The sequence below is a fragment of the Aulostomus chinensis genome, chromosome 12 (assembly GCF_037954235.1).
Source record: "Aulostomus chinensis isolate RoL2024-O1b breed Wild chromosome 12, RoL_Achi_v1.0, whole genome shotgun sequence".
In the NCBI taxonomy this organism is placed as follows: domain Eukaryota; kingdom Metazoa; phylum Chordata; class Actinopteri; order Syngnathiformes; family Aulostomidae; genus Aulostomus; species Aulostomus chinensis.
In genome coordinates, this window is record NC_141331.1 from 29,209,212 (window position 1) to 29,281,300 (window position 72,089).

Consider the following 72,089-nt stretch of genomic DNA (forward strand, 5'->3'; position numbering starts at 1 on the left):
GAGCGGGAGGAACTGCTGCACAATTCTGATGAGTGGCCGATGAGCCGGTTCCAGCTACCGCGGACCACCCTCTTGCAAATTTGTGAGGAGCTGCAACTGGAGCTCCAGCGTCGACACTGGTGCTGAGCGCGCTCTGCTTTTTGGCCACTGGCTCCTTCCAGCGGGAGATGGCGGACCCTTCCGGGGTGAGTCAGTTGACCCTCAGCTGGGCCAGGCCCTGGGTGGTGGACCTGATCATTCGCCTCTCCCGTAGGTAGATTAAATTCCCTATTTAAATGAATTTGCGTATTTATAGGTGGGCTTAACGGGGGTTGGCCCGGTCTCAACAAGAACCAGTTTTCAAGTCCCATCCCTTGTCCTGCTGAACAAGATGGATCCAAGTCAAATCATCATCCTCGTCGTCATCATGTCGTGTTTATTGTTAAAAGCAGAACATCTTAAGTGCTGTGGCATTTCATTTTCCACTGCATTGTCTAATTTATGTACCATGATGACAAAGTTGACCCAAGTATTTCTATTTCATAAATACGGCATCAGCACTACTAATGGCATATGTGCAGTAGAAAATACTATCAAATGAATAATACATCATATTCAACCTCAAGAGCCACATTTATTTATGCGGATCTACTCAAAATACAATAGAAATATAGATTTGTCTTTGCTCTGTGTAGCATCACAGCTCAGCGTTGAAGCCCCACATGATAATGATGACTGGAACTGAACTGTCCGCGTCATCTTTGAGTGGCAGCTTCTGCTTCATGATGATGTCATCATCTGGCCTGACCTCTGCAACTGTCCCAGGGCCTCTGTGTCCGGGGCCCCCAGTTTTGGGGCCTGAAATCTGATGAATTCTAGATGATCCTACTGGAGCTGAGATCTGGAAAATAATCTCCAACTCTTATTCTTTTGTTAACTTTTGTAACTGAGAGTGAGTGAAGGATGAACATAATTCATATGGACAAATATAATTATTTATTTTCTGTCAAACAATCAACAAATCCAGTAGGCTGTTGTGACCTGGACATCATGACCTCACTAGCTCCAGACTGGGAGGCCTGTCCTGAGTGTGGCGAGACACAGTCAATAGATGATATTCACACACAACTCTCGTCTCTGTGATGGTTGTCTGATCCCGGTAAAAAGAATTCCTTCACTTCGCCACAAGAGTGTGAGGCTCCATTGTGGAGCTTGCTGATGTTGGTGAGGGGCAGCTGGGTGGAGCTGTAGGCCAGTGGCGGGATGGTGTTGACCAGTATGAGCTGAAGAGGCTTCTTCTCTGGCTGGTACTGGCAGCGAATGTAGCGTAGAAATGCTATGCGGTAGGTTTTATTAAACAGTGTGTAGACCAGCGGATTGACGGCAGAGGACAGGTATCCCACCCACACGAAAACATTCAGCAGACCTCCCATCAACCCTGCGTCACATACCGCCGGGTCACATGCCACCATCATCACATTGGTGATGAAAAATGGGCACCACATGACCACAAAGAGAAAAAACACCACCCCGAGGACCTTGGATGCCTTCTTCTCATTGCTAATTGACTGCATGGTACGGCGGCCATCCAGTGTGCCAGAGATGCTCCCATGAGTGCTTGCGAGACCACCACCACTCCCCCTGCCTCCAGCCTCACGGCTGATGGAGCATCTGAAGAGTTTCTCTGAGGAGACGGAGGCTTGTGGTAAGAAGCTTAAGGTGAAAGTGGTGGTCCATTTAGGCCGCGGGACCAGCTGGTCCAAGCAGAGTGTGGCTTCATTCTGCAGGGCCTTGATGGTCAGGAAGTAGGTGAACACCATGATGGTGAGAGGGACAAAGAAGGCCACAAAGGAGCCGGCCAACACAAAACCGTTGTCTGTCAGCAGGCAGCTGCCATCTTTGAAGACCTTGGAGTGGTCTCGCAGTCCCAGCACAGGAATCGGCATGGAGATGCCTGCAGGGAGGAGACAGAGGGGAAGAAAGTGTGGGGCAAAAAAGTATTTAGTCAGTTAGTGTTGCTTTCGTCAACGAAAATTATGATGAAATATTCGTCAACGAACCTTAAGCACGTGACGAAGACGAGACGAGACAAAACATAAATAGTGCTTGTATGACTAGAACTATGAAAATATAATGCAATATTGTTGACGAATAAAAACGAAAACTTCATGCGGTTTCAATGACGAAAACTGCTAAAATTAATCACTTATCGTTAAACAAAACGATCGGAAATTATGTTGTTTGGTCGCATTGTTTATTTCTGCCGCCTCCGTTTCCTCGGTGCTGTGGGCATCTCGGCGTCCCTTCTCTGGTGCGCACATGAAGCCAACAGAGGTGGTGCCTTCGCACCAGCTAGTGTCATGGCTGGACAACTGGGAAGGAAAAAAAGAAATGATATCTGGATGTACTTCAAATACAATCCAGTGGACAACAAAACAGAATGTGTTGTGGAAAAAGATGGGGAGACAATGACCATGTTTTATTTGTGAAATAGGTTTGACGAAACTTTGAAATATATATTATAAATTACTAAAAAGAGATTAAAACATTTTAATTCACTTAAACTAGACGAATAATCAGTTCAAGTCGAATAAGTAGACTAAGTCATCAGTTTTCAGCGACGACAACTAGACAAAAATGATTATAAATTAATAATTATTGTGACTAAAATAGTACTAATATGCTCTAACCTACAGTCGACTAAAACTTGAAAAAAAAATATTAACATGACTAAAACTGATAAAAAAAATAATAGTGCATATTGCGGCTTCCAGCACAGCCCTTTTAGCCGCTGAGAGTATGAGGTTGGGTCCTCAGATTCATAGATTTATAACGCACTCCAGGAGGCCATGATGACAGAAATGCTGAGATCCAAAGATGCTTCTGGTGCATTTATTGCAAAACAACCAGCACAGAGCTTTCACAGCGCATCAAGGATGGATGAATGGAAAAAATGAAACCGCTGGGTTAAACAGGAAAAAAGGGTGATGAATGAATGAGTGGGTCGCGGTCAACAAAAACTACGGCTACGACCCAACCCTGACTCTCTCATCTGTGTCACAGGGATATTGTGGGGCTGTCGCTGGGCAACACTGACTTTCACCTCCTCCAAAGATTTTCTATGGAGTTGAGGTCTGGAGACTGGCTGGGCCACTCCAGGACCTTGAAGTGCTTCTTAGGAAGCCACTCCTTCGTTGCCAGGCGGTGTGTTTGGGATCATCGTCACGCTGGAAGAGCCAGCCACGTTTCATCTTCACTGCCTTCGCTGATGGAAGGAGGTTTCTCTCAAATCTCAGGATCCATGGCTCCATTCATTCTTTCCTTTACACGGATCAGTCGTCCTGGTCCCTCTGCAGAACAACAGCCCCAAAGCCTGGACCTGTACTGGCTTCAGCAGGGGGACACGTCTGGCCCTGCAGGGTTTGAGTCCCTGGTGGTGTCCTGTGTTACTGAGGGTAGCCTTGGTAACTTTGGTCCCAGCTCTCTGCAGGTCCTTCACTAGGTCCTCCGTGTGGTTCTGGGATTTCTGCTCCCCGTTCTTGTGATCATTTTGGCCCCGCGGGGTGAGATCTTGTGTGGAGCCCCAGATGGAGGGAGGTCATCAGTGGTCTTGTATGGCCTCCATGTTCCAATAATTGCTCCCACCGTTGGTTTCTTCACACCCAGCTGCTGACCTACTGCATATTCAGGCTTCTCAGGCTGGTGCAGGTCTACAAGTTGGTGTCTGTGTCCTGTTGGGATTCAGAGCCCATGTGCTGACATCCACCATTTTCTTCTTCCCTCTGTTCCATGTGGAGATGGGACAGAACAAAGACGAATAAAAACTTTCCCGCCAGCCACCAGGTTGAGGTGTGGCAATCCTCTTCAAAGGGGGAAACCCACTTCTAATTGGCTGAGAGCCCAGGGGGTCCCCGCTACGTCATCATCAGCGGTGGACCTGTAAAACCAGACGTACTGCCGAAAAGCTTCGCATTTTCCCAGGTATGCTAACTTAGCCAAGTAGCGTCTGCCAAAAGGAAGCAACAACCATGTGTCTCCCTTTGTTCCTGTCTTGTTCGTGGAGCAGCAGTCTACAACTCGCGGGACGAGTCCAGTCCACAGACTTTCGCTTTCAATTCAGTCACGTGACCGCGGTTTTCCTCATCTCCTAACACGGAGAATCCGCGCATCCCTTCTTTTTTTTTTTTGACTTTGTTTTGGATCCAAGGGAGACAGCCCGCACCCGCTGATCTCCTCTACCCTGCAGAAGGACGCAAGTTTTGTCGGGACGTGTTGCTCAGGACAATTCCCCGACCCGGTCGACTGCGGAGGCGCGTATCCGAGCCAAGGAACGGACCCTCTGCAAGCGCCACCTCCATCTCCGCCTCGGAGCGGAGCAACGATAGTGAGGCATCAGTGTGTCTGGGCAGAGATCGTAGTCAAGAGTGTGACAGTAAACGCTGCAAGTTAACGAGCCGCCGAGCTCTCATCACTGTATCACTGTCACTGTGTCATTGTGCTGTGTTAACTCTGTTGTATCAGACGGGCCGCCGGGCCCTCAGCTCTGATCATCAGGAGTTATCACTGTTTGGTTTCCACAACCGAGCTGAGTTCATGATCAGTGGCCGTCTATGAAGTCGAAGGAGCTGTAACCTCGTCTGTGGAAGCGCACGTACCAGACTCGGTCGAAACCTGTACGCGCACACGGCGAGCGGGAGCGAGCTCTTTGTCTTTGTCGGCGCCATTTAATCTGAATCTACAGTAAGGTTAGATCTTCCCCCCCCCCCCACTCTGCTCCGAATCTTCACACCTCCACACACGTGACTAGGACTCTGTTGCCTCCCTGCCCCCCCCCCCCCCCCACTCAGCGGAAGTCAGGGCAGCCATCTTGGCTCTATTCGTCCTAGTCAGTTACCCTGACCCGCTCAGGTGTGCACGCGCACCCACTCTCGCTCTCTCTCTCTCTCACACTCACACTCACACACACACACACACACACACACACACACACACACACCCTTGATAGAAGTAGATGTTAGATAGTAGTCCGTAATTGTGAAGATATACCTGTTGATTATTGCTGTGTTAATTGTAAAATTAATATTGTGATAATAAATGTGTTATATTTTGCAACAATTCGACTCCTGGTTTTATTGTGTGTGGATTGAACTTTGATTGCTGGTTTGATTGGTCAGTGCTCGGAATCACACCTTCTATTTGACTGAGACTGAATAGACCTGTTAGTAATTGATTTTAATTAAATAATTTATTGTTTAATTTTAAGTGATTCAATCGCTGTTGAATTTGGCCAAGCAAATTTGACAATTTGCTCACCCTGTTCACCTTTGATGTCGATAACAGAGGATTGGCTGTTCCCTGATTCCAGGGTGGTGCCCCGTTAATAGATTATATTGTAATAATCATATTTAATAATTGATTATTTTCTTTATAGTTCAATTTAAGGTATCGCCAATCCTCTCCCCCCTTTACGAGCCCCAACATTTTGGCACTCCTTGTGAGGCCTAACCCCAACAGTCCTTTGCCAGCTCTTTGGTCTTGGCCATAGTGGAGTTTAGAGTGGGACTGTTGGAGGTTGAGGACCGGTGTCTTTTATACTGATAACAACTTCAAACAGGTGCCATTAATACAGGTAACGAGTGGAGGACAGAGGAGCCTCTTGAAGAAGAAGTCCAGAAATCTTGCCTATTCGTAGGAGACCAAATACTTATTTTACCCAGGAATTTAACAATTAACTCATTAAAGTCCTACAATGTCGGATCCCCCCATTCTGTCTCTCATATTTGAAGTGTTCCTATGATGAGAACTACAGGCCTCTCATCTTTTTAAGTGGGAGAATTTCAACAGTTGGTGGCAGACTAAATACTTTTTTGCCCCACTGTATATCATGTTATCGTCCCATTAAACGTGGTGGGGGTGGAGCCTATCCCAGCAGCCTTCCCCCTGGACAGGTCACCAGTCCATGGCAGGGCCAACACATAGAGACAGACAACCATTGGCTCTCCCAGCCACACCTACGGTCAATTTAGAGTCTGGATTAACCTGGTCCCTCTTGATGTCTTTGGACTGTGGAGGAAGCTGGAGTACCACAGAGAACCCAGCAGGAACAGGGAGAACATGGAGACTCACCCAGAAAGACCCCATGCTGCAGCCGGGGCTCCACCCACAACCTTCTTGCTGGGGGCCACAGGGAGGACCACTGCCCCACTGCCGCCGTCAATGAATATACAAAAAATGTTAATTCTAAATGTTAATCTACACACACACATACACACACACACAAATATATCTGTCTGTCTCTATCCACATTGTATATATGTATAAATATATACATTTGTATATTTACAATTATATACATTTGTTTTTTCTATCTATGTATATACACACATATATACATATAAATATGAGTATATATAATATATATATGTGTATGTGTCGTTCTTTATCTTGTGATCACAAACTTGACACCATGTGAGAACGTAAGATGGCGCAGTGACATCCTGTTGCACACCACCAGAACTATCCATCAGGTAGCCGAGGATATGGACAGGATGTTCTCCTGTTTCTGTCAGCTTGAAGCAGAACACATTGAGCTGGAGCGAGGAGTTAGCTGCCTCAGAAGGGAAATAATGTCGCAGTGGCAGACGTTACCACACGTGCTGCTGACATCGCTGGCCTGAACCGTCACCCAGGTTATTCATGCATCACACAACTGCAGAGTTTTTGTGTGTATGTCCTGTCATACCAGCATGGACAGTGTGAAGCACAGAGACAGTGAGGAAAAACATCTTCCAGGAAAATGAAGTCCTATGTTCAGGATGGACTCAGGATTCGTGGGCTGAGAGAACACGAGTGGACTGAACCTCGCAGCATTCCAGCTGAGCTGGGATCAGGGGTACTTCTCCTCGACAGTGACTTTGGAGTATTTTGACCAAATTCTTGTGTTTCAGGGTTGTAGAACTACAGAAAAGAGAAACAACTCAACCAAGGACTGAACGTCGTCAGCAGAAGTAAGTTGATCTCAGAGAAATGACATAACTGCATACTCCGAACTAAAGGATGAGCGAGTGTGTCCAAGGGAAGAGATGCAGCTCCGGCAGGCCTCAGCCATTAGAGCCACAGAGCACCATGACTACCCTAATGAACTGGAGGCAACAGGAAGCTCGCAGACATTAGACCGAGCTGACAACTCATCCTACTGCATTAGTGCTTCACTTCATTTTGATGAGTGTGGAGAGGAAGGACTTCTGGCTTCAGAGGGGAGGAGATGCTTCTTATTTCAGTTTGCTCTTAAATCTTTTTAAAAAATGTTCCTTTGCTTTGCCCCTGCCGGGAGATGATACTCCTCCATGACAGTCCAGGGTGAGCTCCCTGTTTAGGGTGCAAGTGTTACTTCACCAACCCACTGACATTTTCATAGTCCCCGTCCAGGGCATCAAACCTGTGACCTGTACCAGTCTACTCCTCTAATAAAAGTGGAGCTGCATTCCACCCTGACTCTCCACACACCTGACTCTTTGCTGCTTTTCCTGCTGTGAAACATACCTGGAGGTGCAGGTGCATGTCCTCTGAGAGCAGGTCCGGAGAAGCGACATCTGATGTCGGCACACAGCACAAGCATTTCCATGCAGCAAGTTCGTGTACATGTAGCCCACTCAGGTCAACTCATCCATCCACCATGCAGCACCCTCACTTCCACCCAGGATGTAGCATCCAAACATTCACGTAGCGTGTAGCACCCTCACTTCCATGTAGCATGTAGCACTCTCACATCCATCTAGCATGTAGCACACCCAAATCCATGCAATGCAAGGTCACTTCCACGCTCCCTCCTCCTCTCCATGTGCTCAAGATAAGCATTAGAAACATTAATGTTTGACAGGCCCCAATGGAACCAGGGGTGTCTGTTTTTGTGTGCATCCGTGCATCTTTGTGTGTGTGTGTGTGTGTGTGTGTGTGTGTGTGTGTGTGTGTGTGTTTGTGTGCGTGTGTGTGTGTGACATGCCCTCACCGGCTGATATGGTCCACACTGCCATGATCTTGAGGCGGGCCTTGGTGTGGGAGTTGAACCGGCTGTGGTGGATGGGGTTGCGGATGGCGATGTATCGATCTAGAGAGATGGCACAGAGGTGCATGATGGAGGCTGTGGAGAACAGGACATCCAGGTAGATCCAGACAGGACAAAGGTTGGAGGGGAGAGGCCAGCCGTAATCTGCAAGCAGGGTGTGGGGCAGAGGTCAGTTAATACTCTGGTCCTGCTAATAAGGCGCTTATTATTATGATCCACATCGGATCAATTTAAAAACAAAACCTGCCCAACTAGCATTGGGTCTCCTGTCAGACAAGGACCAGGTGGCCTGCTGGACTAGCACTGGTTCACCTACCAGACTAGGACGAGTAGCCTACCAGACTAGCACTGGGTTGCCTGCTAGAGTAGGACCATGTTGCCTGCCATACTAGTACTGGGTTGCCTACCAAACTAGGATCATGTTGCCTGTCAGACTAGCACTGGGTCGCCTCCCGTAATATTACCAGGAAGTCTGCTGGACTAGCACTGGGTCACCTGCTAGAGTAGGATCATGTTGCCTGCCGGAGTAGCATTGGGTTGCCTGCCAGTGTAGGACCAGGTAGCCTGCTGGACAAGGGTGAAGTTTATTGCTGGACTAGGACCACATTGCCTGCTGAATTAGAACCAGGGGGAATTCTGGTCTGGGACCATGTTGCCTGCTGGATTAAGACCAGATTGCATACTGGACTAGGACCAGTTTAGATGGATGGATGGATGGATGAGTGGATGAATGATAGATCGATGACTGAATGGATGGATGAATGGCAAGACAGATGTATGGACTGTCTTTATCTCTGTCCCGCTCTTTCCTTCTGTCTCTCTGTCCTCCTCCATTCTCTGTCTTTGTCTCTGTCCATCAGTCTCTCCTCCTTTCTCTCCCTCTTTATCACTGTCCCTCTCTTTCCTTCTGCCTCTCTGTCTTCCTCCATTCTCTGTCTTTGTCTCTGTCCTGCTCTCCTGCTCTCTCTCCGTCCCCACTGATCCTGGATCTGCTCCACCTTCCTGCTGGTAAAGGAAGGTTCTGGTGGCTGCTGTTGCAGGATGTGCTGCTGATGGAGAATTGTTGGGTGGAGGTTCATTGAAGGAGGGAGGTGCTGGACCTGCTCTACTTGGACAGAGTCAGGACAGAACTTTGGTTGGGGTTTGGTGACACACATAAAACTGACTTGACTATAGACTTGACTTGACAATAGATGGGTGGATGGATGAAAGAATGAGTGGACTGATGAATGGGTAGATGGGTGGAATGTTTTTGGACCTGGACATGCAGTGTTCTGTCACAAGTTGAGCAAAACGCCCTCCACCACATGGCAGTGATAACCCTGATTGTTGGAATATCTCATCAGTGGTAGAGACAGAGTTAAAGGCTGCAAGGCACTGTAACTACAACCTAAGTGTCACATGATCATATCTGGTGTATATTGTGTGTACAGTCCCGGGTCTGAGGATGCACAGCTGCTGTTTTGTCACAGAACCTGATCTAGCACCTCTGATCTGGTGACTTTTGCAAAAACATTAAACTTAACTCTGCAGTCCAATGATGCTAACAGAGAGCTACTGAATAACTCCAGAATTACATCACTAGAGGCTGCAACTCTCTCAGCAGAACTGAAGTCACTGACCTTGTCCCAGGGGTCGGACTTTCACTGCTGCTTTGGGATTCAGATCCACAGCCAGCAAGTGAGCGGCTGCTGCCTCCAACACCTGCTGCACAGTGTCTGACTGCATTTGCATTCCTGCACTTGAAGGGAAGAGGAGAAAGTCTCCACATGTCTGTCTGCTCGCAGCTTCAACTCTGATCCTGGGCCGTGTCAGTTCCTGCTGGGGGTGCTGGGTGGGCCTGGGACTACAGTGCCATCCAGACACCTGTAGTGTTACCTCCGGGACTATTGAAGTCCGACAGGGAATTTGGACTCTGTCAAAGGTGTCTTTACTTACACACATTGGTACATGCATCAGAGAAGCAGATAGAGGAGGGTCTGATGGCAGCCCTCAATCATCAAAACCTCAGAAAGCAACAGCGCAACACAGATGTAGCTGTTTATTTTGGTTCAGTGAGGTGACCGACCCCAACCCGTCAAAGATTGTGATTGGTCCACTCAGAGGAGGTCGCCGAATGCATGAAGAAGTGAAAGAACCTCCGCGACAAATATGTGCCTCACCAGAAGAAAATGACCACAAGAAGCCATGTTTGTCATGTTCAAAGTTTACATTTTGATTCATGAAAGCAAACAGTCGTTCAAAGAAAAGCACTGGACTTTCTGTTGTAAATAGTTTTGTTTTGGAATCTGACAAGAGCCCCCGAAACCAGACAAAGACAGCCACACCCCCGTAGTGGCTTGGCGGTGAATTACAGAGCAACGCGTTCCCTTGACGCAGAACTTCGAATGCTCAATGACAGCGTGCGGTGTATGCCATCGCTACGCTGTCGCCATGACGCAGAAGCATAAACCAAGCTTGAGTGTCTGTGTGTGTGTCAGATACGTATTAAGGTAGATTTGTAAGGGCGCAGATTTCGATGGGGACAGATGTGTTTAGGATGGATGCATACAGTGCAGAGATGTCCATGGGGGACAGATGGGTACCGGGGGGTAGATGTGTATTGGGGCAACATTGTATAAGGGGCAGATTTCAGTGGGGACAGATGTCCATGGGGGACAGATGTGTTTTGGGGACAGATGCGTATCAGGGGTCGATTTGTCAGGGGGGACCCACATGTGTTTCGAGAGCAGATTTGTGTTTAGGGGACTGATGCTCATAGTGGACAGGTGTCCATGGGGGCACAGTTGTGTTTTGGGAACAGATTTCTAATGGGGACCTATGTGTTTTGGGATTGATGTGTATATTGGACAAATGTCCATGAGGGACAAATGTGGGGTAGCGACAGATTTGTACAGGGAGCAGATTTCTATGGGGACAGCTGGGTTTAGGACAGCTGTGTACAGTGGACAGATATCCATAGGGGATGGATGTGCTTTGGGGACAGATGTGTATCAGGGGTCAATTTGTAAGGGGGGGGGGGGTTTTATGGGTAACAGATGTGTTCAGGGGACAGATGCAATTGGGTTAGATTTGTATGGGGAGCCGATTTCTATAGGGAACAGATGGTATTGTGGACACTTGTCCATAGAATAGAGAAGTGTATTGGGGTAGATTTGTAAGACGGACAGATTCATATAGAGAGCAGATTTCTATGGGGACAGATGTGTTTAGGACAGATGCGTACAGTGGAGAGAAGTCCATGAGGGACAGATGTGTTTCAGGGGTCAATTTTTTTTGGGGGGGGGGGCAGATTTCCATAGGGGTCAGATGTTTTGAGGGGACAGATGCAATCAGGCTAGATTTGTATGGGGAACAGATTTGTATGGAGAGCCATTTTCTATGGGGGGGGGGCAGATATGTTTAGGGGACAGATGATATAGTGGACACATGTCCATAGGGGACAGAAGTGTATTGGGGTAGATTTGTATGAGGGCAGATTTGTATAGAGAGCAGTTTTCTCTGGGGACAGTTGAGTTTAGGAGACAGATGCATATGTTGGACAGATGTCCAGGGGGGACAGATTTGTATCGGGGTAAATTTATAGGGGGGCAGATGTGTCTGGGGAGCAGATTTCTATGGGGACAGATATGTTAAGGGGCAGATACCTACAGAAGACAGATGTGAATGAATGAATGAAAAATACACATCTGCATGAGGGAAATTCAAGGTAATGCAGCTCAGTGTTTGGATTAGAAAAAGAAGCAGCATGGGAGTTATAATCAGTCCCACCATAAAAACGCTAATGCAAGCACGTACCTCAACGCATAATCAGACAGAGGCTGTACATTTTTGTGGGGGCCACATTTTTTTCAAATATGCTTCACTTTTGCAGCATAAATGGAAGATTTCCAAGCAAAATACGCAAAATATGCGGGGCTTGCATGATTTCATTATTCCTGAATTATTATTAAAAGTCATGTTTCGGTGCATAAAGTTGAAAGACGTTAGGTTTACTTAACACAAGAGACGCTATTTTCCTCCTGTTGCCTTGGGAACGTTGTGAAATCACTGGAAAGCTGCAAACCCTGCTAAGAAGACATGATGAAGTCCGCAAATCCGTCTCAATTGCCACCAAAAACAAGCTTGGAACTTGTCTGACTCATAAAGGTTTTGTAAGTTTGAGCCACGTGTTTATTGAGGTCTGACTTAAAGTTGAGAACTTAATTATTCCCAGCACTTCCTGTGATGTAGTATGCTTGTCTTCAGATATAGATAGATAGATACTTTATTGATCCCAGAGGGGTATGGCAGTAGTACAATGTTAAAATAGACAGAATGAACAGAGCAAATGGAGGCAGTAGTGCAAAAATGCAGATGTAGATGGATTGTACATGGGTGGGATATATTATATCGAGGGGAGGGGGGGGCTGAGGAAGCACAGTTCAGTTCAGTCCGGGCTCCTCACAGCGAGCAGTTGAAGAGCCGAATGGCCCGAAGGACAAAGGACTTCCTCGGCCTGTCGGTGTGGGACGACAGTGACAACAGCCTGCCACTGATGGAGCTGTTCTGCCTGGAGAGGGTGCTGTGCAGACTATGACTCTTTACATTATGGTAGAAGCCTAGTGAGAACAGAGTGTTGGGTAAATCACTTTCTTTTCTTATTCATCAAACCACAGATTTTGCAAGTTCCTTCAATTTCATCACATAAATTTCATAAATATCCCAAATATTCCATCGAATTTTTTAAGAAAATGTGCTGCATAATCAAGGATTTTTGCTGAAACAATCACAAAAAACTTTGCATTTTTCTGGAAGGACTGTATAATAAAGGAATGAATACAATAAGTGAAAAGAGTTAAAAGAGTGGTCGTAGCAGCACTAGATATTGGCATAGTGCACATGAGAGAACCTGGTTGTTGTCAAACCCTACTTATTGAGCAGTCAAATGATTGCTGGGATAAAGGACCTCTGGTGGCACTCTGTAAGAAGAGCATACTGAGAGGAGCCTCCCGCTTCGACTATTGCTGGTCTGCCCTACCAGGGCATGATAAAGGGGGGGGGGGGGGTTGACATTTCCCCAGATAGACAGGAACTTGCTCCTCATCCATCTCTCCACCACAGTCCCATGAGAATCCTGGCTCCACCCCACCACTGACCCAGCCTTCTTGACCAGCTTGTGCAGTTGGTTGGAGTCCTTCTTAGTGACGTTGCTGCCCCAGCAGACTGCTGCTGAAGAAGAGAATACTGGCCATCACAGCCTGATAAAACATGACCAGCATCTCCCTACACATATCAAAGGACTGAAGTCTCCTCAGGAAGAACAGCCTACACTGTCCCTTCCTGTAGAGTGCATCAGTGTTGGCAGACCAGTCCAGCTTGTCATTCAGGTGCAGTCCCAGATTCTTGTAGGTCCTCACCACCTCTATGTCCTTGCCTTGGATGTTAACAGGCTGTAGAGGTGGCTTGGCCCTGCAGTAGTTGAAGACCATCTATTTGGTCTTGGTGGTATTTAACATCTGGCCGTTCTTCTCACTCCAGTCCCTGAAGTCTCCCACCAGGTCTCTGTACTCTCCCTCTTGACCATACCTCATACACACCACAATGGCCATGTCCTTGGAGTATTTCTGGATGTGGCAGGTATCCAAGTTGTAGAATCTGTCATGTGGAGGGCGAAAAGGAGGGGGGGCCATTACAGTCCCTTGTGGTACACCAGTGTTGCTCACAACTAAGACTCAGCTTCCCAGCCTGATATACTGTATTGTTGTTGTCCCGTCGGGTAGATCATGATCCAGTCAACAGTGGAGGTAGCCATCCCTATGCGGACCAGAATCTCTCTGAGTAGGGTGAGCTGGATGGTGTTGCTCAAGAAGTCAAAAAACATAATCCTCACCTGGCTGCCAGGATCCACCAAATATGAGAAGGCCCTGTGAAGTAGGTAGAGGACAGCGTTGTACACTCCCACACTCTCCTGGTACCCGAACTGCAGAGGTTCAATGCCTGATCAATCATTGGTCCCAACTGTTGTAGAACCAGCCTCTCCAGTACCTTCATGATGTGGGAGGTGAGTAACACTGGCCTGTTGTTGTGCTCAGTTGGGGCCCGTTTCCCAGAAGCTGTGGGCACACCTCATCCGGGCCAGCAGTTTGCTCAATGTCAGTTTCCTCAGCTCAAGTCAAATCAGTTATTTGTATGGCGTCAAACCCCAACCAAAGTTCTGTCCTGACTCTTTCCAAGTAGATCAATGAACCTCCACCCAACAATTCTCCATCAGCAAGCACATCCTGGAACAGCAGCCACCACAACCTTCCTTTACCAGGCAGAAAGGTGGAGCAGATCCAGGATCAGTGGGGATGGAGAGAAAGCAGGAGAGCAGGACAGAGACAAAGACAGAGAATGGAGGAGGACAGAGAGACAGAAGGAAAGAGAGGGCCAGAGATAAAGAGAGAGAGAAAGGAGGAGAGACTGATGGACAGACAGGGACGTGAGCAGGTGGAGCTATGGGTGGCAGCTGGAGCCTCTTCAGGTCTGGAGCCTCCTCCAGCAGACCTCGGGATCTGGGATTCGGGAGCCTGAAGGCTCCAGAGAAGAAGACGAGTTCGTAACACGTATCAGTATGATTTATATACGACACATATAGGAGGACAGAGAGGAAGAGAGGAGGAGAGAGAAGCCCAGTGCATCATGGGAAATCCCCAGCAGTCTGAGCCTATAGCAGCAGATCTAAGGGCCAGCCTAAGCAGTTCTGACTATAAGCCTGATCAACAAGGAGGTCTTAAGTCTGCTCTTAAACCTAGAGAGGGGGTCTGGGTCCTGGACTGAAACTGAGAGACAGTTCCACAGGAGGGGAGCCTGATAGCTGAAGGCTCTGGCTCCCATTCTACTGTTAGAACTCTAGGAACCAGCACGAACCCTGCATCCTGGGAGTGAAGGGTTCTAGCTGGATCATAGGGGACTAGGAGCTCTGTCAGGGATGAAGGAGCCTGATTGTTGAGGACTTTGATGGAAGAAGAAGAATTTTAAATTCTGTTCTGAATCTGACAGGGAGCCATGCAGAGAAGCAGTCCAGGAGAGACCTGGTGTCTGCTACCAGTTTTAGTCAACAAGCAGGCAGCAGCGTTCTGGACCAGCTGGAGAGTCTTTAGGGACTCGTCAATCCAACCTGACAAGGACAGTATGAAACTAATAAAGAACTATGAGAAAAATGACTGTGAGGTGCAAACTACTGACAGCCTTTCTCCTGATGATGTCACATGACAATCTAGGCCAGGTGAAGCCAGTTTCAACCAGCCCCTGCCGGGCCCAAAAAGATCCAAGCGACTGTAGGATGCCAGGAGGAGAGCAGAAGGCTGTGGGCGGAGCCACTCTCAATGACTCAGATGAGTACGATGCAAAACCAGACACACCCATCCAGGCAGAGCTGGGGCCCACACCAGGTTTCCCACCACAGGTTCACAGAACACCAACACTGAGTATTAAAGAGCAGACCAACATACGAGTTAGACAAGATACACACACTACAGGGGTATGGAGACAACTGGAACCCCAATTTATCACGCAGACTGAAAGGTTTGAGAATCCAGGGTTGCTGGACCAAGACTGTGAGACTGTAAATATGACTCGTCCATGTCTACACCTGTTAGGTGAGCAAACAAACGCTGTAGCTGATAGTTTTTGGACATGTGGGGATGATGGGTTGCATAACGTTCTCCCACCACCAAGGTGTACAGTAGGAATGTGCTTTAGTTCGACTGAAGGTGCCAATGTAGGGAGTGACAGAAAAAATGTGGCAGAAAATGGAGTCAGATCACCCTCAAAGATCAAAGCGACAGTTCACTCCAGACGAGGGTATCAAGTTGAATGTGATAGGGCTACCAACAGGAATTCCCAATGAATTTAAGGTCGCCACTCACGTTTGGTTCAATGATAAGTGAGACCGGGAAATGTCCCTTTCGCTTCTGGTATTTAAGATCGCCTAAAAGTCTGGTAAACAGGATGATCAGGCCACACAAACACATACACACACCGCCTGACTACAGTATAAAAAGGTACGTCACTTCTGTAACGTTGGAAGATGTCTCTGTCTGCATCGTAGTAGGGTCTTTGCTGTGAATAAAGAGATTCTCCATCTGACACCTCTCGATCCTCTGATTCCTCTCATCCACCTTTTTTCCGCTGCAAGAAAAATATTTATGAAATAAAAAACAAACAAAACCTAAAATAAATTAAAATTAAAATTTATATTTGATAATTTACAAAAAAAAATTACATGATTGAAAAATAAGAATATTTTATTGCATGTGTAATTGCACATTGGTGGAAAAACAGTAATGTGAATGTTTACAGTGTGAGATTGTACAGCCTGATGGCTGCACGCAGGAATGACTTGTGGTGCTCCTTCCTACACTGAGGGTTCAGCAGTCTGGAGCTGAAGCAGCTGCTCAGGGTCTCCACAGTGTGGTGCAGGGGGTGGGAGGTGTTGTTCATGATGGATGTCATCTTGGCCAACATCCCTCTGTCAGCCACCTCTTGGATGGAGCCCAGTGAACAGCCCACAACAGAGCTGGCTCTCCTCACCAGTTTACCAGTCTCTTCTTGCCCCTGTCAGTGACTCCACTACCCCAGCACATGATGGCTTAGCACTGCAGAGGCCACCACAGTGTCATAAATAGTCCGAAGTAGGGCCCTACTAACCCTGAAGGACCTCAGTCTCCTCAGCAGATGGATGCGGCTCTGGCTCCTCTTTCATGGGCATTGGTGTTATCAGTCTAGTTAATTGTTCATGTGAACATCCAGGTACTTGAATGAGTCCGCTATCTCAGTGTCCGAGCCCTGGATGTTCACAGCTGTGTGTGGGGGAGGTTTCCTATGAAAATCAATCACAAGCTCCTTGGTCTTGTTGGTGTTCAGCAGCAGGTGGTTCTGCTCACACCAGTCCACAAAGTCTGTGATGACCCCTCTGTACTCCTGCTCGCTCCCCTCTGATATGCAGCCAACGATGGCTGAGTCATCAGAGAGCTTCTGCAGGTGACAGAGGTCTGAGTTGCAGCTGAAGTCCACAGTGTGGAGGGTGAACAGGAATGGAGAGAGCACCATCCCCTGGGGGGGGGGGGGGGCCCGTGCTGCAGGTTACTTCATCCGACACACAACCATTCGTCCTTGCGTTCTGTGGTCTGTCAGAGAGGTAGTCAACTGTCCAAGTAGCCAGATGTTGGTCCACGCCAGCCTCCTCCATCTTCCCCTGCAGCATCGGTAGCTGGATAGTGTTGAAAGCACTGGAGAAGTCAAACAACATGACCTCACTGTCCTCCTGGGGGACTCCAGGTGAGACAGGGTCTGATGCAGCATTATCCACCCCAATGCCAGGACGATAGGCGAACTGCAGTGGGTACAGCGCAGAGCTCACCACAGCACAGAGGTGGCTCAGGGGGAGGCACGTGACCTGCAGACATGATGGCTGCGTAGCACGATTGCTCTCGCCATTTCCCCCCATCTGTTAAATATTATCCATCTAATACACGCTGCAAACGGAACAACTCTTTGCCCTGAATCTCCGTAAACCCTGTGGTGCACGATGGCTGAAGGTTTGAGAAGCAAAGTCACGTCTGACTCTCTGAAAGACGACGAAAAGCTGGAGTCTTTCAAGCTAGCCGTCTCGTCCATGCTAGCTACTGCAATGAAGGAGCAGCAAACTTTTATTGAGAAGGAGTTTGCAAAGTTTGAAGAACGACTGGACAACATAAGAACAGAGGTGACGAAGAACTCAAACGAAATCAAGAAGCTGAAAACGGACCACAAAGGACTCTCCACCCGACTGACTAAATCCGAACAGTCTCTTCAAACAACATGCTGCAAGCTGGAAGCGGACATGGCGGAGCTGGAGGATCGCTCCCGCAGAGACAACGTGCGCATTATCAACCTGCCAGAAAAAGTTGAAGGTGGCGACGCAGCCGGCTTTGTGGCTTCTTCGCTCCCTAAATGGTTCCCCATTCTTGCCGACGAGAGAATGGAGTTTATGCGGGCTCATCGCATAGGACCGGAACGCAACACTGGACCCCGAACCCTGATCTGCAAGATGCTTCGTTACACAGACCGGGACCGCATCCTAAAAACAGTGAGGGGCGCACGGATTGAGGTCGACGGCAAGGAAATCCGCTTTGCCGCGGACTACAGCAGCTACACCGTCAAGCGGCGCTGGGCATTCTCCCAAGCCATGGAGACGGCGAGGAAGCACGGCTTCACTCCGTTCCTGATTTACCCGGCCAGGTTAAAGTTGTCCCGCGGATCGGAAGTACACGTCTCACGTCCCACGAAGAGGCTGAGGGTTTCCTCAGTCCCCTGCAGCCGCCGTCAGGGGATTCTGATGACTGATTCTACCAACACGGGACCTCTGAATCTGTAAAGTATCCCATACACCCAAAACTCTCCTCTGGACATGTTTATAGCTATGTAACTCTTTACATTACTTGCAAAAAAGGGGTGATGTCTCTCTTTGTTTAATTTAATACTTTGGATTCATACTTTTCATGGGTAAAATCTCAGGTGGGCTTGCGACACAACTTTAAATAACTTTAACTTTGATGAATAATTTTCATTTGTTCTCTTTTTATTTTACTATGGCCGATTTCAATTGTTTTTCATTTGAACAATGTCAGAACATATACAGGGGGGATGGCCTTTGTAATGGTGTGAATAGCCAGCTTTCTCAGTTCAGGTGCCCATATAGTGGGTGTTTTGTTTGTGGCTTCTGCCACCTTGTTAAATGTAATGTTAGTTACGAGTTCGCTTTTTTTCTCTTTTCTTTTTTTTTTCTTTTTGGCGACATGGGGTTTTTCATGTGGATATCCGTATCTCTGAATATAATTTAATGCAGGAATGCAAAACTTTGCCCAACCTTATCTGTTATGACTACGTTACACATAGCTAGCTGGAATATTAATGGCCTGAATTCTCCCATTAAATGTTCAATGTGTTTAGATTGGCTCAAAAGACACAAGATAGACGCGGCCCTCATTCAAGAGCCTCACTTTAAACATTCTGACAAACAACGCTTGGCGAACCGATATTACTACACTCCAGCTGGAGCCACTTCCAACTCTAGAGGTCACGGTGCACTGGTGGTGTTGAGGCGCAGCCTATCCTTAACAATAATTGGTAGCTATGAAAGTGAAGATGGACGTATTGCTTACATTAAAACAAATATTTATGGCCAGAAAATAGCATTTCTTTGTATATATGCCCCCAACAATTTTTCCCCAGAGTTCTTTGGCGCAATTAGTAAGACACTATTTGATCTGCAGGACTTTTCAGTCATGATTGGCGCTGATATGAATGCTGTCCTTGACCCCTTACTCGTAGATCCAATACTCCTACTCAACATATTCCTCCATCTACAGCTGCCTTTCAAGGTCTAGTTGACGATTTCACTCTCACAGATCTCTTTAGAGCTTTAAATCCTTCTTCAAGACAGTATAGTTTTTATTCATGCAGACACAAAACTTATTCAAGGATAGATCATTTATTGGCCTCTGCTTTTTCATGTTCTGAAATCCATTCAGCTGAAATCCACCCTAACTCTTTATCTGATCATTGCGTTATCACTTCACAAGTCACACTTGCTAAGACTCCAAGTAAAGCCACAAGATGGCGCTTTAATGTTACGCTACTTAAAAACAAGGATTATTGTGTCCATTTTAGAAATACTTTTAAAACCTTTATTTCTGAGAATGCTGGCTCAGTGGATGACCCTCGAGTCCTGTGGGGTGCAATTAAGGGATTTGTGAGAAATACAACTATTTCTTTTGCTTCTTACCTTAATCGAACTAGACTGGGCAAAATTAATACACCTGAAAAAGAATTACAACGGCTTGAACAGGTACAGCAAAGAGATGGCGCCACAGAGGACAATAAAAAGAAAATTGACTAGGTCAGATTGGAACTGAATAACATCTTGAGATTGCGAGTTGAATTTCAGATGCGCAGGACCAGAAGGAACTACTACTTTCATGGCTCACGGCCATGTCACCTACTCTCTCTTAGTCTTCAAAAATGCGAAAAATATTCCAACATCACAGCTATCAGCTCAAATCAAAAACTGCTGACTACCCCTAAGGGAATTAATACAGCATTTAAAGATTTCTATGCAGAACTGTCCAAATCGGAAATTTCTTTAGATAAAACTGAATGTGAAACCTTTTTTCAAAATCTGGACCTTCCCACACTTGCACAAGAAGATGCACAGCGCCTTGGTGTCTCAATTACCCTGACTGAGCTGAAAGGTGCTATAACTGGAATGAAAAAGGGCAAGTCCCCGGGTTGGGATGGGATCCCCCCAGAGTTTTATCTTGCATTTTGGGATGACCTGGGCCAGTATTTTTTAGCCATGATTCATAAAGCTGTTGAAGTTGGTACTTATTTCAATGACATGAATATTGCCTTGATTGCTGTATTGCCCAAGCCCAATAAGGACACCACACAATGTGGGAATTATAGGCCTCTGTCTATTGTAAATGCAGAAATAAAAATGTTTGCCCGCATATTGGCTACCCGAATAGAACCCTACGTAACAACCCTAATTAAAAATGACCAGACAAGTTTTGTGGAATCACGGCTGGCTTCTGATAACGTACGGCGCCTTCTGCATGTAATTCATGCTGCCAAGGATATACCTTCCCCATGTGCAGTATTGAGCCTTGACGCTGAAAAAGCCTTTGATAGGCTAGAATGGGACTACTTATGGATGGTACTGCAGCGTTTTAGACTGGGCCCAACTTTTATTAATCTAACCAAGCTACTATACAATCTGTCTGCAATGATAAACACGAATGGCATCATATCAAATAAATTTAGCTCATCACGTTCGTGCCGTCAGGGATGCCCATTAAGCCCCTTTCTTTTTATTTTGTCATTAGAGCCACTTGCGCAAAAAATTTGTCAACATCCAAATATTTCCCCCATCATTTTTAACAACACCACACACTCCATATCATTATATGCCGATGACATATTACTATTTTTTGATAAAGCAGCCACATCTTTACCACATATTTTAGATACTTTCCTCAAATTTAGCTCTCTCTCGGGCTATAAAATTAATTGGACAAAATCTGCTCTTCTTCCTTTAAACCCTAAACTGAATTCAAACTTATTACCTCAACACATCCCAGTGGTGAAACAATTCAAATACTTAGGGGTGGACATTTTTCCTTCACTGACTACTATTGCCAATAAGAATTTTCAGGGCATCTATAATAAAATCGAGGCAGATCTCAATAGATGGTCTCACTTGCCAAAATCATTACAAGCTCGTGTGTCAACTATTAAGATGGACATTCTACCACGCATAAATTTCTTTTCTTCAATGTTACCTTTGCCACCCCCAACTGACTATTGGAAAAAAGTTCATTCTTTGATCTCTAAATTTATTTGGGGAGGGAAACGGCCCCGTGTAAAGTTAACAACACTCCAACGCCATAAAACAGAGGGTGGTCTTTCCGTACCTAATTTTAAATACTACTTTTGGTCATTTGTATTGAGACCGCTCACAGATTGGCTTAACCCAAACTCGGACCCCTGTTGGAAACAAATAGAAAAGAACCTAGCAGCCCCGCACAGACTCAAGGATCTGATCTACTCTGCTGTTCCTTTGAAACGGGCCAAACTGCGATTTGGTCCTATAATAAGTTTCCTCTTTTCAACATGGGCTACTGCTGAGAAGGAATCTAAGAGTACATGTAAATGGCACCTGAATAGTCCACTCTTTAATAACTATTCCTTACTTACTGGGGAAATCCCATTCTCGTCCCCAGAGTGGAGTGCTCGGGGTGTCCATGTTTTAGTAGATATATGTAATGAATATGGGCTTCGTGACTATAATGACTTGCAATTGTCTTATCAGTTACCTGGAACATCACTGTTTTTATACTTTCAACTGCGATCATCCATGAAAGCATATGGAGTGCCTTGGAATTCTCCTCTTACTACTCATCCCTTGCACTCCATCCTATACAATAGAGAGCGAAAAAGAGGTCTGGTCTCACGTACATACTCACTTCTCCGGGATGCCTCTTATAACTCTCTCCCTATTAAACGTGTATGGTCTAGTGAACTGGAGCACTACGTCGGAGGTGATTCACTGGACTGGGATACGATTTGGTCTTCTGTTATTTTTGCTTCTAAGAACCCAGATCATCAACAAATCCATTTCAACTATTTACACAGGACTTACCTCACTCCAAGGAAGAACTTTCTCATGAAACGTATAACATCTCAAATCTGTACCTTGTGCTCAGATGGACTCATAGGCTCATACATGCATATGTACTGGGAATGTAAGGATGTGAAGCTTTTCTTGGGTGAGGTCTGTGTCACTCTTTCTAATGTACTGGATGTCACTGTACCATGTTCTCCTATTGTGTTGCTTCTAAATGATACTACAACTTTAAAGCTGGCACATTCAAAAAAGCGTATGTTTCTAGCAGGCATCACTGCCGCCAAAAAGATGCTGGCTGTACGCTGGAAGCCTCCGCACACAATTAAGAAGCCCCACTGGCTAAACACTTACATTGACATCATGTTCCTGCTGAATTCTTGTAGGGATCCAGATGGGGGGGGGGGGTTGCCAATTTTTTTTTCTTTCTTTCTTTTTTTTCCCCTGTTATTGTAAATGGAAAGATATCTGACTACTGTAATTGCTTCACAATTTGAAAAAATAAAAAGTTATTCACAAAAAAAAAAACAGAGGTGGCTCAGGATTATCCTCTCCATGGTCTTCATCAGGTGGGAGGTCAGGGTGACAGGTCTGTAGTGGCTCGGTTCACTAGTATGAGCTACCTTAGGAACCGGCACTACACAGGAGGTCTTCCACAGGACTGGCACTGTGTCCAGGCTGAGGCTCAGGTTGAACACATATTGGACATTTCACTCCGCACACTCTCTGAGCAACCTGGAGCTGATAGCATCGGAGCCTGTGGCTTTCCTCACCTTTGTCCTCCTGAGCTCCCTCCTCACTTGGTCCTTGGTGAGGGAGAGCTGGGAGGGGGTGACTGGGGAGATGAGTCCAGGGATGGTGTTTGGTGGCATTCAGAGGAGGTATGGGGAGGGTCGGAGCCCTGTGTGGGGAGCTGAGGTGTAAAAGGCTGCAGCTGGGAGGAGATGAGGTATGAATAAGCAGGGCGGTTGATGGGGCTGGCAGGGAGAACTAAGTCAAACCTGTTGAAGAACTGGTTTAATTGGTTTGCCAAGTCCTGATCCTCTGTGGTGTCCTGCCGTTCCCCACGTTTGCTGTGGCCTGAGATGTGATTCAGGCCTCTCCACACCTCCCTGGCATTTTTCTTCTCCAAGTGCTGCTCCAGAGTTTCTTTGTAGGCCTTTTTCCACCTCCTGATGGTGTACTTGAGCTACTTCTTGTCCCTTGGTCTGCAGCGTTGACACCACACAGTGATTGCACTCACACAGCAGCCGTGTCAGCTGACGGAAGGACGTAAACAGTTATAACAATAAACATGAAAACTCCCGTGGGAAGTTCCATCCCTCCATGTTCTCCCTCTTCTCCTGTTTGGGGGGGGGGGGTGGAGCCTATCCCAGCAGCCTTCCCCCTGGACAGGTCACCAGTCCATGGCAGGGCCAACACATAGAGACAGACAACCACTGGCTCTCCCAGCCACGCCTACGGTCAGTTTAGAGTCTGGATTAACCTGGTCCCCTCTTGATGTCTTTGGACTGTGGGAGGAAGCTGAATTACCGGAGAGAACCCACGCAGGAACAGGGAGAACATGGAGACTCACACAGAAAGACCCCGTGCTCCACCCACAACCTTCTTGCTGTGAGGTGAAAGTGCTAATCACTGCACCACTGTGCTGCCGCCCCTGTGGGAAGTAGTACAACAAAACACTGACTGCTAGCAGCTCAATGTCTCAACTGCAGAGTTGTTCTTTAACAGTGATATACCTGGGGTTGCACCATCTGTCATTAAAAACACACACAATCCTCCACCTATCTTCTTGCTGTGCTACGCCATTTTCCAGTCCGGCGCGAGAGTGAATCATTCCAGGGTGACAACAGAGCCCAGTACGTCCTGGTTCAGGCATGTCTCCATGAAGCACATGAGGCTACTCTCGGTACCCCTGCTGCTTGTCAGCACCGACATTGCATCCCTTTTGTTGAAGAGACAGCGGACATTCCCCACATTAACAGCCGGTATGCATGGTTTATACCTCCGTTTTGTCTCCCGGCGATTGACTCCAGCCCTGCAGCTTCTCTGCTTCCTTCTAATTTCTGCTGGAATCTTTGACATTTCAGTGTGAATTAGCCAGAGGGTCAGAAGGCTGACAGCTGCTCCAGGCAGTAAATAATGGAGCCATGGCTGAAGGGGTCACCTAGGGCAGACTCACAAAGTCCAAAAAACAAAACCAAAAGTAGTGCAAGAGTTATGAAGCCGAAACCCCGAGGTGCGCAATTCCATAGTGGTTTCATAGAGGGATAGTAAACAAGAAAAGACAAATAAATACTTAAAAGCAATTACTGAGAAAAGAAACATGAGAAAGCTGCTGCAACTCGCTGCCACTCACATGGCGCCATATTGAAACAATGAGTCCATTTACCTTGTCTGTTGAGGACAGATGCTTACAAACAACAGATGTCTACAGAGGACAGATGTCTATACATGACAGGTTCCTATAGAGGACAGGCTTCTATACATGACAGGTTCCTGGAGAGGACAGGTTCCTATAGAGGATAGGTTTCTACAAATGACAGGCTTTCACAGAGGAAGGGTTTCTACACATGACAGGTTCCCATAGAGGACAGGTTCCTATAGAGGACATGTTCCTATAGAGGACAGGTTTCTACACATGATAGGCTTTTATAGAGGACAGGTTTCTACACATGACAGGCTTCTGTAGAGGACATGTTCCTATAGAGGACAGGTTACTATAGAGGACAGGTTTCTACACATGACAAGTTCCTATGGACGACAGGTTTCTTTCATGCACCATAGCCAGCACCTTTTCTTGCAGGACATGTCCCTCTCAACGACGGTTACCCACATAAAGCAAGAACTGACTCTTATCTGTCATTTAAATCTCTGAGGTGCCACAGACTATTGATAACACCTAAAAAGGACTTCCAACCTTACGATTCAACAGAACTTTCATCTGTGAACGTGGTTCTGTCAGTATTTTTTTGTAACTGTGTTGCTGAGTGATTTTTGTTTGTGAATATCTAGTTAAGTGAGATTAGTGGGTCGAACCAACCAAAAGCAGAGGGGCTAGCCCAGCAGAGGGGCTAGCCCTGGACCTGTGCACAGGGAGGCCAGTGGTGGAGGGGATCCTGGGAGGGCCAGCCAAGGACTCTGCCGGAGAAACTGACCTCTTCATACAAGGTACATTATTGCAGTTCTCCTGCTCATAGAACATGATCAAATCTTCGTATCTGGCTTCACCATCAATTTCTCACTCAAATGAAAATGTCATTATGGGGGTGAGAGGGTTTATCTGTGTTTACCTCATAACATATGAGGATCCAGGGGCCTCCCTGTTATATTCAAGGTATTACCTTCTTCCAGAATAAAATTCAACTTCATTTGGAACGGTCAATAAACATCCCTGAGGAAAAAAAGTGCTTAGAGATATTTTTTTTGAAATTGTAGCATTTTTTAATGAACAAGTTTAAAATGTGCCTAAAACTGTTGGATGTAAATTTCTGAGTGACGCAGACGAACAAAGAACAATAAAGGAGCTGTTGCCTTTGGGGGAAGATAAAATTAGTGCCTGAAATTCATTATTCACTATCTCCAAAATATGCAGGGACCATCTGTTACGGGAGCCATTTCATGTTTTACAAGGTAGATTCTTCAAGAGAAGCCATTGTGTGTTCTTCGAGTATCCTGATGGCAGATTGTATTGAAGTGAAACTCGAAGGAGTGCTCTGAGGGGGGAGTCAGGTTTGTCAGCTTGATCCTGACAGTTCATCCCCAAAGAACACAACGGGAACATGGTGACACAATCAGAACTACACCAGCAAAAGAAAGAAAACGCAGTCTGTCTTCGCAGCCACAAGTAATGCCTCATACAAATACCGTAAATTCCGGACGATAGAGCGCACCGTTATATAAGCCGCAGATGCTTATTTTAGGGAAAAAAATCAACTTTGAACACGTATAAGCCGCACCGCACCGGTAAATAAGCCGCGGTGCACGGCGGGAACACCTCGGCCGCCCGTTCTCGCGTTTTCACCCAGTCTTCCAGAGCATTTTCAAGTCCGGCCATCTGCTATTATGACCTCTGAAAGCTTTTGTCGTCTTTTTGCATTGGGTCAGTTCATCATGTTGCCGCCTCCAGCGTCTCACCATCGATTCGTTTATGCCAAACTTACGTGCTGCAGCTCTATTTCCATCTTTAACCGCCAGATTGATTGCCTTTAACTTGAAAGCTGCATCATAAGCATTCCTTCTTCTGCTCTCCATCTTGAGGGTGAGTACAAATGACTGAAAATATAGTGTGATGCTCTTTTTACACTGCACCGCGGCATGGACTGGACGGTACTTAGAGAAATTACCATAACATTTGGCCAGGAATTTCCCGAAGTACGGTACTTGGAGCTGCCATCAGGAACAATAGGGAATTACTGCCCGCTGCGGCTGCCCGCCACACCCCAGGGTGAAGGTAAAATCCTCGTATGAGACGCACCGGAGTATAAGCCGCGGGGCATGAAGCGTCGAAAAAAAGTCGCGGCTTATAGTCCAGAATTTATGGTACTATATATGTAGTTGTATATGTACTTTATTCACCTGATGTTTCCAGGGGGATCTGCATCTGGACCAGTTCTAAGACAAGTACCTGTTTAGAGTCTGCTCAGGGAGATCAGGGTGTGCTCTGATTCTTCAATGCTCAGTGTTTCTGAATGTTCAAATGTCCATTTCTGAGTGAACTCCCAGGGTACTGACTTGCAATCAGAGATCAATACCCAGCTGACTGATTCCTATGACTAAAAAAAGACTTGAATGACTTAAACCAGTGGTTCCCAACCCCCGGGCCATGGACTGGCACCGGCCTGTGGGCCATTTTGTACGAGGCTTCAAAGAAAGAATAAGTAAATTACATTAGTTCTGTTTACTCATAATGAGTCTGAACGATGTTTTATTTTGAAAAATGACCAATTTCTCTCTGTCACATCCATCTATGAATCACTCTTGATGCATGTCATGACGCTTGTCATGACGCTTGTCTCGGTCACGTGATACATTACCACAAAATTTAAACCCAAAAGGGTAGCAAAATGAGTAAAAAAACAAAGTTCTTTGGAAAACTTCTTTGCAAAGGAGAAAAGGCCCAGTGAGGAGACAGAAGAAGAGCCTATGACTTTTTTTTTAGAAGAACCTGAGCCCGGGCCTTCATTCCCCCAGCTGCTGCACGATCACCTGTCTTTTGCTTTTAAATGTGTTCCAGTTCTCCCACCCAACCACAAAAACCACAAAACACCCACAAACTGCCAAGGAACGGATCAGCGACCCGTTGGTCAAAAAACCAGGTGAATCCAGCGTGTATTGTCTATACAAGAAGAAGATCTTTGCAGCCTGTTTTCCCCACCAGTTTGTCTCCAGGCTTCATGGCATCATAACAACATCCTCTGCCCTCAGAGCCTCACATCGACTGAGGAGAAACTCCATAGAAAACCTTTAACAGGGAAAAATGGGAGAAACCTCAGGGTGAGGAGGGGAGGAGGATCCCTCACCAGGAGGGACAGACGTGCAGTAGATGTTGGTACAGACAAGAAAACAGTTTATAACACAGAATGGAGGAAACATGGAAATGTTAATAACAGTAGAAGAAGGAAGCTTCTGGAAGGGGAGGCAGGGAGAGCAAGCCAGCTTGATGGGGGACTGGATGGTAGACTGGTTCATGGGAGGGGAGGCAGGGAGAGCAAGCCAGCTTGATGGGGGACTGGATGGTAGACTGGTTCATGGAAGGGGAGCGCAGGCCGGTGTAACAGTAGGGAATAAGAGGGAGGGGGCGATGCAGGCGGTGGTTGGAGCAGAGAGATGGAGCTCTGGTGGATCTGAGGAAACACAGAGAGACTGAGAGACACCAAGGAGGAGAGGAGAGGAGAGGAGAGAAGAGAGGAGAGGTGAGGAGAGGAGAGGAGAGAAAGGAGAGGAGAGGACAGAGGAGAAGGGAGAGGAGAGAGGAGAGGAGGAGAAAGGAGAGGAGAGGAGAGGAGAGGAGGGGAGGGCTCCATGTAACCTGATGTGTCCCCCAGCAGTCTAAGCCTGTAGCAGCATAGCTATCAATGGTTCAGAGCTACCTGAACCAGTCCTAACTGAAGGCTCTGTCATAAAGGAAGGTCTTAAGCCTGGATTTAAAAGTAGTCAGAGTGTCTGCCTCTCTGACCCATGGAGAGATGCTGGTTCCACAGTAGAGGAACCGGTACCTGAAGGCTCCACCTCCAAGTCTGTTTTAGAGATACTGGGAGTCACTAACAGACCTGCATTCTGGGAGCGGAGTGCTCTGGTAGGACAGGAGGGACTAATGAGTTCTTTCAGAGAGGATACAGCTTTATCATTGAGAGCCTTATAAGTCAGCAGAAGGACTTTGAAGTGGATTCTAGATCCTACAGGAAGGAGAGAAGCTAAAGTGGGAGAGATGTGTTCTCTCTTCTTAAATCCCGTCAAAACCCTGGCTGCAGCGTTCTGGACCAGCTGGAGACTCTTTAGAGAGTTGTTTGTCACGATCGGGGTTTGTGGGATGATTGAGACCCAAATGCAGACAGTAGGGATGGTGCAAAAAGAGGTTTATTAGGAGCGCTGGAGGCTTGAGCCTGGTGACGGATGACGGGAGACTGGCAACTTGAGACTGGAAACTTGGATGATGACGACAATGACAGCAAAAGACGTTAGTGAACAGTGACAACTATAATACTGACAACAAGGACGACGACTACATAACAGCAAAAATGACCCAACAAGTAACTGAGGAGACACACAGGTTAAATACAAGAGGGGAAACAAGACACAGGTGGTGCAATCACCCAGGTGAGACACATGAGGTAATCACAGGAGGGAGGTCAGGAAGACAGGACATTACTACAAAATAAAACAGGAAACACGAGACAGGGATCGTGACATTGTTGGGACATCCTGACAGGAGAGAGTTGCAGTAGTCCAGCCTAGAAGTGATGAATGCATGCACCAGTTTCTCAGCATCACTCTGGGAAAGGATATTCCTAATCTTAGCGATACTGCAGATGGAAGAAGGCGGTCCTGGTCACATGCTTTATGTGGGAGCTGAAGGAAAGGTCCTGGTCAAAAATGACCCCAAGGTTCCTTGCAGTTGTCCTCAGGGTCAGGGTGATGCCATCTAGAGTAGTGATCTGGTTAGAGAGGTGTCCCTGAGGGGTTTAGGTCCAAACATGATGACCTCAGTTTGATCTGAATTTAGCAGTAAGAAGTTAGAGGACATCCAGGATTTCATGTCTTTCAGGCAGTCTTGCAGATGAGTAAGCTGGCTTGTGTCGTCTGGCTCCATCGACCAGTAGAGTTGTGTGTCGTCCTCATAACAGTAGAAGTTGATTGAGTGCTTCTGGATTATGTCACCTAATGGGAGCATGTAAAGAGTGAAGAGAATCGGTCCTAAAACTGAACCCTGTGGTCCACCATATGTGACTCTGCTGTACTCTGAATGGTCATTATTAACATTAACAAACTGAAACCTGTCAGATAAGTAGGACTTAAACCATTTTAGGACAGGTCCTTAATCCCAATGTCATGGTCTAGTCTCTGTAGCAGGATGCTGTGGTCGATGGTGTCAAATGCAGCACTGAGGTCCAAAAGGACAGAGACAAGACCTCTGTCTGAAGCTGTAAGAAGATCAGTAGAGACTCTGACCAGTGCTGGTTCAGTGCTATGGTGTTCCCTGAATCCAGACTGGAAGGCTTCAAAGAGCTCGTTGCTGTGCAGATGTTCATGTAGCTGCTCCAGGACATCCTTCTCAAGGATCTTGGAGATGTAGGGGAGGTTGGATATCAGGCTATAGTTGGCTAACACATCTGGGTCAAGAGAAAGTTTTTTAAGTAAAGGGTTGATGACAGCCACCTTAAAGGCCACCTTAAACATTCATCGTGAAAACGAACCAATCAAAGATTATATACAAGAACTGAGCGAATATTATGAAGATAGAATATATATTTCTCATCAGAAATGTCCTCAATTTTTTTTTTAAAATCAAAACTATCTAGGAATGAGGCTCGTCCGTAATGGCGTCCTTAGCAACCACCATAACAACCGCAAAAAATGTAACATTGTAACGACTCTCTTCCGCGAGGTGAAAGATTCATCGTAATAACAAACAAACCAAAGATTATACACAAGAACTGAGCAAATATTGTGAAAACAAAATGTATATTTCTTGCTAGAAATGTCATCAGAATGCTTTTTTAAATCAAAACTATCTTGGAATAAGGCACTTTCCTCCGACAATGACAGGAGCGGCCGCCATGTTTTTGTTTTGAGAGGCCCGCATGAAAGAGTCACATGACCTACCAGCACTCCAATCGAAAAGAATAGGGAAAGAAAATGTAAACGTCACGATTTTTAGGCCTTTATGGTAGAACTGATACGTTTTGCACTGTGGACAAATGTAGCCTTTTCACGTTTTGACATGAGACTGGGTTGGCCGTTCCCCACTGTGTATCCACCTGTCACCTCAGACCCTATCCTAACCTGTATTACCCTGTCAGAGAGGAAATCTTTCACCCAGTTAAACACCCTACCTCCTACCCCCAGCATGTGCAGCTTAATTAACACCCCCTCCCTCCACATCATATCACATGCCTTCTCAATATCAAACAACACCACCACAACTGACTCCTTATTTACCTGTGCCTTCCTAACCTCATTCTCTAACCTCACCACTGCATCCATAGTACTCCTACCCTTCCTAAAGCCACTCTGATACCCAGCTAACCCCCCCCCCCCCTCCAACACATACGTTAACCAACACACTAACTGCTCCATAACCTTACCCAGGTTGGAGGTAAGGGCTATGGGCCTATACCCTGAAGGTTGAGTGGGATCCTTCCCTGGCTTCCTAACCAGAATCACCACTGCCTCTTTCCACACCCTTGGTATCCTGCCCTCCTCCCAGACCCTATTGTACAGCCCCAGAAGTGCCTCCAGTGCTCCTTCACCCAAGTGCTTCAGCATAACATACCCCACCTGATCCGCCCCTGGAGCCGTGTGCTTAGCCCTACCTATAGTCCTCACCAACTCTGCCATCGTGAACCTATCATCCACCCGTATCCTCCCTCCTGTCCAACACCCCCAAATGCTTGCCCATAGTCGCCTCCCTCCCCCTCCTCTCCTCTCCTGTCAAGTTATCCTCACTATGTATCCTTGCAAATGCCCCCGCCATCATCTCCACCTTTTTTCTATCTGTCACCGCTATTTCCCCCCCTGCTGTCATCACTGGGTAGTCTCACTCCCTCCTATCCCCTCCCATTTTCCTAATCATTCCCCATACCTCTCCCACCGGGGTTGTCCTCCCTATGCTACTACTAAACTGTCTCCAACTATCCCTCTTAGCCTACCTAACCACCCTCCTCACCACTGCTTGTGCCCTCTTATAACTCACTAGACAATTCATGTTATGACTCCTCTTCAACTGCCTAAATGCCCTATTCCTTGCCCTCACTGCCTGACTACACTCCTCTGTCCACCACGGTACCATCTTCCTACCTCCCCTCCCTCTACTCCTCGGTATACTCTCTGCTGCGCCCTACAATTATTGCTGATGTCAGCCTATCATTTACCTCATCTACACTCCCCTCAATATCTAACTCAGCCACCTTCTCCTCCACCACTTCCTGAAACACTCCCCAATCAGCTTTTCCAAACACCCACCTCTCCACCCCCTCACCTGACACTACTTGCACCTTCTCACCCACTGCACACACCACGGGAAAATGATCACTCCCTACAGTCGACCCATTCAGCACCTCCCATCTGCTTACCCCTGCCAAGCCGCTTGACACCAGTGTTAGATCTAAAGCTGACTCCTTCCCTGTCCTGACATCTATCCTTGTCCCCCTACCATCATTCATACATACTAGTGCCCTAACCTCCATTAATTCCTCTACCGTCCTCCCATTACCATCTGTATGCCCTCCCCCTCACACTACACTATGAGCATTAAAATCTGCGCACCACACTACCCTCTGCCACCCCTGCCTCTGGATACTGACTAACTTTTCTACCACTAACCTGACACAGGGGTTATAGTAATTAACTATGACAACCCCTCCCCCCCCCCTCCCAAACCTCCACCACTATGTACTCCTGTTCTAACCCTCTATCTAGCTCCCTAAATGACACACCCCTATAACCAGCGTGGCACACCCTCCTCCCCCACCTCCTACGCGTTCCACTGAAGGATCACCACCATACTCAGGTGTGCCCACCCTTCCCTGCCCCCGATCTATTCCCTTCAACTATCCTGGCCATGACCTTCTCAAAACTCACTTCCTCCATCCCTAACAGGCATCCAGCTTGTCTCACTATGATCTTAATCCTCTCGGTCTTTGAGGAAACTTCCATAGTGGAGGTAATAGCTGCCGCCATGAACGCTACAACCTGCTCACTAGCCACCCACCCCTTCTCCCTACACTGACATCTCAGCCCTCCACTCCTGTTCTCCCGACCCTCCATGCCTGGCTGTTCCCTACCCCCAACCGTCTGCCCTACTACACCTGCCCTCCCTCCCAAGCCTGCCCCCCCCCCCCCACTGCTCCCGACCCTCCTACTGCACCCTGCCCTTCCTCCCTCTGCCTGACCACCTTCACCGCCTCAGCACACGACAACTTCCCTAACACCCTCACTCTCTGGACCTCAACCTCCCGCTTCATCACCTGACATCCTCCAAAAGCCACACTATGCCCCCCCCCCCCCCCCCACACACACACACACACACACAGCTACGGCATCAAGGCTGGGCATCCTCAGGACACTCTCCAAACTTGTGCTCCCCTGCGCACCGTGGACATCTCCTCTTCCCCTTACAACCCTGTGCAGTATGCCCAAAATACTGACAATTAAAACACCTCAGTGGCAGGGGAATGAAGGCCTTCACAAAAAAACACATACACCCCAGAAATACCCGAGCTGGAAGAACTTCACCCTCAAACTCCACCACCACCGTTTCACTAATCTCCCTCTGTGGCCCCCTCTTCATCCTTGTCACTTTCACCACCCTTGGACCTCCCTTCATGTCTATCCTCTCCTTTATCTCCTCCTCCCCCACCTCCATTGGAACCCCTGTAATCACCCCTCTACACCCCCTCCTGCTGTCCTCTTCAACCCCACCTGCACTACCCTCTCCACTGTGTACCCCACTATCTTCCTTCCATTCCCTCCTTGTATTGCTTTCTCCACCTGCCCCAGGTTCGTGCACCCCACCAGTAAATTCCCATCCCCCAGAACCTGTGCAAATTTTATCTCCTAGCCAGCCTTTCAGTGCCCCTGTCAATCCGAACGGATTCTTCTTGCTCACACCACTTGCTTCAACAAACCTCACCACGACATTCAAGCACTCATCCTCCCTACCTCCTCTCCCCTCATCCTCACTTTGCATATCCTCCGCTGACTCACTCTCACTTTCTGTCTTCTTCCTCTTGTGCTTTCCCTGTCCCTGTCCTACCCAGCTATCGCTCCTCAGCTCCCTTCCACCTGTGCTCCCGTCAGCCCTCTTCTGAACCAGGCTCTCCACAGACCCACCCCCTCCTTTCCCCTTGCTCCTTTCCTACCCCCATTTATACTCCTTTGCTTAGTCATGTCCCTATATCTCCTACACTCTTCTGGCCTTAACAACAAACAAAAGAAAGTAAGAGAAAGGAAACGGGGGAGCCGGTCGGAACCTGACGGCTGTCGGTCGGCGCCCCAAAACTACTTACCCTAACAAACTCCCTCACTAGCTAATACCTATCACTAATAGCCTACCGCTAACACCTATCTCTAAAACCTACCACTAACAACCTACCACAAACAACACTAATACTGCCCTACCCCCGCGGAAGCGGGTTCTGCAATAGTACAGAAGTGGACGGCAACTCTCTCAGCCTGTTTCGCACCCCAGTGAGCTCCCCCCCTGCGCACACGGACGCTCCATCAAACTTCATCCAAGAAACCGATGTTCTTCTTGAAAGGACCTCAAAAATCTTGACATCAACTGCTGGAGATTGCAAATGACTGCAGCCTTGAAGTGTGTTGAGACAACAACTCTGCCAATGGTCTGGGTTAAAGTGACGGCAGGAAACCCTGAGATCGCCACAACAGCACTGAAAACCCATTGCCATTTCCAACATCCTATTTGTGTGAGGCCGGGTTTTTCAAGCACTTTATATTTGTTTTTGTGGTGTATCTTATTTTGAAGGCATGTTTAAATGGTACCATAGCAATCAGAGTGTTAGGGGGCAGAAAGGATGTTGACTCTAGTTATGTTGTTGGTGTGATGTTACAAGGATGCTGCTAATAGAGCTGCGTATGAGTACTTTTATCATTATATTTAGAAAAAACACAGATTTTTTGCCAGTAGTATCATTTTATTTTGTTGTATTTATCCACCACACCTTAAAGGCCGGTCCGTGAAAATATTGTCTGACATTAAATCAGTCCATGGCACAAAAAAGGTTGGGAACATCTGATTTAAACTGTCTCCAGTAATTACTGCCCACCAGACTTGTTCCCTCCAATCACACACAGATTTGATAAGATAACTCATCATCTGACTTGTTTCCCAACCAAGTGGTTGGGACCTCATTAATAGTCTCATCTTTATTGGTCACCTGAGCTCATTTGTTCATTATCTCACCTTCCATGACTCCGGGATTATTCAAGTTATTCAAGTTATTCAAGTTTTTATTTGTCACATGCCTAAATGTATAGGTACAGTGGCAGTGAAATGAAAGTGACTTCTGTGCAAGAGAAACCGAATATAAATATAACATAAGTATGTAAGAAAAATATAATAAAGTTAAAAAATACTATGTGGTAAAGAGAAAATAAAAATAGAATTAGATAAATATACACTCCAATAAAAAGACTCCTATGTACAAGTAAACAGGTAACAGAGGCTATGTACAACATATGTAAACAGGTAAGGTGACCAGTGTTCAGAGGGTGTTGTGCAGTCAGTTAAGGGGGTGTGGAATGAAGAGTTCAGGATCCAAGTGGCTTGGGGGAGGAAGCTCCTTTTCAGCCTCTTCGTCCTGGCTCTGATGGAGCGAAGCCTCTTTCCTGAGGGCAGCCACTCTAGCAGTCTATGGTTGGGATGGTGAGTGTCTTTGATAATCCGTCTTGCTCTGGACCTGCACCGCTGGGTGTAGATGTCCTGGAGGCCGGGCAGTGCAGTGCGGGTGATGCGTTCAGCACAACAGATGACTCGGTGTAGATCCTTACTGTCCTGAGAGCTGCAGCTGCCGTACCAGGCAGTGATGCTCACAGAAAGTACAGACCCCACTGTGGCGGTGTAGAAGGTACACAGCAGCTTACTGGAGACCTTGCATTTCCTGAGCCTCCTGAGATAGAATAAATGCTGCCTCGCCTTCTTCACCAGGTTGGAGGTGTGTGTAGTCCAAGACAGGTCCTTGGAGATGAGTAGTTCCCTTTGCCAATGTCCATGCCGATTATAAGAATCATCTAGCTCCCATGACATCACCACGCCACTCTCACCCTTACACAAAGTTGCAGTGTATTCGTCAGGGAATGATTCGTAATAGCAGCCATGTAAAGATTCAAGGATTCAAGGGTCTTTATTGTTGTACCACTCACATTTCCATGTTGGTGGTACGAAAATTGAACTCTAGTCCCTGGATAGCAAGAGATAGCATAACAGAGAATAGAGAACAGAAAGGTATTTAAGACAGAAAAGATATTTACAGAAGGAGATTTTATATATACATATATATATATATATATCTATATATATGTATATATAGATATATATATGAATTTAAATATATAAATAAAGGCAAGAATGTATATGTACAAGTTCAAGTTGAGGGATGTTGCACGTAGAGGACGAGGGATGAGATATTGCACTGTGGATGGGAGAGGGAGGGAGACTACAGGGCACGGCCAGAGTTCAGTCCTGCAGGGAAGAAACTGTTCCTGAGCCTGGTGGTCCTGCTCTGGATGCTCCTCAACCTCCTGCCAGAGGGGAAAGGATGAAACAGACTGTGGGTGGGATGGGTGGAGTCCTTCATGATGCGGAGGGCCCTCCCCTTGCATCGTGAGGTGTAGAGGTCCGAGATGGAGGGAAAACTGCTCCCCACAGTTCTCTGTGCAGCGTTGACCACCCTCTGCAGAGCCTTCTGTTCTGCAGCCATGTAGCTGCTGTGCCACACGGTGATGCAGGTGCAAAGGACACTCTCCACCACACAGCAGTAGAAGTTCCTCAGGACGGAGCTCCCCAGTCCAGCTCTCCGCAGCTTCCTGAGGAAGCAGAGACGCTGGTGGGCCTTCCTGACCAGATGGGAAGTGTTGGCACTCCAGGTGAGGTCACTGGATATGTGCATCCCCAAGTACCTGGAGCTGGAGACCACTTCCACTGCTGTGCCACCAATGTGCAGGGGAGGTGGAGGGTGCTTGTCCCTCCAAAAGTCCACCACCATCTCCTTAGTCTTCTGGACGTTGATGCAGAGGTTGTTTGCTCTACACCACTGCACCTGGTGTTCCACCTCCTCTCTGTATTCAGACTCATCATTGTTGGTGATGCGTCCTACTACTGCTGTGTCATCTGCAAACTTGACTATGTGGCAGCTGGAGTGTCTCGCCGTACAGTCGTACGTCAGCAGAGTGAACAGGAGGGGGCTCAACACACGAGCCGGTGCTGAGGGTGATGGAAGAGGCGACAGTGTCATGGGTCCTGATGGTCTGAGGTCTGTTGGTCAGGAAGTCCAGGACACAGTTCCCCAATGTGGGACTCAATCCAAGGGAGGAGAGCTTCTGCACTCGGGTCTGTGGGATGATGGTGTTGAAGGCAGAGGAAAAGTCCAGGAAGAGCAGGCGGACGTAGGAGTTCCTGCTCTCCAGATGGGTGAGGCCTGTGTGGACCACTGATGAAATGGTGTCATCAGTGGAGCGGTTTTGCCTGTAGGCGGACTGGTGGGGGTCTACAGTGACGTCGATGGAGGTCTTGATGTGGGCCTTGACCAGCCTCTCAAAGCACTTCATGACTACAGGGGTGAGTGCTGTGGGTCAGTAGTCATGTAGGCCTGTCACTGTGGAGCACTTGGGGACAGGAACAATAGTGTCAGTCTTTAGGCAGGTGGGGACAGATGACAGCACCAGTGAGGTGTTGAAGATGTCCGCCAGCACCTCGGCCAGCTGTTGTGCACACTCCTTCAGTACTCGCCCCAGGATGTTGTTAGGGCCTGCATCTTTGTGAGGGTTGATTCCCTGGAGGGTCTTCCTCACAACTGCTGTGGTCACACTGAGGGGCGTGTTGTCAGGTGGTGGTGGTGGTAACACCTGATTGCAGTGTGTTGTTTGGCTAATGAGCTCTTTTGTCTAATTAAACAGCAAGAAAGGTGAATAATAATCAACAGATGTTGTCCTTTTGGAAGTCCTCTGACCTCTCACTTCTCAGCTGTGTTTGTTCTCATCTACATCAGTTTTAAAGCTCAATGTGTAGACCAGGGTTGTCAAACTCATCCAGTTCAGCGCCGTGTGGCTGCAGGTTTTCATCCCAACTGAGGAAAAGCAACACCTGATTCTACTTAAATCAATCAAGCTGTGTCCTCACAGCTCATTGGTTGGATCAGGTTTTGCTTTTGATTGGAGGTTTGAAGAAGACGTACACACATAGACACACTCACAACTACACACGCACACACACACACACACACACACACACACACACACACACACACACACGCTATACCAGCCTGATTTAGGAGGTAGAGTAGTGAGGAACAGGAGTGCAGTAACAACAGTTGCTGATGGTGAAGGCCTTACTTACATGTTTGTTTGTTGTTATTTTTGTTTTGTTTTGTTTTTGTTTTGTTTTTAAACTTGACCTTTTTTAGAACTGTATTGGTCTCCAGTACCCTTACCATTAAATTAATATGAAGTTGGGGGTAGGACAAGATAAGCTCTGCTGCTTCCTACTCCATTTTGGACTCACATTGTTATTAATGAGCTACAATGAAATGGTTATTTATTTTGTAGGTAACTGAAATTTTGCTAATTTCTTTAATTCTTTTGTTTTTCCTCTGTCTTTTATCTTTAAAATGCTTATTTTTTTACAAAAAACATTTGAAATAAAGATGATCAAAATCAAAAATTAGATGTCAGTTGTGATCTTGCTTCCCTGTACATGTAAAGTATTTTAAACATTATTCCATGTTGTTCTTATGATATTCGTATCTTGTAATCCCACTGTATGTAAAAATATACTGTGGTATATCAGACAACAAGCAAAAAATGTGTTTGACCAGTAGGAGCTAATGTTCTGAGAACCTCTGGAGAGCAGTCTTTTGGTTCAGAGTACAGTGGCTTCGATACAGCCACGATCTTGAGTTCTAGCTTTCTGCTTCACTGTGTTGTCAGTTGAAGTGATTAGAAAATATCTCAGATTAGCTTAGCACGTCAACAGCAAAATAAATGACCATGAAAGTACAGCAACACCCCCCCCAAACAGTTCCACTAAAAACAGAGGGTTGTAATCCTCATGAAGGAGGATTTGCTGAAGGAATACTGCTGCAGATGAATTTCTAGCTGAACTGATTCAGTAGGTTTAGTAAAGCCACATTCCCAATAAAGTTCTTGTACTTGGATAGTATTCTGTAGTCGCAGGGGTCGAGTGAAATGTGTCCCATCATGACATGTTAACAGCTAACCAATGCTGCTGCCTTCAAATGCACCAGGGCTGCGTCCGAATTGCCAAGTAGCAACCTACGTCCTGCTACCACCTACCGCTACAGCCTACTGCCACAGCCTACTGCTACAGCCTACTGCCACAGCCTACTGCCACAGCCTACACAGGGCGGCACCATTCAGACACACTGGAAGATTGGTGGTGAAGCACCACCAATGCTGGCAGAGCACAGATACTGCAAACAGGTAGACAGCACCAATGAAAGCCCCACCTGCTGGCTTGACTGTCGTACTGCACTCCACTCTGAATGCACCTTTCACTCATTCTCTATTGTTGTGCCAACTCAACCAGATGAAGAGATTAATTCAGAGATGTGACAAGTAGTCCAGCTAAAGAAAGGCTTTCAGCCTTTGAGGCCTAACACCCCTTTTCAAAGCCTGCATTTGAGTGGTCACATGTTCTTGAAACAAAGGGTCATAAAAGGATCGTAAAATGGGGATCACTCTGGCCTTTGACCCCCCCTTAAGAACTCATGCTCGCTTGACCGGAAGTTTGCCTGATGCACTGCTATTGGCTGAGAGCCAGTACCATCCCATGGGAAGTGACATCATCTGTCTCACACATACAACTTCAGCGCAGAGAATCTTCAACCTCTTCGGTGGGGTTCAGCCTCTTCAGAAGGTTCAGCCTCTTCAGTGGTCTTCGACCTCTTCGGTACTCTTCAAGCCCTTTGAACGAACTGGCAGTTCGAACTGGCAGTGCAGCGACGGCAGAGACGCCGCAAAGGTCACCTCTCTCCTGTCCACTCGTCCAGAGAAGCCACCGTTGAGCCACGCAATCCACCTGAACTGGTCCCTGGTGAAAGAAAGCTCATCCCAGCTTCTTCACCCTTCCCACCAGTAACTCCAGCAGACCCTGCAGGCTGCCCCGCCGCCACTCTGCTGCCCTCCGAGTCGAGCCGAACCGCGCTCTGGATCACGGAGATCGAATCCCTTACCGCTCCACCAGGTCAAGTAAGGATTCCTTTAACTGGGCATTTTCTGGGCAGAGAAATAGCTTAGTGTGTTGTATGATGTCTATGAATGCTCTGTTTATGTGACGGAAGTCCTGTAGTTAGCAGAAATTACATAGAATTATACGTTATTTATTGATGTTAGTTATTAATAACCGTGACATCTCAAGAAGGTGTTACCGGTTATTAATACTGCACAAGTGTGTTAACACACATTTTTGGGTTTTCCTTTGTCCTCTCTCTCTCTCTCTCTCTCTCTCTCTCTCTCTTCCACTAAACGCTCAGCTTAGTTATTAACATTCAACAAGTTCTACCTCCACAGTGCTAACTAGCAGCTAGCCAGCCTCAGCTAAATAGCCTAGCTGCTAGCCCCGCTGCGACGCTAACTGGTTGCTAGGCAACTACACTCCCCCTCCCCTCCTCACTCTCTCTTCCACACACACACACACACACACACACACACACACACACACACACACACACACACACACACTTTATCACTTGTATCTTTCGTTTAGATAACCGTTATACCAACGTGTTGCTGATTGATGGATGCACTGTGTCAATAAACCCATTTTATTATCAGAGAGAAGTCGTAGTGTCTTTGTGTACCAACTTGTGGTCACGTGTCTCAGCAACAGCAGTGCTGTGATCTCCTCCAACATCAGAGCCGTCCCAGGTAGTTGATGGTACAGGATATTGACTGTTAGTGGATCAACTCTGTTAGACACTGGTAACTGTTACAAGTTTGGTCGTAGTTTAGTTTCCCTGAACTCATCAGGGTGGTGCCCCGTATAATTAATATTTAATATTAATTAGTAATTTATTTATTAATCGATATTTATCGATTATCATTATTTTTGACCAGTTCACTCTTCAGCGCACAACACTATCATTAAGCACATTAATGCACCTTTAGTCATCAACAACAATGGTAAATGTTTGTGTTGCATAAGAATGGGAGACTGTTGGTGGCGCAAACTTCCTCAAGTTTTTAGGGGACGAAGAAGAAGTGCATTGTGGGCCATAGGTTGCTCCGTAGGATGCACCTGAACCGACCTACAATGTGGGCGTGTTTAGGCTGGAATTTAGGTTGCAAAGTAGGTCGCTACTCACGCCAGTTGTGGCTTCGGACAGCCTACGACCTGCTCTGAGACCTAGGATCAGACCTACTTGGCAATTTGGACGAAGCCCAGGATTGGGGTTTCTGTAACTGGTCAACTACCAGTCAGACTTGGGATGGGGCTACCATTGGTGACAACCAGCTGCCCAGTCATTGCAGGATGTTTCAGGTCACATAGATTCTCAACATACGAGCTCCTGCCGTCACGAGTGAGGATCCACATGCCATCGTGATTCCTAACAATGCGTCTCTCCCAGAATCGACACACAGAATGTAGACACCTGTTCTCACATACACCTGAGGAGGTGGGGGACAAATACAAGTCAGTTTCAGCAGAGACATATAGAGAGAGAGTTCAGCCAACTCGAGTTTCGAGTGTTCAGAACAATTCTATGATGGGATTGGTTCAGAGGCGGTCACATGTTTTAAGGGCGCCATGCTCGCTACCATTAATCAATATTTACCCAATGCTACACGAAGCAAAGCAAATATCAGAGATTAATTTTCAACTTTAATAAATTAACAACAATAAACTTCCACAAATAATCAAAGAGGCCAAACTGCACCGCTCATGGCTGCCCAGCAGGAACGGGGCGGGAACAAATGCTTCGTTTTCCCCGTGACACCAAACAGAGGAGGTCATGGGAGCTCAAGGTTGGAGAAACGCTGGACACCAACTGGTTTCTCCCACTTATGGGAGGTTCATGTCAGTTTCTCTCTTTGACTTTGTGAAGAATTGACATTGGAGGAATAAAACAATGTCATCATTTATTCATAGCACGCTCTCAAAAACTCCTAACACCACTTTAGAAATGAACGATGAAGGTTACCAAGCCTTAAACTGGCCTTAAGATGACCTTAAGCTGGCCTTAAGCTAGTGAGCTAGTTATCCAGACTACATGCTTGTAGAATTATTATTTCACTGGATGTCAGAGCTTGTTGTTTGAATGACTGATCTCCACTGGTAATAATTTGGCTATAGAAAGATCTTCATGTGTGTGTATCACACTGGCTGAGCGAATCATTGCAATTCTCCCCTGCAAAACAATCGCAGCCTGCACTGTCTTGAACTTGTCATTTTGAACACGTTATCATTTGATAAAACTGCATGGTTTCCAAGGGAGGACTGGTCTACGAGGATGGTTTTTCATCTGAATCACATTTTGTCTTGGAAGGGTTTATGTGAGTTAATAATACTGGGTTAGTTTGAACTACATCTCAGTCATTATAATTGTTTAAAGTAATTTCAACCTTTTTCAGCGATGGATGAACTCGGGAGACTAAGGAGAGGTTCAACAGCTTCATGGTTACTTGAGCGGTTGGACTACAACTCATTTTACAGGCTCATTTAAGATGTTTAAGCTAAATACAGGCTGGGTTATTGAAGCGAGGCCTTTTACATCATGACAGAGAGTAACAGTAACGTTTAGAGACTTATCAATGGAGAAGATAAGAGGTTGATATCAACATAGCATATCTGCCCATATAGTTACGTTGTAGAATCATCAGGCGTTGGTGGCCAACATGGCGCCCGTGATTTGAGTGGGCCAACTCTCTCTGTACACGGCTCTGAGGGTCAGCATTCCACATTACACTAGCAATTAGCCTTTGACCTCCCAACACCCAACTTGGGTCACCTGACTGTCACCACATGTTCTGTGTTCTCACTGCAGCGACACCTGAAATAAACATCACACACCTGTTGCACAATTCAACAGCACCTGGAGGACAACCAGGTCAGCGTGACTCTGAGACCAAGTCTCTGTTGGTGTCATTTGCAGCTTACCGTAGAGGATGGTCACCATGGAAACTGGCATGACCAAGATACCAAGGAGCATGTCAGCAACTGCAAGCGACATCAAGAAGTAGTTTGTGGCATTCTGGAGCTTCTTCTCCAGGGAGACGGCCAGAATGACCAGAATGTTGCCCATCACAGTGACGCCGATGACCACCAGAATCAACAATGCCGCCCAGTTCTTCTCCATGTGCGTCCCTTGGGAAGCACACAGAGGTCCATCAAACCGCCCCCCCCACTCACTGTCGCCTCCTGCAGTGTTGTGAGGGGACCAGTTTCCCCCCTGGGAGTCGACACTGTTACCATGACAACCTGTGATGTCCACATTGGTTGTTGGAAGGGTGCTTTCCTCAAACCCACTTGGCAGCTGAGTGTTGGGCTCCAAAAGCTGAACAGTAACAGCTTCCAGAGACTTGGAAATCCACTCAGACACATTTCCTCCTCGGAGGTTCATGGTGACTCTTTGATCACTAACCTGGTTGCTGTGGAACTGGCTCAGAACAGACGTCCAGTCATCGTTCACGTTGATCATGTGACTGCTCAAGTCTAATTGGTTATTTATTTTATGATCGTCATGTACTCCACAGGGGAAGACTTTGTCCGCACAAAGAATGGAACATTTCTGCAGCAGCCAGGCTGGGAAATGGATGGAAGAGGAAGGGTCCCGCTCGGTGCTGACCTGGGGCCACAGGGAAGGACCCAGCCATGGTCACTTCAACCTTATCTTCTCCTGACTGGAGAATCCATTTGAAGCCTGAGCAGCAGAGGACGGACGTGTCATCCTCCTACTGACTCTTTTCTTTAACAGATTCAATCATGTCCTAGTGAAACTGGTTTCCATGAGTCCTAGTTTCTTCTGATGGAGTGTGACATCAGTGGATATGTCTCCTGGATGTTCATTCTTAAAGACAGCTTTAGTCAGGCAGCTTTGACTCACTCCACTGATGTCTGAAGCACAGAGAGAGAGAGAGAGAGAGACAGAGATGGACAGATGAGGCATGAGATGTGATGGACGTGTGTCCCTCATTCACCAGACGTCCCAGCTGATAGCACTGTCCCCTCCAGATATACTCCTCTAAAATCCACTTGCTGGAAAATGTCTCAATACTTTCCCAAGGCTGCACACGCAGACTTCAGTATTCCTTCATGTGTACTGGATATTCCTTGGTTCTGATGTCACTTCCTCCAGAGAGGAGCTGGAAAACTCCAGCCGACGGTCGAGAGACAATTTACTGCGTTCAGCAGCTGAGGTTTCTCCCCTCGTCCTCGCTCGCCTCGCCACCACGCTCTCTTTTGCTCGAAGCACGTCTCTCTCTCTCTCCCTCTCGCTCTCTCTCTTCACCTCTCTCAGATCCAAGAGCATCCAACCCCCTGCCCCACACAAACACCTCCCAATGGGCTATGATACAGAGAGGAAGAGAGAGAGAGAAGGGGTGGGAGGGCTCAGACTGAGAAAAACAGAAACAGAGAGGTGACAATGAGGGACGGGGGCTGTGCTATGAACAAGAGAGAGAGGGAGAGAGAGGGAGGGAGCAAGTGAGAGAGTGAGCAAGAGAGAGAGAGAGAGAGAGAATAAAGAACCTAATGAAAACAAACCCTAAATTCATCCTAAATTATAACCTAAAACAAAATGATCCCAACCTTAAAAACTGCTTTGATATCAGACGTTATCACAAGGAATACTCTCCCACTCTGGTGGTGCATCCGATTGGAACTGTGATGGAACATAGAACAAAACACAGATTTATGTTCAGAGTGAAATGTTCCCTTGGCCCATTTTAATGTTCCCCAAACCAAAGTGCTACAAGCAGATGTTGGAGAAGATTTCTGTTCTTCTTGAGGATACAAGAAACCTCACCTGGTAGTCAGCATGTGTCCTAAATGATCCAATTATTGGTGGTCAGCATTCACAGCGCATGTGAACACACCTGATTATATATATATATATATATATATATATATATATATATATATATATATATGTATGTGTGTGTGTGTGTGTGTGTGTGTGTGTGTGTGTGTGTGTGTGTGTGTGTGTGTGTGTTGGGATAGGCTCCACCCCCACAACAGGATAAAAGGATGAATGGAATCATGGAGGACAGACAGAATTGTTCATAACTGTAAACCTGTTTTATATTCCAGCTCCTCAAAGTCGCCTCCCTCTGCTTCGCTGCAGCGCTGCAAACCCTCGTCCTTCTCTCAGGGAGCTTCATTATGTCATCACCTGAAATGGTTCCCCCTCTCAGGTTCACCTTGTCAGGGTTCAGTGGAGGAGTTTCCTGCCGTCTTCCTGGTTGGGAGCATCAGTTGAGCTGAGCAGAAGTCAGGCTGCTCCCCAGCTGACAGCTCTGTTTGACCACTGCTAGAATTCATGTCATGGCAGGAGCCATCAGCTCAGTAGAGAGGAGCCACGTCCATCAGTGCTCTAAGACCTGAAGGTCACTCAGTCCAGGAAACTGGAAAAACTTTGAATGCGTCCCCGAGTGCAGTCGCAAAAACCATCAAGCGCCACGATGAAACCGGCTCACATGAGGACGGCCCAGGAGAGGAAGACCAAGAGTCTCCTCTGCTGCTGAGGAGGAGTTCATCCCAGTCCCCAGCCTCAGGAACCACCAGTTAAGTGTTGTATATTACAGAAGGTGTGGGTAATATATCACTCTATTGATAGAGAGGAAGTTAGCAGACGACAGGACTTTAATGAGTTAATTGTTAAATTCCAGGTTAAAATAAGTATTTGGTCTCCTACAAACAAGCCAGGTTTCTGAACTTTCTTCCTCAGAGCCGTCTTCATACTCAGCCAACAAGCAAGATTTCTGGACTTCCTCTTTAAGAGGCTCCTCTGTCCTCCACTCGTTACCTGTATTAATGGCACCTGTTAGAACTCGTTATCAGTATAAAAGACACCGGTCCTCAACCTCCAATAGTCCCACTCCGAACTCCACTATGGCCAAGACCAAAGAGCTGGCAAAGGACACAGAAACCAACTTGTAGACCTGCACCAGCCTGGGAAGCCTGAATCTGCAGTAGGTCAGCAGCTGGGTGTGAAGAAACCAACTGTGGGAGCAATTATTGGAACATGGAGGCCATACAAGACCACTGATGACCTCCCTCCATCTGGGGCTCCACACAAGATCTCACTCCGCGGGGCCAAAATGATCACAAGAATGGGGAGCAGAAATCCCAGAACCACACGGAGGACCTAGTGAAGGACCTGCAGAGAGCTGGGACCAAAGAAACCAAGGCTACCCTCGGTAACACACGACACCACCAGGGACTCAAACCCTGCAGGGCCAGACGTGTCCCCCTGCTGAAGCCAGTACAGGTCCAGGTCCATCTGAAGTTTGCTAGAGAGCATCTGGAGGATCCAGAAGAGGACTGGTAGAAGGTCATGTGGTCAGATGAAACCTAAATGGAACTTTTTGGTAAAACTCACCTTGTCGTGTTTGGAGGAGAGAGAATGAGTTGCATCCAGAGAACACCACCCCTACTGTGGAGCATGGGGGGGGGGGGGCATCAGGCTTTGGGGCTGTTGTTCTGCAAAGGGACCAGGACGACTGATCTGTGTAAAGGAAAGAATGGATGGGGCCATGGATCCTGAGATTTGAGTGAAACCTCCTTCCATCAGCAAGGCAGTGAGGATGAAACGTGGCTGGCTCTTCCAGCGTGACGATGATCCCAAACATACCGCCTGGCAACGAAGGAGTGGCTTCCTAAGAAGCAATTCAAGGTCCTGGAGTGGCCCAGCCAGTCTCCAGACCTCAACTCCATAGAAAATCTTTGGAGGAGGTGAAAGTCAGTGTTGCCCAGCGACAGCCCCACAACATCCCTGCTGTGGAGGAATGGGCCAAAACACCAGCAACAGGGTGAAGACTGAGAGAAAATGTCTGACCTCCGTCATTGCCAACAAAGGGAACATAACAAAGTACTGAGATGAACTTTGTTATTGACCAAATACTTATTTTCCACCATAATTTGCAAATTCTTTAAAAATCAGACAATGTGATTTCCTGGAATTTTTTGCCCCCCTCATTTTGTGTCTCATAGTTGAGGTGTCCCTCTGATGGTCTCTCTCCAATTTATGTGGGACAACTACTAAATACTTTCTTGCCTCACTGTATGTGTCGAGGTGAGGCCGGCTTTATCTCGCTGGTAACGCTCAACCTCTTCTTCAGTAGCAGAATGTGACCTCAAATGTGGAGAAATTTGTAGGTGAACTGTATTTTTGGTTTTAATTTTTACTGTTTTTTTGAAACTTGCGACATATTGTGAGTTTATATTTGGATTAAAAAGGTTTTGAAAATTTTAAAACTCTCCATGTATCCTCTCTCTCCCTCTCAGCCATTTTCCTGCTGGTTTTCAAAGGCCTGCAAAAACCACTTTCTTCAGGTTCCATCCTCGTTGAAGCAGCAACAAATCATTTTTAAATGAGCACTCGTTGCCTGTTGTTACGTAGCAGAGGGATTATTCCTGAAACTAGGCCAGTGTACTGGAGGACTTGGATAACAGATAAAGCCGTTCAAGGTAATCAAAGGCTGTTCTGTACCAATGGCAGGAGAAGCAGAGGAGGCTGGGGACAATCCTCCTGTGATCAGGATGAATAAGATGGTACATATTTCTCCATGTAATACTGAAAGCTCTGAAAGTGAACACTTGGGGGATTGTGGACCTTAATTTCACTACTTCCACAACTGCGTGTTCTCATTATCCTCAGCCTCGTCTTCTTCTTGTCCCCCTCAGGCTCGTCATCTTTAGCCTCATCATTATCTCAGTTTATCATCTTTTTAGTCCTCATCTCTGTTTAACCCTGTAGTGTAGGGTGAACAAAGATATTTTAGGAAGAAAAGGGAAATTAGGGTGCCAGACAGGACACAAATACAGGACCTGTCATTTTTTTTTGTTTACCTTTAAATCTAAATAAAACAAAACCCAGCTTGTATCTCGTCCTGCCTAAAATATAGTATAAATCACAAAAAAAAGATTCAAATAAAGATTCAGAAACTGAAATATTATTTCATCAGTTGCAACAAATGACGAGATGCAGAAGATATCAACCTTTTAAATGATCACTCAGAATAAATCAATTAAATATTCTGGTGTGATAACAAAATATACTAAATAATGAAAGACAAAATCAGAACAAACAGAAATGAATGAATCACAATGAAAAGCACAAGTGAATGGTTAATATTGAGTCCAGTTCAGGTATGTACGTGTGTGTGTGTACTGTTTGGGTGTATACATGTGGGGTGGTTGGGGAGGGAGCAGATGAAGGTATGGGAGTAAATGGGGGAGGGGGGTGTTTGGCATCCAAGGGTAGTTTAGGAAGGGAATGCAGGAAGGTGGAGAAGCCTGGAGATGTTAACTTACCTGATTGATTCCAGCAGAGTCAGCTGTTCGCCAAATGCTGTTCCAAAAGGACCTTCGCTGTCATCAACAGATTTTGGGTAGCTTTTAGGGTGGCGGTAGTTCAAAGTCTCCTGCTCAGCTTCACTTCTCTGTATCCCTCTCCATGCTTTCTTTGTCTTGACTGCGACCCTCCCCTCTGCTCGATGCACTTCCTGCCACAACCTTGTCATCTTCTCCTTAACTTCAGCCTTTTCTGCTTTAGCCTCCAAGCGAATGGTTTGATGCATGATCAGCTACCACATACATTTCACTGTACACTCACTGGTAAAGTAATTAATCCTCCCCTCACCAGGATTATACCAGAATACCAGAAGCTTTTATTGTCACACAAGGGACGAGCCCAAATTCAATTACACACTCAATTGCCTGACACAGCTCTCACAAAAAGTCACAATTATGACTGATTGATCGTAATAATGGCACACATCAGAATCATGCAAAGCACACACACATCTGATTGTGTATGAATGCTAAATTTGAGCGGGCTGTTGTCGAAATGGAGGCAGAGAGAGTGTGAGGCATCGCAGCGTGCACCGCTGTTCCTGGGGGGTTATGCTGCAGCCAGGGCCCCGGTGCTGCCACCTGAGGAGGTGGGGAGGGCAGAGGCAGGATGGGGTGGGGGGAATGGGGGAAGAGGATGGGAGGAGGTCAGGAGCACGAGATGGAGGAGGGAGAGTGCGTGCAGTTTGCGTCTCCAACGCGGGTGGATGCTCTCTCACCCTCATTTGGAAATGTGCCAAAATAATCCCACTGCACAAAGGTGGTGATCCCCGAGAGGTCAATAACTACAGGCCGATTATCTAATATTAATTCGACGGTTAAAATTTGAGAAACTCATATTCAATCAGTTATCTAAATAGAATCATGAATACAACATTCTGTCTAAATTTCAGTCTGGTTTCAGACCAAGTTTCTCCACCACCACTGCACTCCTCAAATTTACTAACAATATTTTCTCTGCCCTTGACAAACGCCAATTTACCGGTTCCATCTTAATAGCCCTGACAAAGGCCTTCAACATGGTGGATCACTATCTATTGCTGAATAAACTTTATTCCATTGGACTATTGCGACATGCATTATTATGGTTTAATGTTTATTTCCACAACAGACATCATTGTGTTGCACTTAATGGTATTCAATCAGACGACTGAGTTATGGAAAAAGGGGTTCCACAGGGTTCCTCCCTGGGTCCATTATTATTCTCAATTTTCATAAATGATCAACCCCAAATTCTCTCCAGCTGTCATGCCCATCTATACACTGACGATATGGTAATATATGCATCCCATTCTAATTTATTGTATATAAAAAGCTCACTGCAATCAGACTTTGTCTTAGTTCAAAACTGGTTCCACAATAACAAACTACTACTTAACAAAAAAAAATCCTGCTGCATGGTGTTTGAAACCAGACATAACCTCAATGCATGTGGTGATCTGTCAAATAATTGCCTTGATGGATCACTACTTTCAAATGTTGACACCTTTAAATACCTGGGTGTCTGGTTGGATTAAAAAACTTTCATTTAGACCACACATTGACTCTGTATTTAAAAAAGTAAATTGTCGTCTCAGTCATTTGTATTGATCAAAAACCTGTTTCACCCTTCCAGTAAGAAAAAGAATAATCACACAACAGGTACTATCGATCATAGATTATGCTATCATTTATCAAGACACCACTGATATCCACCTACAGCCTCTGTATGTCACCTTGAACAGATTTGTTCTTCAGTGTCCATACCACACCCATCACTCTTCATGAAACACTTGACTGGTTACCCCCCAATGTGAGAATGCATTATCACTGGTTACAGTTAGTCCGTAAGTGTATTTTTTTTTCACTTTTCCAGTATATCTTAACCGGTACCTTGTTCGATTCTCATCATCATACTCACTTTGACAAACACAACATCTTTCCTTTGTGGTGCCCAGAACTTCAAGATTTATTGGGGGAAGAGCATTTAAATATAAAGCACCAAAGGACTGGAACAACCTACCTTTCTCCCTTCGTTCCATTTCATCCCTGCATCTCTTTAAAACAGAGCTAATTAAGCCAAGTCAAGTCAATTTATTTCTACAGCACCAAATCCCAACCAAAGTTCTGTCCTGACTCTGTCCAAGTAGAGCAGGTCCAGCACCTCCCTCCTTCAATGAACCTCCACCCAACAATTCTCCATCAGCAGCACATCCTGCAACAGCAGCCACCAGAACCTTCCTTTACCAGCAGGAAGGAGGAGCAGATCCAGGATCAGTGGGGACGGAGAGAGAGCAGGAGAGCAGGACAGAGACAAAGACAGAGAATGGAGGAGGACAGAGAGACAAAAGGAGAGAGAGGGACAGAGATAAAGAGAGAGAGAAAGGAGGAGAGACTGATGGACAGAGACAAAGACAGAGAATGGAGGAAGACAGAGAGACAGAAGGAGAGAGAGGGACAGAGAAAAAGAGAGAGAGAAAGGAGGAGAGACTGATGGACAGAGACAAAGACAGAGAATAGAGGAAGACAGAGAGACAGAAGGAAAGAGAGGGACAGAGATAAAGAGGGAGAGAAAGGAGGAGAGACTGATGGACAGAGACAAAGACAGAGAATGGAGGAAGACAGAGAGACAGAAGGAAAGAGAGGGACAGAGATAAAGAGGGAGAGAAAGGAGGAGAGACTGATGGACAGAGACAAAGTCAGAGAATGGAGGAAGACAGAGAGACGGAAGGAAAGAGAGGGACAGAGATAAAGAGAGAGAAAGGAGGAGAGACTGATGGACAGACGGGGACGTGAGCAGGTGGAGCTACGGGTGGCAGCTGGAGCCTCTTCAGGTCTGGAGCCTCCTCCAGCAGCACCAGGATCTGGGATGAGGGGAGTAGAAGAGGAGTTAGTCACACGTCTGAGGACAGGAGGAGGAAAGAGAAGCCCAGTGCACCATGGGAGATCCCAGCAGTCTGAGCCTATAGCAGCAGATCTAAGGGCCAGCCTAAGCAGTCCTGACTATAAGCCTGATCAACAAGGCAAGGCAAGGCAAGGCAATTTTATTTGTATAGCCCATTTTCACAAACAGTTTGTCTCAAAGGGCTTCACATGGCTTCATAACAACATCCTCTGCCCTTAGACCCTCACATCGACTGAGGAAAAACTCCATAGAAAACCCTTTTAACAGGGAAAAATCTGAGAAACCTCAGGGTGAGCAACAGAGGAGGGATCCCTCACCCAGGACGGACAGACGTGCAGTAGATGTTGCTACATACAAGAAAACAGTTTACAATACAAAATGTGGGAAACACGGAAATGTTAATAACAGCTGAAGAAGGAAGCTTCTGGTAGGGGAGGCAGGGAGAGCAAGCCAGCTTGATGGGGGACTGGATGGCAGACTTGTTCATGGAAGGGGAGCGCAGGCCGGTGTAACAGTAGGGAATAAGGGGGGGGGGGGGCGATGCAGGCGGCGGTTGGGGCTCTGGTGGATCTGTGGAAACACAGAGAGACTGCGAGACACCAAGGCCAAACTACAAAGTGCAACAAGTAAAATGTGCAGGGAGGAGAGGAGGAGAGAGGGGGAGAGGAGAGGAGAGGAGGGAAGGGCTCAATGTAACCTGATGTGTCCCCCAGCAGTCTAAGCCTATAGCAGCATAGCTATCAATGGTTCAGAGCTACCTGAACCAGTCCTAACTGAAGGCTCTGTCATAGAGGAAGGTCTTAAGCCTGGACTTAAACGTAGTTAAAGTGTCTGCCTCTCTGACCCATGGAGAGAGCTGGTTCCACAGTAAAGGAGCCCGGTAACTAAAAGCTCTACCTCCCAGTCTGTTTGTATTGATACTGGGAGTCACTAAAAGACCTGCATTCTGGGAGCGGAGTGCTCTGGTCGGACAGTAGGGACTAATGAGCTCTTTCAAATAGGATGGAGCTTTATCATTGAGAGCCTTATAAGTTAGCAGAAGGACTTTGAAGTCGATTCTAGATCCTACAGGAAGCCAGTGGAGAGAAGCTAAAGTGGGAGAGATGTGTTCTCTCTTCTTAACTCCCGTCAAAACCCTCGCTGCAGCGTTCTGGACCAGCTGGAGACTCTTTAGAGAGTATTTAGGACATCCTGACAAGAGAGAGTTGCAGTAGTCCAGCCGAGAAGTGATAAATGCATGCACCACTTTTTCAGCATCACTCTGGGAAAGGATATTCCTAATCTTAGCGATACTTCGCAGATGGAAGAAGGCGGTCCTAGTCACATGCTTTATGTGGGAGCTGAAGGAAAGGTCCTGGTCAAAAATGACCCCAAGGTTCCTTGCAGTTGTACTCGAAGTTAGGGTGATGCCATCTAGAGTAGAGATCCGATTCAAGAGTGTGTCCCTGTGGTGTTTAGGTCCAAAAATGATTACCTCAGTTTTATCTGAATTGAGCATTAAGAAGTTAGAAGACATCCAGGATTTAATGTCTTTCAGGCAGTCTTGCAGATGAGTAAACTGGCTTGTGTCGTCTGGCTCCATCGACAAGTAAAGCTGTGTGTCATCTGCATAACAGTGGAAGTTGATCGAGTGCTTCCGGATTATGTCACCTAATGGGAGCATGTAAAGAGTGAAGAGAATCGGTCCTAAAACTGAACCCTGTGGTACACCATATGTAACTCTGCTATACTCCGAATGGTCATTATTAACATTAACAAACTGAAACCTGTCAGATAAGTAGGACTTAAACCATTTTAGGGCAGTTCCTTTAATCCCAATGTCATGGTCTAGTCTCTGTAGCAGGATGCTGTGGTCGATGGTGTCAAATGCAGCACTGAGGTCCAAAAGGACAAGCACAGAGACAAGACCTCTGTCTGAAGCTATAAGAAGATCATTCGAGACTCTGACCAGTGCTGTTTCAGTGCTATGGTGTTCCCTGAATCCAGACTGGAAGGCTTCAAAGAGCTCGTTGCTGTGCAGATGTTCATGTAACTGCTCCAGGACAACCTTCTCAAGGATCTTGGAGATGTAGGGAGGTTGGATATTGGCCTATAGTTGGCTAACACATCTGGGTCAAGAGAAGGTTTTTAAGTAAAGGGTTGATGACAGCCACCTTAAAGGCCTGTGGCACATAACCTGTGACTAAGGAAAGATTAATTTGATTTAATATAGAAGTGTTGACTAGAGGGAAGGCATCCTTAAGGAGGCTTGTTGGGATGGGATCCAGCAGACAAGTGGCTGACTTGGAGGAACCGACTGCAGAAGTTAATTCTGACAGGTCAATGGGGGCGAAGCTGTCCAAGTATGCACCAAGTCTGGGAGGTGCTTCTATGGGGACTGTAGTCTGTCCTCCATTACTGGCAATCTTCGTTCTAATATTCACAATCTTTTCAGTAAAGAAAGAAAGGAAGTCGTTACTGCTGAGAGTTGGGGGATGCTTGGCTCAACAGCACTATGGTTCTTGGTGAGCCTGCCCACGGTGCTGAAGAGGAACCTGGGGTTGTTCTTATTCTTTTCTATCAGGGACGAGTAGTAAGCGCTTCTGGCATTACGGAGTTCTTTTTTATATATTAATAAACTCTCCTTCCAGGCTTGGTGGACTTCCTCGTGCTGGCTGGAATGTGTCTTCCTTTCCAGTTGTCTGGTCTTCTGTTTTAAGGCACGCAGCTCTGGGCTGTACCAGGGAACTATTCTTTTCTGGTTGATAACCTTCTTGTTCAGGGGAGCTACGGCATCAAGTGTCCCAAGGAGTGCTGCTGCAGTGCTGTCCACAAGATAGTCCACCTGCGAGGGGGTGAAATCAGCATAACTGCCCAATATATTATTACAAGATGTGGCAGCAAGCTCTGCTGGAATAAGCTCCTTAAATCTAGAAACAGCAGTGTCAGATAGACATCTACTGAAGCGGGACTTTTTCCCAGGTAGAATATAATTTGTTAAAGTAAATTCAAATGTAATTAAGGAGTGATCAGACAAGACGGGGTTCTGAGGAAGAACTATGATGCGGTCAGCTTCTATTCCATAAGTGAGTACTAAATCAAGGATGTGATTAAAAGTGTGAGTGGGTTTGTTTACCCTCTGACAGAAGCCAACAGAATCAAGAAGCGACTTAAACGCAGTGGCCAGAGAATCATCATTGACGTCCACATGGATGTTAAAGTCACCCACTATAATGACTTTGTCTGAGTTCAATGCCAAGTTAGACAGAAAGTCAGGGAATTCTTCTAAGAACTCAGAATAAGGTGCAGGAGGACGGTACACCACAGCAAGTAAGAGTGGTTTCTCTGCTTTCCAGTCTGGGAGGGAGAAGCTGACAGTCAGGCTCTCAAATGAGTTAAATGAACTGTTAGGTCGAGGGATAAGCACCAAATTTGACTGATAGATTGCAGCTACTCCTCCTCCTCTGCCAGTGGTGCGAGGTACATGGTAGTTAATGTAACCAGGAGGGGAAGATTCATTTAAACTAACATACTCATCTTGCTGCACCCAGGTTTCAGTGAGTGCTAATACACCAATCTGATAATTAGTAATTAAATCGTTCACTAGGAGAGACTTGGATGCAAGAGATCGAATATTAAGCAAACCACATTTAATAGTTTTACTGGGTTGGTTTGCTGGAGCAGTGGTTTTAATTTTAACTAAGTTGCTATAAGTTACTCCTCCAGATTTGGGTGCAGGCTTATAAAGCCTCAGGGCAGACACAGTTTCTATAGGCTGGGTGGGTGACAACACCAAGGAACCAGCAGAGGGGCGTGTTAAACTGCAGCTCTGCCTGCTGGTCTGAACTCTGGTTGCTTGTCAGGGATTAGTATTGCTAATAAATTGGCCTATGTTCCTAGATAAGAGAGATGCACCATCCAAAGTAGGATGGACGCCATCTCTCCGAATCAGACCAGGCTTTCCCCAGAAGGAGCTCCAATTGTCTATGTAAGCCACGTTGTTATCTAAGCACCAAGCAAGCAACAAGCAAGCAACAAGGAGGTCTTAAGTCTGCTCTTAAACCTAGAGAGGGGGTCTGGGTCCTGGACTGAAACTGGGAGACGGTTCCACAGGAGGGGAGCCTGATAGCTGAAGGCTCTGGCTCCATTCTACTGTTAGAACTCTAGGAACCAGCAGGAACCCTGCATCCTGGGAGTGAAGGGTTCTAGCTGGATCATAGGGGACTAGGAGCTCTGTCAGGGATGAAGGAGACTGATTGTTGAGGACTTTGATGGTAGAAGAAGAATTTTAAATTCTGTTCTGAATCTGACAGGGAGCCATGCAGAGAAGCAGTCCAGGAGAGACCTGGTCTCTGCTACCAGTTCTAGTCAACACGTGGGCAGCAGCGTTCTGGACCAGCTGGAGAGTCTTTCGGGACTTGTTAGTCCAGCCTGATAGGAGGGAGGTGCAGTAATCCAGCCTGGAAGTGACAAAAGCAGGGACTAGTTTTTCTGCATCTTCTTGAGCCAGGATGTGTCTGATCTTAGCGATGTTACGTAGATGGAAGAAGGCGTCCTGGAGGTTTGTTGAATGTGGGAGTTGAAGGGTCCTGGTCAAAGAGAACTGCTAGGTTCCTACGGTGGTGCTGGGGGCCAGGGTGGTGCCATCCAGGGTACCTGTCTCATCAGATCAGGTGGTCCTCAGGTGTTTGGGCCCAGCACAAGAACTTCAGTTTATCAGAGTTTAATAAAGGAAATGATGGTCCTCCATGTTTCCTGTCCTTCAGACAGGCCTCCAGTTCAGTCAGCTGGTTTGTTCCATGTGGATCATTGATGAGTTCAGCTGAGTGTCGTCAGCATAGCAGTGAACATTAATGGAGTGTTTCCTGATCATGTGACCTAGAGGAAGCAGGTACAAGGTGAAGAGGACTGGTCCAAGCACAGAGCCTTGTAGAACACCAGAACTGACTGTAGTGGTCTCAGAGGAACCATCATTAACTGGTACCAACTGAGATGACCTAGTAAATATGACCTGAACCAGTTTAGTGTGGTTCCTTTAATACCAGTAACAGGTTCCAGTCTCTGTAGAAGGATATGGTGGTCAATGGTATCAAAAGCTGCACTTAAGCCTGGTATATGCTTCTGTGTCACGGTGACGCAGTACCTACGCCGTTGACGCAGACCCCTATGCGGACCCTACGCCGTAGCCTAACGTGCACCCCCAAAAAATCCTGACGACGCATCATTTCCCGTTCAGCACAACAACACCACCATTTTTAAAGTTTCTGTGGTGAGAGCTACACGCAAAAATGGACCAAGCCAAAGAAAGGGTTATCGAGGAGGTCCGCAAGTACAAAGACACAGACACACCCCCTAGTGGCTTGGCGGTGAATTGCAGAGCAACACATTCCTTCGACGCAGAAATTCGAATGCTCAATGACGGCATGGGGTCTACGCTGTCGCTACGCCGTCGCCATGACACAGAAGCATAAATCAAGCTTATATCTAATAGGACCAGCACAGAGACGAGTCCCTCATCTGATGCTAGTAGGAGGTCACTGGCATTGTTTCTCATGTCTGGACTATGTTTGGTCTCCAGGCTACTGCTTTTGTGTGTCTGTGCTTGATTTCTATTTGTATTGTTTTGTCACTTGTCTTCTGGTTTTTATTTTCCCTCCTTTGCTTGACTCGTTTTGTGTCTGATCTGTAACTATGCTGTTGGATTCTTGGGTGTTAAGGATCCCCTGAAAACGATGTAAATCAACTTGAGGGCTTTTCCTTGATTAAAGAAGTGTGCCTTAAATACCAGGCCTGCTGGTATCTGTTCTTCAAAACATTTGACTTCACACTCACCTATCACCCAGGCTTCAGCTTCATCAAGCCTGACTTTCTTGACTAGACTCTATGGACAGTCATGATCCCAATCCTGACACCATCCTGCCCCCTCCTCCAACCTTCTGGTTGCTGTCCTGAAAAAGGCCCAGCAGAGTCGGGTAGATCCTTGTAATGCCCCTTCTAATTGATCTGTTTGTCCCTGACTCTTTCTGTTCACAGGTCATGAGCTGGGTTCATACCTCCCATTTTGCCTGCCGTCCTGACATGAATCCTAGCCTGAACCTGTTGAGAAGGCATTTCTGGTGACCTTTGATTGACACGGACATTCATGACAATGCAGCTGCCTACAGTCTATGCCGGGGGAAAGTGCTCTCACTGTCTGCCTGCTGGGCTCCATTGCTCATTGCCTGTCCCATTTCCTCTTTTTGTGCTTTTCATCTGTGTCATAGCTCTTGACTTTGTCACTTGGTTACCTCCCCCTCATGGTAACATAGTCATTCTGAACACTGATTGGCTCTCTGAGGCAGTTCGTTTTCTGGCTATTGACTTGAGCACCTTAGTTTCTCTCATCCGAAGAGACTGCTGTTGAGTTAAGTAATCATGTTTTGTGTCTCCATGGCATTCCCTTTGCAGCCTTGTTGCTGTAAGTTAAGGAGTGAAACCTAGGCACCCTGCAGTAACAGCTGTACCATGCAGCTCTGGACCAGGAACCAAAGCCTCTGGAGATGGTCCCTCCTACTGTCGTACTGTGTGTTGTACATTGTTGTTTGGCTCCATGAAAGTGTATGATCATATCCGTTAATATGTATGTATGACATCAAATGTCTGAGTGTGTTTGTGTGTGTGTGTGTGTGTGTGTGTGTGTGAGTGTGTGTGTGTGAGAGAGAGACAGACAGACAGACAGAGAGAGTGAATGTTGTAAATTGATTTTTCATATAATTGTTGATGTAAAATCTGATTTTATTCAGTTGTGTCACTGTGAGCATGAACACAATTGACCTAAACCTAAGAAGTAGCTCCAGACTTCGTCTTGCCGCTCAAGAGCAGGAGGGAGAAATCGAAGCTCTAAGTGTAGTTTGGATGGTGTTGCTGAGATCCTCCTGTCCAGATCTGTGACTGAGTCTTCTGTGTGAAACTGTGGCTGAATTGATGTCACTTCCAGAGGTAATTTAGCAAATCCTGTGAGGTAACAGAAATTTTGTTACCATGGAAATTTGACCATTAGAGGAACATTTTCCCCTTGAGGTCACAACATTTGGTACCTGCTGTGGAATTCTTGCGCTCTACGATGATTCATCATTCACTGAATGAATAGTCTGAGTTCAGCTTGCTCGAGCAAAAGGAACTAAAATGAGAAAGTTTTGGACAAACAGACTGAATCATCTGGTGGGGTTAGATTTGTCCACTGACCAGTTTTATGGAAGAAAACAAGCCAGTAAGTACAGTTACTATGGATACAAGGGAGCTCTGATGTATACAAAGGGATGAGACTCATTTATCTCCTGTGACAGTCAGGATTTAAATTCAGTTCCAAAGTTAAAAAGGCAGTGAGCAGGGAGACATGTAATCCCTTCAACCTGGTTAAGACTGCAGAACAAGTTCCAGGTTGATTGCTGCAGCCGTAATAGTTCTTGTGTTTACACAGCTTCCACTTCCCATGATTACACAATCACAGCTTTTTCACTTTAAATGCATTCAAGATTGAGGCACGTTTAAGTGTTATCTTCTGTGTTGCATTCATATTATCTTTCAGTGTTCAATGGCTGCAGCTGATGCGTGATTCAGAGATGACGGAGGGATGCAAGCTTTGGGCTGAGATGTTTGGAGATGAAGACCATCATCTCAAATTGTCATTGTGGCACAAAGACAACATGGCCAAGAGAGAGAGCAATGATGCGCTACATGCAAGCAGCTGACAAGGGAATGTGGAACAGGTGAGCAGGTCAGGTGATGACATCAGAGGCTCAAACTCCTAATTCTCAATGTATTGAAACTTCAGAATATTGTTTCATTTGGATTTTATCCGCAGGAGTAGGCGGAGTCAGTTGTCCAGGCTAAAGAGCCTGGCAGGAGTGATTGCTGTTATTCATACGACAGAGCAAAAGAACCGGATGTTCTCGATCGTATTGTGACTAGTGTGATTTATCATGTCTGACGTTAACTATCAATCACACTTTGCATAAATGACATCATCGTATCAACAGTTTTTCTTATCATACATACTGAAACAGTCACATCATGGCATTCTCACTTCTGCAGTCGGATCAGTGAGATCCTGCAGAGGCCTGCACTGGAGGCTGGTGGTCTGCAGGAGATCTGACCATGTTGTCCCTGACACATCCGACTGAGCAGCAGCAGTTGTGATGCATCTCCTCCAAGAGCCTGATGGGGCTGCTAATCTGGCTCCGCCTACATCTCACAACATTTCCTGCATCTCTCAGTTAAAGTTGTTCAATATCACCAAAGTCATGTGATGAGCACATACAGCAGCAGCTGAACTTCAATTATGGAATGTATCACATGTCCAGAATAACACACATACACAGGAAGGAGATTGTTGAGTAATGGATTGACAGCAGCAATAAAACCTTGAGTCAGCAGGAGGGGGGGCAGACACAGGAGGCCGCAGCAGTTTATCCTTCAAATATCAACAACTGATCCATCAGACAAGCACACAAACACACACACACACACACACACACACACACACACACACACACACACACACACACACATGCACGCACGCAATGAACAACAGCTCAACTGTTCAATATGAAAGAAACGTCAGAGGAGAGGGCAGGTGCGCTGTTTAACATTCCAAGCCCTGAAGGTGTACTTCTCTGGTAGTGTTATTACTGTAGTATTTGCAGGATTACACACTCTGACTGCTGGAAACATCTTCAGCCTCGGGCAATTGGCATTCTTCAGAACCTGCAGTGGATGAAGAGAGTAAATGGAATATAAAATCTAGCTTTTGTGTTCTGTTGGGAATTTCACATACTGGGAGAAAAAAAAGTTCATGACACCAGCAGCATCATCACGCTGAAACTCCTCATGACCAGCGAGGTGCACAATGCCAAACCCTCTTCCTCCGTCTCAGCTGGTTTGGGGAAATGAACCGTTCGGTGACACTCCATGCTCACACGGGCAGAGGATGACCTGCACTTGGGCTCCATCCAGAGCTTTCAGTCAGGGACCTGCGACAGCACGATCCTGCTGGACAATTTGTGATTAACCGCTTCTTTATTTTTTGACAAGTTTTCTTTGAATACTGTATAAATGGCAGTCATCTTAAAAGAGTGTTTAGTGTTTAGTGGAATGAGGCGATCTGATTCCTGTTCTGTCATGATATCATGAGTTGAATGTGACCTCATCTGCCTGCTCAGAATCAAGGTTTTAAAGTTCCTGTTGCTTGTAGAAATATTCAAGATAGAAAAAAAGACAATCTGTACAATTTAGTTTAAAAATCTGTGGGTGCATTTAAAAATTGTGTCCACCGGTGTGAGAGACAGAGAGTAAATGTTGCATAGTGATATTTCATGGGATTTTTTTTGTGCAAATTTTGTGTGGAAACATTTACGACTTGAAAAATCATCAACTGAAGTTTCTTTTGTGTTTAATATCACACCATCTGTCCCATCCGCCTCCCTCCTAGTCAAGAAGGTTTAGAACCTCCCTCCTAAAAGAGCAGGTGTAGAACCTCCCTCCTAGTAGAGCAGGTGTAAAACCTCCCTCCTAATTGAGCAGGTGGAGAACCTCCACTCTAGAAAAGCAGGTGTAGAACCTCCTTCCTCGTAGAGAAGGGGTAGAACCTCCCTCAAAGTGGAAAAGGTGTAGAACTTCCCTCCTAGTAGAGCAGGTGGAGAACCTCCCTCCTTGTAGAGCAGGTTCAGAACCTCCACGCCAGTAGAGCAGGAGAAAAACCTCCTTCGGAGAAGAGAAGGTGTAGAACCTCCCTCCTAGTAGAGCAGGTGTAAAACCTCCCTCCTAATTGAGCAGGTGGAGAACCTCCACTCTAGAAAAGCAGGTGTAGAACCTCCTTCCTCGTAGAGAAGGGGTAGAACCTCCCTCAAAGTGGAGAAGGTGTAGAACTTCCCTCCTAGTAGAGCAGGTGGAGAACCTCCCTCCTAGTAGAGCAGGTTCAGAACCTCCACGCCAGTAGAGAAGGAGAAAAACCTCCTTCGGAGAAGAGAAGGTGTAGAACCTCCCTCCTAGTAGAGCATGTGTAGAACCTCCCTCCTAGTACAGTAGGTGTAGAACCTCCCTCCTAGTAGAGCAGGTGTAATACCTCCCTGGTATAAGAGCAGGTGTAGAACCTCCCTCCTATTGGAGCAGGTGTAGAACCTCCCTCCTCGTACAATAGGTGTAGAACCGCCTTCCTAGTAGAGCAGGTGTAGAACCTCCCATCTAGTAGAGAAGGTGTAGAACCTCCCTCCTATTAGAGCAGGTGTAGAACCTCCCTCCGAGTAGAGCAGGTGTAAATCTTTCCTCCTAGTAGAGCAGGCGGAGAACCTCCACACTAGAAGAGCAGGTGAAGAAACTGCTTCCTCGTAGAGCAGGTCTAGGACCTCCCTCCAAGTGGAGAAGGTGTAGAACTTCCCTCCTAGTCGAGCAGCTATAGAACTGCCCCCTAGTAGAGCACTTGTAGAACGTCCCTCCGAGTTCAGTAGGTGTAGAACCTCCCTCCTAGTACAGTAGGTGTAGAACCTCCTTCCTCGTAGAGAAGGGGTAGAACCCCCCTCCAAGTAGAGAAGGTGTAGAACTGGCCCCAAGTTGAGCAGGTGTAGAACCTCCCTCCAAGTAGAGCAGTTGTAGAACCTCCCTCCGAGTTCAGCAGGTGTAGAACCTACCTCCAAGTCGAGCAGGTGTAAATCCTCCCTCTTCGAAGAGCAGGTGTAAAACCTCCCTCCTAGTAGAGAAGGTGTAGAACCTCCCTCCTAGTAGAGCAGGTGTAGAACCTCCCTCCTTGTAAAGCAGGTTCAGAACCTCCACGCCAGAAGGGCAGGAGTAGAACCTCCTTCAGAGAAGAGCAGGTTTAGAACCTCCCTCTTAGTAGAGCAGATGTAGAACCTCCCTGCTATTAGAGCAGGAGTAGAACCTCCCTCCTAGTAGAGCAGGTTTAGAACCTCCACGCCAGTAGAGCAGGTGTAGAACCTCCTTCAGAGAAGAGCAGGATTAGAACCTCCCTCCTAGTAGAGCAGGTGTAGAACCTCCCTGCTATTGGAGCAGGTGTAGAACCTCCCTCCTATTAGAGCAGGTGTAGAACCTCCCTCCTATTAGAGCAGGTGTAAAACCTCCCTCTGAGTAGAGCAGGTGTAAAACCTCCCTCCGAGTAGAGCAGGTGGAGAACTTCCCATCTAGAGGAGCAGGTGTAGAACCTCCCATCTAGTAGAGAAGGTGTAGAACCTCCCTCCTATTAGAGCAGGTGTAGAACCTCCCTCCGAGTAGAGCAGGTGTAAATCTTTCCTCCTAGTAGAGCAGGCGGAGAACCTCCACACTAGAAGAGCAGGTGAAGAAACTGCTTCCTCGTAGAGCAGGTCTAGGACCTCCCTCCAAGTGGAGAAGGTGTAGAACTTCCCTCCTAGTCGAGCAGCTATAGAACTGCCCCCTAGTAGAGCACTTGTAGAACGTCCCTCCGAGTTCAGTAGGTGTAGAACCTCCCTCCTAGTACAGTAGGTGTAGAACCTCCTTCCTCGTAGAGAAGGGGTAGAACCCCCCTCCAAGTAGAGAAGGTGTAGAACTGGCCCCAAGTTGAGCAGGTGTAGAACCTCCCTCCAAGTAGAGCAGTTGTAGAACCTCCCTCCGAGTTCAGCAGGTGTAGAACCTACCTCCAAGTCGAGCAGGTGTAAATCCTCCCTCTTCGAAGAGCAGGTGTAAAACCTCCCTCCTAGTAGAGAAGGTGTAGAACCTCCCTCCTAGTAGAGCAGGTGTAGAACCTCCCTCCTTGTAAAGCAGGTTCAGAACCTCCACGCCAGAAGGGAAGGAGTAGAACCTCCTTCAGAGAAGAGCAGGTTTAGAACCTCCCTCTTAGTAGAGCAGATGTAGAACCTCCCTGCTATTAGAGCAGGAGTAGAACCTCCCTCCTAGTAGAGCAGGTTTAGAACCTCCACGCCAGTAGAGCAGGTGTAGAACCTCCTTCAGAGAAGAGCAGGATTAGAACCTCCCTCCTAGTAGAGCAGGTGTAGAACCTCCCTGCTATTGGAGCAGGTGTAAAACCTCCCTCTGAGTAGAGCAGGTGTAAAACCTCCCTCCGAGTAGAGCAGGTGGAGAACTTCCCATCTAGAGGAGCAGGTGTAGAACCTCCTTGCTCGCAGAGCAGGGGTAGAACCTCCCTCCAAGTGGAGAAGCTTTAGGACTTACCTCCTAGTAGAGCAGGTGTAGAACCTCCCACCTAGTAGAGCAGGCGTAGAAACTCCCTCCTAGTACAGTAGGTGAAGAACCTCCCTCCTAGTAGTGCAGGTGGAGAACCTCCACACTAGAAGAGCAGGTGTGGAACCTCCTTCCTCGTAGAGCAGGGGTAAAACCTCCCTCCAAGTAGAGAAGGTGTAGAACTTCCCTCCTAGTAGAGCAGGTTTAGAACCTCCCTCCTAGTAGAGCAGGTGGAGAACCTCCCTCCTCGTAGAGCAGGCTCAGAACCTCCACACCAGTAGAGCACGAGAAGAACCTCCTTCAGAGAACAGCAGGTTTTGAACCTCCCTCCTAGTAGAGCAGGTGTAGAACCTCCCTCCTCTTAGAGCAGGTTCAGAAAATCCACTCTAGAAGAGCAAGTGTAGTACCTCCCTCCGAGCAGAGCAATTATAGAATCTCCACTCTAGAAGACAAGGTATAGAACCTTCTGCCTCGTAGAGCAGGAGTAGAAGCTCCCTCCAAATGGAGAAGGTGTAGAACTTCACTCCTAGTATATCAGGTGTAGAACCTCCCTCTGCAAAGAGCAGGAGTCGAACCTTAATCACAGTAGAGCAGGTGGAGAACCTCCAATCTAGAGGAGCAGGTGTAGAACCTCCTTCCTCGCAGAGCAGGGGTAGAGCCTCTCTCCAAGTGGAGAAGCTGTAGAATTTACCTCCTAGTAGAGCAGGTGTACAACCTCCCTCCTCGTAGAGCAGGCTCAGAACATCCACGCCAGTAGAGCAGGAGAAGAACCTCCTTCAGAAAAGAGCAGGTTTTGAACCTCCCTCCGAGTAGAGCAGGTGTACAACCTCCCTCCTTGTAGAGCAGGTTCAGAACATCCACTCTAGTAGAGCAAGTGTAGTACCTTTCTCCTAGCAGAGCAATTATAGAACCTCCCTCCTAGTAGAGCAGGTGTAGAACCTCCCTCCTAGTACAGTAGGATTAGAACCTCCCTCCTAGTACAGTAGGTGTAGAACCTCCCTCCTAGTAGAGCAGGTGTACAACCTCCCTGCTATTAGAGCAGGTTTAGAACCTCCACTCTAGAAGAGAAGGTGTAGAATCTCCTGCCTCGTAGAGCAGGAGTAGAAGCTCCCTCCAAATGGAGAAGGTGTAGAACTTCCCTACTAGTAGAGCAGGTGTAGAACCTCCCTCCGAGAAGAGCAGGTGGAGAAACTCCCTCCTAGTTGAGCAGGAGTCGAACCTTCCTCCTAGGAGAACAGGTGTAGAACCTCCGTCCTAGTAGAGCAGGTGTAGAACCTCCCTCCTCGTAGAAAAGGTGTAGAACCTCCCTCCTGGTAGAGCAGGTGTAGAACCTCCCTCCTAGTAGAGCAGGTGCACAACCTAATTCCTAGTAGAGCACGAGTAGAACCTCCCCCCTCGTAGAGCAGGTGCAGAACCTCCTTCCTCGTAAAGCAGGAGTAGAACCTCCTTCTTTGTAGAGCAGGTGAAGAAGATCCACTCTAGAACAGAAGTGTAGAACCTCCCTCCTGGTAGAGCAGGTTAAAAAACCCCTCCTACAGTAGCAATTGTAGAACCTCCCTCCTTGTAGAGCAGGTTCAAAACATCCACTCTGGAAGAGCAAGAGTGGAACCTCCCTCATAGGAGAGCAGGTGGAGAACCTCCACCCTAGAAGAGCAGTTGAAGAACCTCCTTCCTCGTAGAGCAGGTCTAGAACCTCCCTCCAAGTGGAGAAGGTGTAGAACTTCCCTGCTTGTAGAGCAGGTTCAGAAACTCCATGCCAGTAGAGCAGGAGTAGAACCTCCTTCAGCGAAGAGCCGGTTTAGAACCTCCCTCCTAGTAGAGCAGGTTAGAACCTCCCTCCTGGTACAGTACGTTTAGAACCGCCCCCCTAGTAGAGCAGGTGAAGAACCTCCTTCCTAGTAGAGCCGGTGTGGAACCTCCCTCCTATTAGAGCAGGTGTAGAAGCTCCCTCCTATTAGAACAGGTGTAGAACCTCCCTCTACTAGAGCAGGTGTAAAACCTCCCTCCTCGTCGAGCAGGTGGATAACTTTCAGTGTAGAGTAGCAGGTGTAGAACCTCCTTCCTCTTAGAGCAGGGATAGAACCTCCCCCCAAGTGGAGAAGGTGTAGAACTTACATCCTAGTAGAGCAGGTATAGAACCTCCCTCCTTGTAGAGCAGGTTGAGAACCTCCACGCCAGTAGAGCAGGTATAGAACCTCCTTCAGAGAAGAGCAGGTTTTGAACCTCCCTCCTGGAACAGTACGTTTAGAACCGCCCCCCTAGTAGAGCAGGTGTAGAACCTCCCTCCTATTAGAGCGGGTGGAGAACCTCCACTCTAGAAGAGAAGGTGTAGAACCTCCTTCCTCGTAGAGCAGGTGTAGAACCTCCCTCCTAGTACAGTATGTGTAGAACCTCCTTCCTCGTAGAGAAGGGGTAGAACCTCCCTCCAAGTGGAGAAGGTGTAGAACTTCCCTCCTAGTAGAGCAGCTGTAGAACTGCCCCCTAGTTGAGCAGCTGTAGAACCTCCCTCCAAGTTCAGCAGGTGTAGAACTTACCTCCGAGTCGAGCAGGTGTAAAACCTCCCTCCTAGTAGAGCAGTTGTAGAACCTCCCTCCGAGTTCAGCAGGTGTAGAACCTACGTCCTAGTAGAGCAGGTGTAAAACCACCCTCCGAGTAGAGCAGGTGTAAAACCTCCCTCCTCCTAGAGCAGGTGGAGCACCTCCCTCCAAGTGGAGAATGTGTAGAACTTACCTCCTAGTAGAGCAGGTGTAGAACCTCCCTCCTAGTAGAGCAGGTCTAGAACCTCCCTCCTTGTAGAGCAGGTTCATAACCTCCACGCCAGAAGAGCAGGAGTAGAACCTCCTTCAGAGAAGAGCAGATTTAGAACCTCCCTCCTAGTAGAGCAGGTGTAGAACCTCCCTCTTAGTACAGCAGTTGTAGAACCTCCTTCCGAGTTCAGCAGGTGTAGAACCTACCTCCGAGTCAAGCAGGTGTAAAACCTCCCTCCTAGTAGAGCAGGTGTAAAACCACCCTCCTAGTAGAGCAGGTGTAAAACCTCCCTCGTCATAGAGCAGGTGGAGAACCTCCCTCCGAGTGGAGAAGGTGTAGAACTTATCTCTTAGTAGAGCAGGTGTAGAACCTCCCTCCTTGTAGAGTAGGTTCAGAACCTCCACGCCAGAAGAGCAGGAGTAGAACCTCCTTCAGAGAAGAGCAGATTTAGAACCTCCCTCCTAGTAGAGCAGGTGTAGAACCTACCTCTTAGTACAGCAGTTGTAGAACCTCCCTCCGAGTTCAGCAGGTGTAGAACCTACGTCCTAGTAGAGCAGGTGTAAAACCACCCTCCGAGTAGAGCAGGTGTAAAACCTCCCTCCTCCTAGAGCAGGTGGAGCACCTCCCTCCAAGTGGAGAATGTGTAGAACTTACCTCCTAGTAGAGCAGGTGTAGAACCTCCCTCCTAGTAGAGCAGGTCTAGAACCTCCCTCCTTGTAGAGCAGGTTCATAACCTCCACGCCAGAAGAGCAGGAGTAGAACCTCCTTCAGAGAAGAGCAGATTTAGAACCTCCCTCCTAGTAGAGCAGGTGTAGAACCTCCCTCCTAGTAGAGCAGGTGTAGAACCTCCCTCCTTGAAGAGCAGGTGTAGAACCTCCCTCCTTGAAGAGCAGGTGTAGAACCTCCCTCCTAGTAGAGCAGTTGGAGAACCTCCCTCCTAGTACAGCAGTTGGAGAACCCCCCTCCTAGTACAGCAGTTGTAGAACCTCCCTCCTTGAAGAGCAGGTTTAGAACCTCCCTCTGAGTCGAGCAGGTGTAGAACCTCCCTCCTAGTAGAGCAAGTGTAGAACCTCTCTCCTAGTAGAGCAGGTGTAGAACTGCCCCCTAGTTGAGCAGGTGTAGAACCTCCCTCCTAGTACAGCAGTTCTAGAACCCCCTTCCTAGTACAGCAGGAAGGTTTGGAACTACCACCTGCTCCTCTACTAGGAGGGAGTTTCTACACCTCCTCCACTTGGAGGGGGGTTTTAGCCCTGCTCTACGAGGAAGGAGGTTCTACACCTGCTCTTCTGGAGTGGAGGTTCTCCACCTGCTCTACTCAGAGGGAGGTTCTACATCTGCTCTTATAGGAGGGAGATTCTACGCCTGCTCTCATAGGAGGGAGGTTCTACACCTACACCAAAGGCTGGACCTCACCGAAGAGAAAGAATCTTCCGAAGAGAAGAAGACCACCGAAGAGAAAGAATCTTCTCCGCGCTGAAGTTTTTAAGTGTGAGACAGATGATGTCACTTCCCGTGGGATGATACTGGCTCTCAGCAAGATAGCATTTTGACAGGCAACTTCTGGTCAAGCTGACTACAGGTTCTTGACAGGCAACTTCTGGTTCAGTTATTGATTGCCTGAATGATTGAATTCCCCCAGAAGAGGAACAGCTTTGTTGGAGCAGTAAAAATACACACATCAGAACGACAAAAGTTACACTGGAAAAGAAATGACATGACATTACCAGCACAACATCTGAAGAACAGTTAGGATAAATTTAACTGGCCAGATAGTTAGGATTTCTTTAATGATACCCTTGATGAACCCAGACATCAGTGTGGTTTGTTCCACTCAATAATAAATCTGTAAATATAGCGTGAAATGATGGAACTAAAAGGCCACCTCTGAGTGCAGGAGTTAGCCTCTGTGATGGATGTGACGTCAGCAGACCGCCATTAGTTTGAATCATTGTTTCTATTCTTAATGCTGATTGGTAGATCTATAATGGTTACAAATGGACTTTGTAGGTAGAATAAACATCCAGAAATTAAATTAATTTGTTGATTGTCTTATTAATCAAAAGATAAAGTATTAAAAATATTTGTTTTTTTTTCCTCGGAGTGAGCGACAACTTCCAGATTTTCTCACAGAAGAACGGGGGCCGACTGCCATGGAAGCAGATGTTTGTAATTCCTGGGGCACTAAAATCCATTTCATATTATTTTTATTGAACAGCGAATATTATGGAAATAAAATGTATATTTCTCGCCAGACATGTCCTTAAAATGCTTTTTTAAAATCAAACTTATCTTGAAATGACGCTCGTCCGTAATGGCGTCCTTAGCAACCACCATAGCAACAGCAGAAAGGTGACACTGTCACGACTCTCTTCCGAGAGGTGAAAGATTCATCGTAATAACGAACAAACCAAAGATTATACGCAAGAACTGAGCGAAGATTATGAAAACAAAATGTACATTTCTCGCTAGAAATGTCATCAGAATGCTTTATTAAATCAAAACTCTCTTGGAATAAGGAACTTTCCTCCGACAATGACAGAAGCGGCCACCATGTTTTTTGTGAGGAGAGGCCCGCATGAAAGAGTCACATGACCTACCAGCGCTCCAATAGAAAAGAATAGGGAAAAAAAACGTACACATTTCACAATTTTTAGGCCTTTATGGTAGAACTGATAGGTTTGGACCTGTGGACAAACGGAGCCTTTTTACATTTTGACATGAGACTGGGTTGCCTGTCCTCACACGTGTTACTAACTCCTCTTCTTCTCCCCTCATCCCAGATCCTGGTGCTGCTGGAGGAGGCTCCAGACCTGAAGAGGCTCCAGCTGCCACCCGTAGCTCCACCTGCTCCCGTCCCCGTCTGTCCATCAGTCTCTCCTCCTTCCTCTCCCTCTTTATCTCTGTCCCTCTCTTTCCTTCTGTCTCTCTGTCTTCCTCCATTCTCTGTCTTTGTCTCTGTCCATCAGTCTCTCCTCCTTTCTCTCTCTCTTTATCTCTGTCCCTCTCTCTCCTTCTGTCTCTCTGTCCTCCTCCATTCTCTGTCTTTGTCTCTGTCCTGCTCTCCTGCTCTCTCTCCGTCCCCACTGATCCTGGATCTGCTCCACCTTCCTGCTGGTAAAGGAAGGTTCTGGTGGCTGCTGTTGCAGGATGTGCTGCTGATGGAGAATTGTTGGGTGGAGGTTCATTGAAGGAGGGAGGTGCTGGACCTGCTCTACTTGGACAGAGTCAGGACAGAACTTTGGTTGGGGTTTGGTGACACAAATAAAACTGACTTGACTTGTTAATATCATCAGTGGTGGAGCGTAGTACAGCAGTAGTCCTACAATACATATATTACTGTCTGTTATATTGTTTGTTTTTAGCTCTGACAAATACATGTAAGAACATTTGAATTCAGTAGATAATTTACATAGAGTCAGTTTTAGACACTTAAGAGTGATTTGTCTTAGCGATTGTTCTGCATTCTTATGTTTATGAAGAACCTTTCACACAAAGTGCATAGAAAATTAAAAATAAATGAAGTGAGTGGGACATCCCGGTGGAGCAGTGGTCCTCACTGTGGCCCCCAGCAAGAAGGTTGTGGGTGGAGCCCCGGCTGCAGCACGGGGTCTTTCTGGGTGAGTCTCCATGTTCTCCCTGTTCCTGCTGGGTTCTCTCTGGTACTCCAGCTTCCTCCACAGTCCAAAGACATCAAGAGGGACCAGGTTAATCCAGACTCTAAATTGACCGTAGGCGTGGCTGGGAGAGCCAATGGTTGTCTGTCTCTATGTGTTGGCCCTGCCATGGACTGGTGACCTGTCCAGGGGGAAGGCTGCTGGGATAGGCTCCACCCCCACCACCCTGAACAGGAGAAGAGGGGGAACATGGAGGGATGGATGATGGATGGATGGAGGGATGGATGGATGGATGGATGATGGAGGGATGATGGATGAATGATGATGGATGGAGGGATGATGGGTGGATGGATGAATGATGATGATGGAGGGATGGATGGATGGATGGATGGCGGGATGGATGGCGGGATGAATGATGATGGATGGAGAGATGGATGAAGGATGGATGGAGGGATGGATGGATGATGGGTGGATGGATGAATGATGATGGATGGAGGGATGATGGGTGAATGGATGAATGATGATGATGGAGGGATGGATGGAAGGATGGATGGAGGGATGGATGGATGATGGGTGGATGGATGAATGATGATGGATGGAGGGATGGATGGAAGGATGGAGAGATGGATGGAGGGATGATGGGTGGATGAATGATGGGTGGATGGATGAATGATGATGGATGGAGGGATGATGGGTGGATGGATGGAGGGATGGATGGATGAATGATGGGTGGATGGATGAATGATGATGGATGGAGGGATGGATGGAGGGATGGAGAGATGGATGGAGGGATGATGGGTGGATGGAGGGATGATGGGTGGATGGATGAATGATGATGGATGGAGGGATGATGGGTGGATGGATGAATGATGATGGATGGAGGGATGATGGATGGAGGGATGGAGAGATGGATGGAGGGATGGATGATGTTGGGAGTATAATGTAGTATCAAATGGAACTACTCGAAGTGTAAGTGCCTCAAATCATTCTTAAATGTAGTCCTTGAGCAAAAGTACTTCCCACTGAATATTACGTCATACATTCAGTAACAGGGACCACCGAGCCTCTGGTCCAGTGACAGTGTTCATGCTGCCTTTAGTGATGTTATCTCTTCCCTTAAATCAAGATGATAGTAAAGGTGAGGCACAGAATGACAAAGAAATCGTTGGAACTGGAAGACATCAGCCTCTCACTTTTTATCAGTGCAGGGAAATGATGCACCGTGTGCCCATGTTTTGGATGAAGTACTTAAAGGAGAAGTAATAATAATTTTGTTCATGAAACGTTGATGGTCAGGTTTCAGTGCAGCAAAAACTTCTCTCACTGAAGATACGATGCTAAAAGTCAGGGATGAGCAGGGCATAGAGGTGGATGAGGATGTCTTTCCAGAACGGCTGAGAGAAAACCTGGGTTGTGTCGTCTCCACTGATGACGGAGAGGTGATTGAAAAGGGTGATTTCTGGGGGGGCAGGGATGTTGCATTTTTCTGCAGAAATGCTTTTACGGATCAGTATCTTGACATTGAAAGTACCGGTGTTCATGTTTGTCTGATATTCCAAGTAACCCAAAAACGTATTTTAACTCTCCTGTGTCAGGTGCATTTCAGACATCCCACTTGCAGAACCATCAAAGAACCCAGCTGTGTGGAGCAGAATATGGCGTTGGCCTGTTTGTTTGCACGGCACTGATGTTCAGATCTCTGGTGTTCAGAGATGGCTTTGGTTTCTGGTTCCATGCTGTCCAAGCAACAGAACACAGCCCTGGGAAGCTGGACAGGGTCAGACTCAGGCTCAGGGTGGTTCACATCTGTGTGTTGTGTCAGAGAGTTGCATTGTTTGTTTTATCAGCATTTTTGGCCTCGTGACATTGATGTGGAATCGATCCTTGCTTCGACCTCCATGTTCGTGGACCGTGATGACGACGTCTACTGCATGTTCATCCAACCCTGCATCACAGATAAATCATTTGTCATCTTGTCAGATGCCTCTGATGTTAATTCAATGTTTGCATGTTTTTCGTAGACATGTTATTGACTTTTTAAGTTTTAAATCTTTTTCTTTTTATTAATTTTGTGTGGTCTCCAACTGTTAAGCTGCTCTTGCTGCAGTTTGTTTTACATGTGACTAAAGGCTACACAAGTTATCAAAATGTTAAGTTTGCTGTCATATCTTTCCAGTCATTCAAAATGTAACATCACCACATATAGTTGAAAAATGTTTCCAGTGTTTTATAAAAATAAAAATGTGTGGTCATCAATGTTTTTGTTTTCATTTTACATTTTATTTGGAAATGTTACCATGATGAAAGCACTCACATGTAAAGAAGCTCAAGGTGAGATGTGTATTTCACTCTCCATGGGATTCGTAGTTGAACTCTCGCCATAGTTCAGTTGTCACTTCTGAGAAGGGTTCAAAGATCGAGTCCCAGAAAAGAGTGACGTTAACTTTTGTCTCCAGTGA

At 46.8% G+C, this 72,089-nt stretch overlaps 1 protein-coding gene across 2 annotated transcripts; it reads right to left on the reverse strand.

The window, feature by feature from the left end:
• Window positions 1-956: 956 nt before the first annotated feature.
• On the reverse strand, window positions 957-44,178 carry htr2aa (5-hydroxytryptamine (serotonin) receptor 2A, genome duplicate a). Of its 2 annotated transcripts, none has more exons than XM_086221069.1 (3): window positions 42,808-44,178; window positions 7,988-8,086; window positions 957-1,933 (listed from the first exon to the last, which is right to left on the reverse strand). In XM_086221069.1, exons 1-3 carry the CDS (start codon window positions 43,346-43,348, stop codon window positions 1,098-1,100), a joined length of 1,476 nt encoding a protein of 491 aa, XP_086077195.1. In that variant the 5' UTR covers window positions 43,349-44,178; the 3' UTR covers window positions 957-1,097. The 2 variants fall into 2 exon arrangements, with proteins under 2 accessions (XP_086077195.1, XP_086077194.1); XM_086221068.1 differs by having other exon boundaries at window positions 7,988-8,188.
• Between the last annotated feature and the right edge of the window lie 27,911 nt (window positions 44,179-72,089).

What these genes read in the sequence shown, in the direction of transcription:
- htr2aa (XM_086221068.1), bottom strand. Translation starts at nt 43,348, where the DNA reads ATGATCAACGTGAACGATGACTGGACGTCTGTTCTGAGCCAGTTCCAC. An exon ending in CATGGTGACCATCCTCTACG is followed by an intron (nt 8,189 to 42,807) that starts GTAAGCTGCAAA and finishes CCCTGCTTGCAG; the next exon opens with ATTACGGCTGGCCTCTCCCC. An exon ending in AGTGTGGACCATATCAGCCG is followed by an intron (nt 1,934 to 7,987) that starts GTGAGGGCATGT and finishes TCCTCCCTGCAG; the next exon opens with GCATCTCCATGCCGATTCCT.